We start from the raw sequence: 72,089 nt of genomic DNA, 5'->3' as shown, positions 1-72,089 counted from the left end.
AAAAGAGCTTCTTCTCTAACTCGTTTGGTTTAATAAGTAGACTTTCCTTTGTGCAGTTCTGTATCTTTGATTCTATTATCTCAGTTTTATGATCTAACAGCATTTGAGGTGGGAACCATTCAATTTCCTCTTCTTACTGACTTCCTGTCCAGATAGTCGTTATTTATTTTTTACTCATGTTGTTGGTTTGTGTTCTCTCTCTCTCTCTCTCTCTCTCTCTCTCTCTCTCCCCTCTCTTTCTCCCTCTCTCTCTCTTGCTTGTCAGCAGTTATTTTCATCTTGTGTTTTACTTACTAATTTTCCTCACTCATGCATCTTTGCACCATTTATAATTGCTACCTATTTCTATTATTTGTTCATGCCATCTAGTCATCAATCTGTAACTTTTTCTGATTTGAGAACAGCATGGAACCCATTATCTCAGGAACCTACGTTTTTTGCAAGATATGTAACCTTGGATTGATTATTTAATTTTCACCAAGTATTGCTTGGCAAAGAGGTTAGAATGAGAAAAAAAAGAACATGAAAATCTCAGGGTCAATTATAATGGGCAACAACTAACTAAAGAGCCACATGGCTGAGCACTCCAGTGGCACACTTATTCTTATTTTCTGCACTTTGATCATTTGTTGGTTTCTGCATTTATCACTGCTCACTGCACAAAGAAATTCCTATGATGAGATCATAGAGCTGTATTTATCAATGCAGATACACCAATTTGAGGAACAATTTGATATTTTGTCCTTTTAACAGAATAATAGTAATAGCTTCACCCTTGAGGCCTGTGAGCTACCCAACCACAGGTTCTTGATCAGGTCATAGTTACAGTAGCAGGAATGCATTTCCTCTTGTGGAGTGGCCCTTAAAGCCTATCAGAAAATGGTTGGTTTCCCACAAAGCATTTGTGGCTCTAATGCACCCATGGACATACCTTGCCATGCTGGTAATTATTGTAGTTTGTGGGGTTCATAGCTGTTGATGGCTGTCTCTCCCAGAAGTTCAAATAGTACTTCCTGGCACCATGATAGCTGGCCATCAAGTAGGAAGCATCCTAGTGAGTGATAATTCGATTTATGTATATCCTGTGACCAAAGTGTATATTGTCTTCATCAATAGGGTTTTACCATAAAGTTATGGTGGGCACCCAAGACCAATGGCACTAACATGCATTATTTTATGTTTTTTTCTGGGATACCTCTAACCAGCAACTCAAAGGGAGGTATTCAACACCCAGTACTGGGCCTTTTATTTGGCAACCTACAGCTTTGGAAAGAAACATCTCCCATGGAGGGTAACTTCAATTAATTTGTCATCTGTCTGTCTCCATATGGCATTTTCAAACATCCTTGGTGTCATTTATCTCTTTTACCTACCGCTCCTCTGCCTCATCCTCCCACCCTTTTCCTCACCTAAACTTCTCTTCCATTGGTCCCATTTATATCATTTTGTGTACTATAACCCTCCCTTAAGATCTTTCTTCCTCCTTCCCACCAATGGTCCCTTTCTGATTTTTTTTTATTATACATACATATATCCAAGTTAAACACACCCACAAGCTTCAAGGAGCATTGTAGAAGAGGGGGCAAAAATATTCTAAGAACAAGAGGTTAGAGAGGAGTGGAGTCAAACGGTGTTTTTTCTGGCTGGAACAAGACAGTTGAAATCATGAACTCACAATAGCCGCGTTTGCATGCACAGGATCTGCACACAAGATCAAACCAATCAACATTCTAGCATAAAGAAAGGAGGATATTAAAAGCCCTCACTCTTAACTGGGGAGCAATTGACAGTTGGTGGCTTCTGGGGGAATGGAGGTTAGTTTTCTTTAGTGGTAAGTCCCCTGGTAGGTCTGCTATGTTCCAGTAGATGCCTTTAAACATGAGTATATTGGAAACACAAACCAGACTTGGTGCACTATTTTTTATTTTAAAAAGAGTACATGAAGTTGGAAGGGAGTAGGGAGGTGGGCATGCATTTGGTGAAGTTGGGCCATTATGAGCAAAATACATTGTATTGAAATGCTCAAATAAGTAATAAAAATTATGCATCAAAATGAATGGTTTCTCCTGGAAATTGAGCTATGAGAACATAGTCATTCATCAGCTAACGAAAGCTATGCTGTTCTTTTCTCCTTTTCTCTCTGGCTTTCTACTTATGACAACAACAACCAAAATGACACATTCTTACTATGTAGATCTCAGGCTGATCTTGAACCTGTGGCAATCTTTTTTGCCTTTGCCTCAAAAGTGCCACCAGGACTAGCCAAATAGCTTCATGCTTTTAGTTTATCCTCAGATACCACCCTTGAAATGAATCCTAACAACAATGCACTGCTTCAGTGTTTTAACCACCTTTCTCATACTCTGTGCCCAAGACACTGGCGACTCCACAATGGTCAAATGACTCAATTCCTAGAGAGAAATTCTACAATGCCTCTTATTAGTCATTTGTATTTGATTCTGTGCTGCTTGAGGAACTCAATTTCACCTCTTGAGGTCTGTCCTGGAGGCTAGGTTTGACAGCCTATAACACTGGCTCTCAGTTTTCTTATTTGTAAAATGGAGTGTCTTAGCTGACTCCCCCAGAGTTCTCTCTCCAATTGTGGTCTGCCATAATGTTCCAAAATGAGCTTTTTACTTCTGAGTGCCTGCTTAGATTTTTGATGGAGTTAGAATTATCTCGGCCTACTGTTTTGACTATTAAGCCTTCTATGGTGACTTTCGGTGTCTTGGATAAAGGGTTTGGACAACTTAGCCACAAACAGGATCTCCTTCATGACTTCCCAGGAGGCCAGCCCTCTTTGTCATCACAGTCTAGACTGTTTTTATCTTCTCAAAGCTCTTTCTCTTTAGCTTCCTCGGGTATATTTTTACCTTTTCCATTTTATTCCCCCATACTATGGAAGAATACTCCAATTTGGAGGTTTTTTGCTAAAAGCCTTCTCAGGCTCTCTCTGCTGGGGTGGAGCCTGTTGTCATAGTAACCTTCCATTAAAGGTTCTGAGGTCAGCAGTGAAGCTAGCCAAATCCATTCACATGGGTGGCCACAGAAGGTCAGGACAGAGTATCTCTCTAAACCTGGCAATCTGTTAGTAGGAAACAAAGTATTTTGTTGTTCTGATGTCTTGTCATAATGTTCCCTTTTTGTCTTATGGGCCACTCTAATCTTTTCTAATATTTTTATAGATAGATCCGTTTATCTTAGGCCATCTTTTGACTTTGAAAATATTATCTTCTCTTCCAAAACATGTTCTTTGAGTCCTTGAACTTGAGCCAAGTGGGGAAAAGGCAGGGAACACAAGATTAAATGGATAACACTATTGAAATAATAATCATTGGATATACTTAGATGACAATAAAATACTCAGAGCAGTATTCTCTTACAGCATATAAACATACATACGTACACCTATGCATCCCCTCCTTATCTGACTTTTCCATTGGTTAAAGGAAACTTGAAGAAAGAACAGTAATATTTTCTAAAGAATTTAGAAACTTTGAGACTACATTTGTTCTTTTCTGTTATTACCCCACAGAATTTCAAGGCCAAGTAGAGAAGCAGCTGGTTAAGGATGATGAGTAAGGAGGTCACTACTGAATGCCTGAGCTGGGCCAATTCTTTTCAAGTGGAGCCTACAATAATTGAAAATAAGAAAACTTATAATGTAGGAATCCCAGGCCTTTAGGTACTACCACAAAACATTAAGAGCAGCTACCCCTCCCCATATAGGCAAACTCTTCATCTGAGGCTTGGGAATAAAAGCTGTTTTGCCAACTGAGACAAAGAAAGAATACACACACAAGAAAGTGTCTGGGCTGTCAGGCTATATTTGTGTCTGCCTGAGCTGCTCTGAAAAGATCCTCTTCTCCTGAATCACTCTGACCTCAGACAATAGTGGGATGGAGTGGCAGCACTCCCTTGTGCTGAGCAACAGATTGCAGATGTGGGACCGGAAACCTTCATCTCCATTGTTACTGATAGCTAGAGCACCACCACTGTGCCTTGTCTGTTACTAAGTGATTATAAGGAAGTGTCTGGCCATCCAGATGGATGGTAGATGGAGATGGTCCAAGACAATAAGTCACTCCTGAAACCTCCTCCCACATACCTTCTATGCTAGGTCTCTTTCTACTTTTTTTTTTTTTAAAGCTTACTGTCTACCTACATGAAGGCCAGAGGGAGCTTTCCAAAACACAAGTCAAATTACCTGTCACAGTCTCTTTCAAACCTTCTAATGATGTCCCAATAATGTCATTATGATCTCTAAAGGCACTAAAGCAAGTTTCTTCTTCAGCTTTATCAATGATCACTTCTGCCCTCTTTTTACTTTACTCTAGACATACTAGTCCCATTGCTTGAACATGTCATTTCTAGTCACACCTCAGTGCTGATCTGCACATGCTGATCCCTCTGCTCCCAATAACCCGTATTACCTCTTGTGTTACCTGGCCTGGTATAATTCTTTACCAATTATCCATATTACCTCTTGTGTTACGTTACCTCCTTCATATCCTTTTTCAGACACCATCTTCCCAATGAGCCTTTCCTGACCAACTTATTTCAACTTGCAACTAATTATTGTTCCCTGACACGGCGGATGCACACCTGTAGTCTCAGCCTTCAGGAAGACAGAAGGACAGTGAATTTGAGAGCAGTCTGGGTTACATTATGAGTTCCAGGCTATTCTAAATGATACATCATGCACATACGCATGCACTCACTCACTCACCCACTTACTCACCCACCCACCTACTCACTCACTCACTCCTCTGTGATTTTTGCTACAAGTAGAAGCTGGGTGCATAACAAGCCACCCCTATAAGTAACAAACAATACAAATTAATTTCCAGATGTGTGAGTTTAGCTGAAACTTTTTTGACCTGTGGTGAGCTTAGCGTGGGTTTAGCTGCTTTTTGGGCTGGGATCTGGGGACAAGTCTGTTCAATGAGTTTGTATGGAGGCCCAGAATGAAGGGTAGTAGTTATTCAGAGTGTATTCTAGGGGATAGCATCAGCACATGAAGCATGTTGCCTGTGTTTTCTGGTCAGCCGGCTAGTCTAACCTACTTGTCAAGTTCCAGGTCAATGAAAGGCCTTGTTTCAAAGAAACAAGGTAGATGGATGTATTAATTTCTTTCCTATTATTTTGACAAATCACAACTAAGACAACATGCAGGGTCTTAGCCCAACCACCGAAGGCTAAACTGGATCCCAGGAAAGGTAAGTGCACTGCTGGCCTGTTTCCCAGCCTTCCAGAATCCTGGAGACAATCAAACACATCAGGGAGTCTAGTCAAACAGGAACTCCTTTATTGTCCCATAGCAAGCATCTTTTAAAGGACAAAAATGTAGAGTGGGAAAACAGCCAGCCAATGGTTTTAAAGGTCAGCCTATCATGTGCCTAGGCACCCTATGCTTTACCTGGTGATCTTGAGATATTTATGCAGTGACCTCATCTGGTTCAATCTAGGCAACCAATCATCTTTTTTTGTAAACAACTCAGGACTCGCCCAACTGACTTCCCCTCAGCGCCATCTTTGACTGGCTCGTGTGCCCTATAGCAACATACAGAAGAAAGTTTATTTGAGCTTACAATCCCAGAGGGTTAGAATCCTTGATGGCAGAGAGAAGACAGCATGTGGCTGGTATGGCAGATGGGTCAGAAGCTGGGGGCTCACTTCTTAAACTGTAAGCAAAAAGAAGAGAGAGTGAATTCAAAATAGTGTGAGTCATTAAACTTTCAAAGCTCATTTCCAGTGACATATCCCCTGTAACAAAGCTTGAGCCTTGAGCTTTTTAAGCTTCTGAAACAGTGAATGCCACCAACTTGGAAGCATGTATTTAAATTCACAAGACTATGGGAGATATGTCATTGAAACTACTTTCTGAGGAAAGACACCTGAGGTATGCCTGTGGCCTATACATATGCATGTACACACACACACACACACACACACACACACACACACACACACACACACACACACTAATGATACAGGAAATGATATCCTGCCCATACTGGGAGGGGGAGCCAAAATAGCTGCTGAGCAGCCAACTAAACAATTACACATGCAGTCACAGATGCACACATACATCTCCTACACATTTGCCTGTTTCTCTCTCATTTTGCCTTTCTCCTGAGGGTTTATTACCACCCTAAACAGTGGCATATTTTACTTATTGTATGTTTTATTAGTTAAAATATGTTTTGGTAAGAATAGGGAGTTGAATACTTATTAAAGGGAGTTTAGAAATGGATTTTATGACTTGATGGTAAGACCCTATTGTTGAAGACAAATGCTTGACTCCTAAGATATGGAGAAATGAATCTGGTACCAATCTGGAAGGTTCATTTTTACTGGCTAGCCTTCATAGTGCTGAAAGGTGCCATGTACTACACCACAGGAGAGAAGTAATCATTAACTTTATCCACCTGAACTTTGCAAACTATGATAATGACTGGCTTGCCAAGATACGTTCACTGGTATAACAATGACATGAATGTTGTAGGTGTTACCAACCACTTTCTGATTGGATTTAAAGGTGGGGTCCAAAGTGAAACTGTCTAATATTATTGTTTTCTAAATGGACATAGTGATAAACTGTCCCCTAGGTACTTATGTTTATACCCATAGATTAGAGCATCTCTCAGCCCTCATCAGAGAAGCTTCTTTTGTTAGTAGATGGCTATTAATACAAAGACCCAAACATGGTTAACATGCAAAAATTAAGAGATTGTAGAGTTCTCAACTCTAAATGGTATATCCATATCACAAACCACTCTCCCCTCCCTCTATAAGGCACAGGTCTAATCATAAAAGGCAGAAAGAAGATTTAAAAAGCCAGTGGCAATAGATGTCTACACTGAAACTGTTTTCTGTCCATTACTAGGCTGATGCCACAGTGGCCATGAATGTATATATAAGACCTCCACAAGATCAAACCAGACAAAAATCCAAGCATTGGTGAAGGAGGTAGTCATGAAGTCCCACTCCTAGCTATGGATCGATTGACAATTTATAGCTGATGGGAGAGGAAAAATGAGTTTTCTTCAGAGATGTGGTCCCTGAAAGGCCACCCGTGCTCCAGTAGATGGGCCCAAACCCATTTACATACTGGCAGTTTTAAATGGACTCATACTGAAGTTGGGAGGGAAAAGAGCTCATGAGCAGTGGAGTGGGGGGGGGATAGAAGAGAAATTTGAGGGGAGGGACTAGGGAGTGGATTTGGTCAAAATCTTCGATATGCATGTGTCAGATTCTCAGACAATAAAAAATGGTTCTAGGATCTTGGAACCTTATAAATAGTAGTACGATTTTTTAAAAACACTGATCTGATCTACACCATTACCACTGTTACAACTATCATCATCATTACTACCACATCATCATCACTATTACCATGACCACATCATTAAGACAAAAATTTCTATCTCCACCATCTCCACCACTACTACCATTTTATCATCATCATTGTCATCATCATCTACTACCACCACTGTCACCATTATCTACATCAATACCAGCACATCACCACCAGCATCGCCACAGCCACTACCATCATTTCTACTACCTATCTATACAATTACCATCTATACAATTACTGATATGTTTCTACCACTGCCCATACTACCGGGACTATCATTGCAATATCCACCTCTACCATATCACTATCCCCATGACCATTGCTATCCCATATCTATCACATTCACCCTCTTCACTTCCACTTCTTTCACCACAACCATCACTATTGTCACTGTCTCTACTTGATAGTCATGTTCAACAGCAGAACCAATTCCTTACAGCTCTCAACAAACTAATTACACAGGAGGCAGAAGGAAGGAAACTTCTGTCCTAGTGGACTAACTGCAATGTAAAAACATCAGTCCAATAAAATGATTTCTCTTAAATCTGTAACAATTATGTAATCAACATGCATCATAGCTTCAGAAATTCAGCCCACACTTTTGGAGGTCTGCAGACATTTTCAGACCTTCAAATCCCACTTCTAGGTGGCAGTGAAGTAGTTTACTTCTCTTTTATCCTTTATCCTTTTGGAAGGAAAAGTAAAGTTGTTGACTTAGTCATTTCTCCGCCATTGAAAGTCCATTTCTTGTTGAATAATAATGGACCATGTTCTCGATTTTGTCCCATCATGAAACAAAAGCTTTTCCTGAATTGCTGCTTCTTCTCCAGTTCTTTGTAAACACAGGCTGACAAAAATATGTGGGTAAGCCATCAAATCTCCATTCCACATCAATTCTCTGAGTGTACAGGAAGGCAATATAGACTTTCAACTAGCTCTACTTTGTGTGTCTGTGGGGGAAGTTAAGAATCTTTAAGGCCAAATTTCACCTTCATTTTGTCTGGCCAATGACTCATTTCACATTTGATGAAGCTTTCGCTTCACTTACTTATGCTTGCTGAAGGCATTAAATGAATTGCTTTGAAGCATGTAAGTATTTCAAATATTCTACAAAAAGAACTTCCTCAAAATAGTGTACCATAGGCCTAGGAAGGGTGTGTTGGGGCTAGTGAAAAGAGGGGGGGATTTAATTTAATTTTTAAAAGCAGGTTTTCTTTGAAGGGAAGCAATTGCCACTGTTTGGCTTTGGTCCCAAATTTACTGTTATGATAACACATAGGGAGTGTGGTTTAGACGGTATACTCAATGACAACACATCTGATTTTGATTCTATCAAACACAAAGAAAAACCTGTCTCACTGTGGGGCAGTGGTGGTGGAAAGGAATGTTAGGGCTTCCTGAGAAGCTTTTTCTTTTGTGGGCATGAGAGAATGTTTCACAGGCAGCCAGAGAAGGAGATGAAAAGGCCTATCCTATAAGGAAGCTAATGATGCCCAGAAAATTATGCCACTGAAGTCTGGTGTCTACTGTGGACATATGATACACAAAAGAGCTACACAAAAACTGCAAAATTATTATAATATTTTAAGGAAGTTTAAATTTTTTGTTGGGACCTGTTCATATCTATCCTGAGGTACATATGGCTCTTGGTCTGTGAGTGGGGCACACGTGCTTGCTTGGTCACCCCCGCAATTGTACTCCAAAGCAGCTTTAGCACAGGAAGCTCTCTCCAGAAGCTATTCTGTGAGCTTCTACAAGATCTCTGCTGATCCAGGAACTTCTGTGTGAAGCAGGACAATTTCTCTACAGGAGTGTGGGATTTGAACTTGGAATGGATGCCATGTGCTCGGTTGTTGAAAGGCATTGGAAGTGGGCATTTCCTGTGCAGGGATTCAGTTTCAACAGAATGGTGTCCAGTTTACAGTTTCTTTGCACCCAGAATGAGAATTTTTGTCAGCCCAGGATGTAACAAGATCTGAGTGAAGGCACACAGACTTTTGGAGAGGTGTGTGAGGAAGGGAACACAGCAGTTGAACACATGGCCTGTGAGTGAGACTGCGGCCCCACCTCCTTGTCCTGTGAGCTTCATTAGTGAAACCTCCACAGTGGATCTGGGATCTGGCAGATATTGATGTTTGTGGGTCAGGTCTGAGAAGGAGATCTGATGAAATGGAGATCAGAGAGTGCTGCCAACTAGGATGCCCACAAAGCAGACTCTGCTAGAGAGATTCTTAAGCAGAGACTATCAGGGGTGCTCTTAGGACCAACACCTGTGAAAGAAGATAAAGAAGTAGGATTAGGTGTGGGGGAGGGTTTGAGCTGCTATGCGGTGACAACAAAGGCCTTTGTTGTTCCTATTGAGGATTCTGGAGCAGCAAGCAGTCATTATCCCTGGATGCCCCCCCAAACCCCCCCGAAAAGGGCCTGGGCTTTGGGAGGCAGAGCTCTTCTCCTATCAGGAAGATACTAAACTGCCAACATTCCAGGCACCTGAAGGACAGGATACTTCAGTTCTGATGGGAGGGGCAGGGTGCCATGTTACAGTATTCTTCAGGAGTGTCCAGCCTAATGACTTTAGGTCATGATATTGTTATCTACAAATGTATTGGTCCACATCTGTAGGTATTCTATGATGCATTTGGCCTGTAGATTGCAGATCAGAAATGCCTTGTTAAAACTTGAAAGAAAGATAATTTTCTGTAGAAGACAGCCATTGATAGAGGACATACTCATATACTCCCTTGAAATATCAATTCTAGCCAAGAGAAAAGTAGTTGAATGCATACTTGGTGTCTTGGCAATAGAGACCCACTGATAAACAAGACAAGGGAAACCTATGGTCTCATAGAAAGATAGATATTTCAGGAACCGACATGATTATAAGGGCACTGAACAGGTAAAATGGGATATAGAGACGCCTGCCAGCTAAACGTGTGGTATTCACAGTTTTATGCAGCATTAATCTACTGATTGTCACACAATAAATACCTTATAAAATTCCATTGATTGAAATACCTCCTTTAAAACCACTTATTACGGAGAAGAGGTATTCTCTTTCATTTCAAAGGTTTTCTCAAGTGGCAATGAAATTGTTTATAATATCACATGATTAAATGTACTTCTGGGACTGAAGAAATGCCTTAGCAGTTAAGAGCATTTGTTTTTCTTGCAAAGGCTCTGGGTTCAGTTTCCAGCATCTACATGAACTATCTGTAATGCCAGTTTCAAGAAATTCAGTGCCCCCTTCTGGCTTCCACAGGCATTGCATGAACGCAAACATTCATGCACATAAACATAAATATATTTTTAAAGTATAGTTGTATTTAATTTTGCATAAATAAATATTGATTGCAATATGAAAAATGTGAGGAAAGAGGGGAGTTGGAAGATAATAGGGAAGTAATGAAACCTATGATAGACACTTATACAGAGATAGGAAGGACTAAGATTTACCTTTTTGATGACCTATCCAGAAATCGTCACCCTAGTACTGAGTATATCACTTCCCCCACCCCACAGACCTCCATACCAAAGAGCTTTCCTTACTGGCATTCTCTTATTGTAGTACCTTCTCTGCTGCTGAGTCAATGAAGCCTCCAGAAAACCATGGCTATGGTTGTGTATGGTTTGAACGTGTCTCCCAAAAGCTCATGTGCTGGAAATTTGTAAGGTGGAGTTTAGTTATTTGGGGCTACTTCTTTTAGAAGGGATTAATATAGTTCTCTTGAAAGCCTAGTTACTTAGCATCTCATTCACATATCACGGTCCTATAAATGCTTGATTGTGGCTAAAACTGTCCTGAATTTATTTATGCCTGATCAATTTAGAAAGTCATTTGGGAGGAGTCAAATTGTTTTTTAGACTCAAGTAATTTATTGTTGTAAAAGATTTGAGAACTCAACCTCCAAGAGCATCTTCTTTTTCAAGATAAAACTAAACCTGCTTCCCTAGTGGAGAAAGTTCCTTATAACCATGCCTGACTCTTCTTTGTCTTGCCTGCCTCTGTCCTGCCTCCTATCTTCTCCAGCATCTCACATTGCCTTCTAAGGAACTTGCAACCTCATCTCCTCCCCTCTATCCTGGTCCATGCCTCCAGGAGCTCACTTGTTCTTTTGCATCTGCCCAGAATGCAATTCTCAGAATGCCATTTAAATTTTATAGCATTTCCTCTAGGAAGCCTTGTTCCATGTTTCTGTCCAAGTCAGAGCATCTTCTTGTGGGCTCTTGCAGTACCCAGGTGCACTATAATCATCGGCTCATTGTACCACAAGATACCATGGATACATTTGTCCATCTCATCTGCTAAATATGATTAGGTCAAGTACTCTGCCTTTATCCTATTTGTCTCTGTAGGTACAAACAGAGGTTGGTGAATACACAGTCTTGGCTTCATTTCTTCAAACAGTCTTGACTGTCTCAAAAGAGGCCTATTTCATTTTCTCAATTTTCAAATGTTCTTTCTTCTTGTGGGGCTGATTTTTGCCTTCTTATAATTTCTGCCCACTTGTCCTTGTTCTATCCCCCAGGAATGAAGTCTATTAGAAGAGGGCAGCAGTCTGCTTGTTGTGCTGGACTTTGGCAAAGCTGCAGCTGTCACTGGTGGCTCATCTTGAAACAATTCAGTGCTGTTTTGGAGATGGGTATGGAATATTCCTTTCTCTAAATATTTGGAAAAGTAAGGAGGCAACAAAGCAAGAACAGGAGGAGTGTCCCCTGAAGTGTCTCAGTTTGGTTTGCTGTTGTGCTCTGTTCCCACAATATGTTTACCTGAAAACAGTCTGCTACCATAATGCAAGCAAACCATTCACGTATGGCACATTTGTTACATGCTGATGCCAGTTAACATTTTCATGTGGACTCAGTGGGTTGAGCTGCATCCTCTGGTATCTGTGCAGGCTCCTCCACAGGACTTGCATACTAGCTACTTAGGATGCTGCTGCAGCATTATTCACTAGCCCTAGCCCCAGACTTGGCTTCCATTTGCCCAGGAATTTCGACCCTATTTATACAGACTTCTTTAGGAATGTTACTCTTTGCTATAGACTGGAGTTTCTAAAACAAAACAAAAATCATGGGCATGAGAATTTCCCAGGGAGTTAGTTGAAAATACGTAGTCTTAGACTTCTATACTTGATTGTCCAGATTAGAGCCTTTTAGGTAAGACCCCCATTCTATTTATTTATGTATTTAAGTTTTTTTTTTAAGGAACTGCTTTAAAATAGCATGCACAGTAGTGGGTTTCCTTATAGCATATTCATGTATTTGTACCACTATTATTTGTTCTTACTCACCCTTCTCTTTCACTTCCTCCCTCTACTTCCCTCCTCCTCTCGCTCTGCTCCCCTTCCATCCCTCCAATAGTCTACCTTCTGCTTTCAAACTACATGGTGTGCATTTCAAATGTCTTCTCTGAATGATTCTTGTATAAGAAAAGGTGAGGAGGCTAGTTTATGGCAAGATATCAGCAAATATACCAATATCAAGTTGTTCTGGATATCTGTTTGCTTCTAAATACACACTAGCCTCTATCAATGGCTATCTATGCCCTTTGCTTTCACCCTTAGCTGTAAATGGGGATAATTCCCACGATTCCTGTATGTTGGTTAAAGTAACACCAATTTCCATAACAGAGACATCATTAGATGTCTGTTGCTTACCACAAATGAAATCTACTACTTGGTTACAGAAAGCTCTAGGGGACTGTGTTTGGTGTGAGGCTTTCTTCCATGTGGTGACTCAGGAACTCAGGCTTTTCCACAATACAGACATCTCTTCTAGAACCTCTATGTCCAAGGAAGAGGAAGTGAAGCATAATAACAATTACTGAACCCCTATGGCATATAAGTGACACTTTCCACTTACATTTTGTTGGTTATTTACATGGCCTATCTAAAAGCAAGAAAGCATGTATGTGACTCATTATATTATTAAAAGATTTAAAACAATTGCCTTTTGTTTAGCTCATAGTTCTATGGAGCAGAATGTGTGTGCTAGGATCAGCTAGGCAGTTCTATTACTCTGAGTCAGGTTTATCTGAATTCAGCTGGGCTCATTCTTGCAATGTGGTCAACTGGCACATTGGCTTGTGAGTGCAAGGTGTAGGATAGCCTGAGCTGAAAACACATGCATTTTTTTTAAAATCTGTGCCTTTCTTCACAATGGATCAAGACAGATTTGTTAACATGGCAGCAAGGCAGGTTCACAAGAGTGATAGAAGTAAGCAAAGCCTGTTGAGACCTGTGCCGAAAGCTCATAAAGTAATTGCACTCACATAGTTGACCAATATACAAAAACACAGATAAAACAGAGTGGATAAATAGAAGATGCAAACACAGCCAGACTATGGTGGCTCACACCTTTAATCCCAGCACTTGGGAGGCAGAGGCAGATGGATCTTTGTGAGTTTGAAGCCAGCCTGGTCTACAGAGTGAGTTCCAGGATGGTCAGAGCTGTTTCAAGAGAAACCCTGTCTCAAAACAAAACAAAACAAAACAAAACAAAAAAACCCACAAAACAAAACAAAACAAAAAACCGAGAGAGAGAGAGAGAGACAGAGAGAGAGAGAGAGACAGAGAGAGATGCAAAGAGTTACGGTATTTTTATAACCAACCTCAAAAAAGGAAAATGCTTTCTCTCTTCCTCTCCCACCCTTCCCTTCCCCTCCCCTCCCTTCCTTTACTCTCCCCTGCCCCAGAGTTTTGTGTATAATAAGCTAATATTCTATCCCTCCTGACCTGTAACAGACACTCAATATCATGGTAAATTTCCAACTGATGTATCTATTGGGATAAATTTTAATTTGTTGAACACTTATTATGTAGCAGACACTGTACAAGACAATTTACATGTATTATCTTATTTAACCACCACAACTCACCTACCGGGCAGACAGGGGAAGCAGAGTCAAGGAGATGAGGAAAATTACTCAATGTCACTTAACTAGTAAGCAATAGTTCTAAGATGTATGCTAAGCTTGAGTTGCCTAGGGAAAAATGAAAGCCCAAATTTGTTTCTAAGACTATATTTAAGCATTTAGGACAGTATGAGAAATGGTTTGGAAAGCGACTCTAGCCTTCTGACTTGAAAGATGAGGATTAGCCCTGGTGCTAGTTTTGGCAGATGACACTCAAGGTAGCACAGAGCATCACAAAGACAAAGCAGTCGTGATCACAGTAACCCAGCTCATGGAACATGCTGCTTGTTTTTTGCCCACTTCACAGGGGATGGAGAAATTCCTGGTTTTGATCAAAGAGGCTTTGTCAGTGTTAGAGGATCTTAGGTAACAGGAAGGAGGCAGAAGGGAAATGAGCAGACAACAGAAACATCCAGCCTAGCACTAGAAAATACCAGAATAGAAAAAGGCTTTTGAAATCTTCTTGCCAGATATTTCCAGCCTTTCTTAGGAATGAGGTCCCAGATAAGATAGCACTTCACTGAGCCTACAGATAAGGCTTGTCAAGCATTTAGCTCAACAAACATTTTCCAGCAATATTACAGTCTCTCAGCAGTCTATGGCCCACAGGTTGAAAACCACTAGCCTAATGTAGAAGCATAGATAGATTTAATTTGGAAAGGAAACTCTATTAATTTAGCAGTGGTGGATGTGCTGGAAGCCCTGTGTTGATATGGATTCTCAGCACATGACTAGATGACAGCAGAGATAGCTGTGAGTGATGATTAACAGTGTCCACTGGTCCAGACAAACTCCTTTCTATTTGAATGTTTATCAGGCCTGAGTTGAGCGTCTGCATACTCACACGCAGCTCCACCACTGGCAAACTTATATGAGACTTGTGGTTCATACAAAACCTCTGTCCCAAGGGTTCAAATGGAAGGGGGAGAAGAGGAAAGGGGAGGCAAGAGCACATGGTAGGGGATATGTTCACCATACAACGTGTATTTGTATGACAATATCCTTATGTAGTGTTTTGAATATACATGGGGAAAGTTAAATAACAGCATTTTAAATATCATTACTTGTGTATATGAAATCATTGGAAGAATAAGATTAATTAATTGAAAAAGTAAACTGTTCAGTAGACTCAGTCTTCATTCCATCAATCTTCTGGTGAGGTTCAGAGAGTCAGAGGTGGACTTCCCAGAGCTTTCAAGCATGTGTACTAAGTGCCTGCCTCTGATCCAGTCACATATTTAAGAGGATGTGAAAGATCACATGCGTTTCTCCCTGCTCCACACTTAGTTAATGGCAGGTATGGGTCTCCATCTCTGAGCTCCTGATAATGTGTTTTCCATGACACTAACCCAGTTATAGAAATTTATCTTACCATTTATGGTGCATGCTTCAATTTTCTTTCCACATTTGCTCCTGCTTTTTTTCTTCTGGAAATCTGCTTCTGTGTTTGTCAGGCACAGTTTGGTTTCCTTCTTTAAAAAATAAAAATTAAACAAAGCTTATTCTTGGATTTTACTGGCAAATTTAATTAGCTACTCAAATTTGCTCTATTTGTATGGCCACTCTCCTATTATAAAACAACTGGGCCCAAGCATCAGACTTGGAAATTCACTGTTGAAGTAAAGCCTGGGGCATTTCAAAAGCAGGTGAAAGCCTTCTTTTCTTATTTTTTTTTCCTCCTCACCCTCTAATGTCCTTTTTGTTTTTTCCCGTTCATTTTATTTACATATAGAGATTATACAAACTATTAAGTTTCATTTTATATTTCATTCATGTATTTAATGTACTTGGTCCTTTTCTATTTTAATGTTTTTCAGGAATCTGAGACTTATTAAGTTTTTCTTACTCATATAAACAACCTAGACTTTCAAATTCATGAAACTTGTGATTTCTACAAACACTGTTTACTAGAGTTACAGTGGATTTAGGCTCCACCCTATTGGTCCTCTGAGGGGGACTAAGGTTCAGAGAGGCAGAGTTGGAATATTTCAGAGTTTACAGAACTGGAAAGCAGTTTTCCAGAATAAAATATGCAAAATGGTCAATTTGTTGAATGGCCACTGCACAGCACAATCCTGCTTTTGCGCATTCTTTTGTTCAGTTGATGGGTTTTCATTTTGCCTTCCTTTTTAAGGAATATTGAATTTCCCTTTGCCCTAGTTTCTTGTCACAACAGTTGTGTCTGGGGAGAATAAAGAACATGAAAAGATTATATAAATAGGAATAACTTTTATTGACAATGTGTTTATTATAATATAATAAAATGATGTGTGGATACTCAGAATGTAGTTTTGAATAGGACTAAAATGAAGGACACTAAGCGGGGGCATATGCTAAAACTCCATTTTTCTTATGATCAAATATGAAAATATTTGGCTTACAACTTTCAATTTCTCTTTCTTTCACTTTCCCTCCAACCTAGCAGCATTTCTTCTTTATCATATTTCAAATCCTTCTAAACATCAAAACCTTTCCTATCTCAATTGGTCATCTGTATGCTTTGGATGCTCTCCCCTCTCTTGACATTGGCCTTTTGGTAGTAGTTCCTTTGGGATTGTTTGTAGGAACAACCTCCGAAAGGACAGAGATACTCTGTCTCATACCTATAGGAAGGTTTCAGTCCATGGTTGATGGGAAAACAGGCAGGAGAAGGCCAGTCTTTGGTGGTGGGAGCATGCATTAGCGGGTTTTCATATGGTAGTAGAAGCACCAGTGAGTCTGAAAACAGGGGCCAAGCTAGAACGTTCAAAGGTACATCCCTTGTGAACTGTTTCTGCCAGCTAGGCCTTATGTTTGAAAGGATATAAAGCTTCCCAAAAATGTCACTGCCCACTGAGGAACAAGTATTCTAAATTTGAGCCTTGAACATGTCAGATTCAAACCCTAGGATCCTCTCAGAACCTCATCACCTCCTTATCCACCCAAACTCATGCTATTTCTTCCTCTCTCTAAATACAAACACACACACACATACACACACACACACACACACACACACACACACACACACACACACACCAAAAATTGAAAACAAACTAAACAAATTATCTTAAAATAGATAACTCAACAATACAAACAAAACAAAACAAAAAGTACACTAAAAAACCATGGAGTCCATTTTGAATTGGCCAAGTACTTTTGGTCATGGGGCCTTCTTTGAAATGTGGTCACTAAACCCAGTGAGACCCCATTGGAGAAAACTGATTTTCCCTTTCCCAGAAATTATCAGTTGCAAATAGCTTCTTGCCTAGGGGTGAGACTATTTGTCTACTTCCCCTTGTCAGTGCTCTCACATTTTGTCTAACTTGAACCTATGCAGGTCTTCTGAGTGCTGTCACAGTCTCTATGAGTTCATATGTTTTCAGTTCTGTTGTGTCTGGAAAATGCTGTTTCCTTGGAGTCATCTGTCACCTCTGGCTCCTACAACCTTTATCCCTACATTTCTGCATAGATGCCTGAGCACTGAGATGAAGGGTCTGATAAAGGTATTCCATTTCAGGATGAGTACTCCAAAGTCTCTTACTCTCTGTACATTGTCCAGTGTGGGTCTCTCTGTTAATTACCAGCTATTGCAAGAGGAATATTCTCTGATGAGGGCCGAGTGATGCTCTGAACGATGAGTATAGCAGTATGTTTTAGGAGTCATTTTATTGCTGTGGTTTTTTAGCAGCATAATAGTAGTAGGTTTTCCCCTAGGGCCTATGACCTAGCTAGTCTCAGGTTTTGGGGCACTTTAGGAGTGTCAATATATCCTGCAGGTGGTTACTGTTGTATGGTAGCACTGTAAATGCTAGTCAGTAGGGGTGAAACTTGTAGTTGAGCACCCTCTTAACTTCTCCATGTTTGGTGACATAAGTATATAGTATTTCAAACAATAGCATTTTACTGTCAGGCTGTGGAGGGTAATCAATAACATTGGTGATCCCTATGATGTTTGAAGGGGTGTCTCTAGGACCCTTTTTGTGAACAGTTCAAAAATATGTAACCCATTCTGGTACTTAGAATTTTATTTGGTAGCATTGTTACAATTAGGGCATCGTCTCCCTCATTATATGGTAACTCAATTTAAACCCCTGGTGTACAAAGATATATTTTAGGATGCTTCTATACTAGTAGGTTTTCATATGGCTTTTCAAAAGGTCTGTAGTGTGTTAGTTTCCCCTTTCAATAGACCCTCTCCTATTCTATTCTCTCATCTCCACTTCTTTAACACTACTGTTCTACTTTTTCTTTTATCCCTTTATAACATTTATTCTATATTCCTTTTCTTGGAAAATTTTCCCACTAATCCAATTATTTACTAGCTACCTAACCTCTGTGAATATTCTGAATGAAGCATGTATATGTGTAGACAGTAGCTTCTGTCCAGCCTGGTCCCACTGCCCTTCAGTACCAAATAAACACACAAAGGTTTATATTAACTATACACTGTTTATCTTAGGGATTAGGCTTCTTACTGGCTAGCTCTCTCTTAATTGTTAACCCATTTCTATTAATCTGTGTATCTCTATACGATCTTGGCTTACTGGAGAATGTCTGGGCCTCTTTCTTCCTCAACAGCTACATGGCATCTCTCTTGTGACTCACTCTCTATCTTCCTCTTCCCAGAATTCTCCTAGAATGGTAGCCCCACACATAATTGCGGCCTGGTTACATCCTGCCAGTCCATTGGTCAAACAACAGCTTTATTCATTAACCAATAAGAGAAACATATAATCACAGCATACAAAAGGACATTCCCCCATCACATATGGAATGCATAAATTTATCTACATATAAGACAAAGTTTATCTTTCTGAGTCTGGGTTTCCTCATTTAGGATGATTGTTTCTAGTTCCATCTATTTACCTGCAAATTTCATAATTTCACCTTTCTTTCTTTCTTTTCTTCGTCTTTTTTTTTTTTTTTTTTTTTACATGAGCTATGAATGATGGTTTATTTGCCTTTCCGGGCTTTGATCTTCCTCAGATAGAACTCCAGCTCCTTTCCTTCTAGCACATAGCCATCTGCTCTGCCACACTGGCCTGGTCTTGAGGCAATACAGGCAAGAAGCTTGCCCTGCTGGAACTGTTCCTCCAGAAGACTGCTGCTTTTGGCGTTCTTTTTCCTTTCATCATATTTCTTTTGAATTTTCTTGGATCGTTTTTTGTTTAGTATTTCTTCCTCCTCAGGAGTCAGCTTGGCCCCCTTCTTGCGGCCCAGGGGCAGTGCATAGTGGGACTTGTACCACTGTCGGTACGGTGTGCTGTCGATGAGCACAATGCAGTTCTTCACTAGGGTCTTGGTGCGGAACAGCTCATTATTGGATGCATTGTAGACAACATCAATGATTCTTGTTTTTCGAGTACAGCACTCAGAGCCTCAGGAAAAGTTTCCCACATCCAATCTTAGGGCACGGTACTTCTTATTGCCTCCTCTAACTCGGACTGTGTGTATACGACAAGAGCCAATCTTCGTGTTGGCAGCAGGCCGTCCCAGTCCATACTTCTGCTTCTTGTGGTAGGGCTTTCTCTTACCCCCGGTCTTGCAGCGCTTGTGCCAGTTGTCCCGAGAGATGCATCGCTCGGCGCTGGCTGGAAACTAATTTCACTTTTCTTAACAACTGAATTATATTCCATTATGTAAACATAATACATTTTTATTATCCATTCATCAGTTGATGGACATCTAATCTGTTTCTAATTTTTTACTATTATAAATAAAATAACAATGAACATGGATGAGCAAATATCTCTATAATAATATGTGGAGTATTTTGAGTATATGCTCAAGAGTGGTACTGATGGATCTTGTGGTATATCAATATTAATGTTTTTGAGAAAACTTCTCAATGATTTCAAGAGTGGCTACATCAGTTTGTACTCCCACTAGCAACGAATAAGTGTTTCCATTTCCCACATCTTTCCTAACATCTCCTGTCATTTGTTGTATTAGTCTTGTGTACTTTGACTGAGGTAAAATGAAATCTCAATAACATACAGAAATGAGTAACCTTTCTATATACAGGTAACTAACATACTGAGAACAAAATCAGTAACTTTCACAATAGCCTCAAAAATATATTGGATTAAATGTAATCAAGCAAATGAAAGATTTATATAATAAAAACTTAAAAACTTGAAGAAAGAAAATGAGGAAAGCACTAGAACGTAGAAAGATCTCCCATGTTCATGGATCAGTAGGATTAATATTGTAAAAATGCACATTTTACCAAAAGAAATCTATAGATTCAGTGAAATCCCTATCAAAATTACAAAACAACTCTACATAGACCATGGAAGAACAATTTCCAACTTTATATGGAAACACACACACACACACACACACACACACACACACGCACACACACGCACACCAAAGCAAAAATGAAAACCTCCAGTATGGCTAGAACAATCCTGAAAAATAAGAGATACCTGCTAGAGGTATCACCATCCCAGATTTCACATAGTACTATAGAGCTATAGTAATAAAAACAGAATTGCATTGACATAAAAACAGACACATTGGTCAATGGAATCTAATTGAAGACATAGACATAAGTCTACACACCTGTGAACACTTGATTTTTGACAAAGAAGCCAAAACCATACACTGGATTAAAGAAAGTATCGTTTACGAATGGTGCTGGTCAAACTAGATGGCTGCTTATAGAAGAATCCAAATAGATCCATATTTGCTACCTTGCACAAAACTCAACTCCAAATAGATCAAGAATCTCAGCATTAGACCTGACATCCTGAATCTGGTAAATGGGATAGTAGGGAATAGCATGGAACTCTTTGCACAAGAAAGGACTTTCTACACAGGGGCCCGATAGCACAAGTATTAAAATAGAAAATTAATAAATAGGATCACATGAAACTGTAAGGCTTCTGTAAGGCAAAGGACACCATCATTTGAGCAAAGAGGCAGCCTACAGAATGGAACAAAAAAACCTTTTGCCAATTATACATCTGATAGAGTCTTAGTATCTGGAATATATAAAGAACCAAAAACAACAAAAACAAAAAAACTGAAGATCAAGAGTATAAGTAACCCAATTAAAATGGGCTACAGAACTAAGCAGAAAAAATTTTAAACAATGAAACACAAATGCCTGAGAAACTCTTTAAAAATGTCCAACACCCTTAGTCATTAGAAAAATACAAATTAAAATTTTTGTGTCTCCTGGTGCCTGAGGGAGGCACAAAGCTCAGGGATGAGCCTGGACCTCCTATAGTCTCTGTCACAGGACATTCACATCTAAAGATATGGCAGAAAAATGTTGATGGGGCAGAAGAAAGCCTTTTATGTAGTAATCAATGATAGAATGAAAGTCAAGAATGAGATGAAGGTGAGAGACAAGAGAATGGAATGAGACCTGGAGACAGTTGCTCTCTGTGCAAAGAAATGAGAACATGAAGTTTACTGTGTTTGTTTTTTACTATATTAGTAGTGGATTTTTCTTCAAATTATTGTATTTTATGTATGTATTTGTTGGAGATCTAATTTACATGTGGCGAGATACAAAGGCCTTCATTCTACTTGTTTATGGCATAAATAGTATACTCATGGAACCATCTTGTAACTATCTTACAAATCAAGATATAGAGAATATCAATTACCCCTAAACTATTTCCTTGGACACCTCTGCAGTCAACTCTCACCTTCCCTGAGACATCATTGGTATAATTTCCATCATAATCATACTTAGATTCCCTAGAGCTTCATGAAAATGAAAAGATACAACATGTACTCTTGCTTCTTCGCCCACAGAAGAGTTTTCTGGACAGTTTCTGTTGTTGTGAATGTTGGTAGTTCATTTCATTTTACTGTTATATCATGTTTCATTATAGAACTATAGCATACCTTATAAGTTCTCATCAACTTAGACATTTGTGTCACTTCTTGGTTTTGTCTGTTCTGGAGAGAGCCACTATGAACATTCATGTATACATCTCCCTATGGACATTTGTTTCATTTCTATCCAGTACATACCTAGGAGTGTAATTGTTGGATCACAGAATAGTTGTGAAGTGTTGCCTTTGGCTTATTCAATCTCCCCAGCCCTCTGCCTGACTGCCTTCCTGCTGGGTCTAGGGCATCGAGATTCCAGAATAGGGTAGATGGTCCTCATGTATTTTCCTGAATGTGTCAGAACAGGGGAGTGGGAATAGAGTCTAGAACATGGGGCACCAAGCTTGGCATTCATGAGTAAAAGAACAGGGTGTAGTCCTAGTTTTACCTTTAATAATTCTGAAATAGATCATTTTATGAGTTTTTCCCATTTGTTGTTTCTCAAGATTCCTGTTAGATGTTCTGTGTCTGTCTTGTAGGTTCATAATAGATACATCTTAGAGCAAATTATCTACGTTTTTCTTGGTTTCAAAAACATTAAAACAGTTGCTATTTCACAGTTTTCTTGACTCTTAATGAGGGTGTCTGCTAAGGATGTTTTGTTTTGGTGACCTGAATGGTAGAAAGAGATAAAATTAGAAGGAAGAGGAGATTGCAGGAGTATAGTGTGTGTGTGTGTGTGTGTGTGTGTGTGTGTGTGAGAGAGAGAGAGAGAGAGAGATAAAGATAGAGAAACAGAGAGACAGAGACAGAGGAGAGAGAGGAGAGAGACAGAGAGGAGAGGGGAGGGGAGTGAAAGGGAGGGGGATGGGAAAGAAGAAACATAAAGCAAGAAAAGGAATGCAAAATAAGGATGACAATTGCCACAGGGAATAAACTTTGGAGAAAGAACAGATGCTTTGGAGCAGCATTGTTGAGTCATGAGTCATGTTAACAGTTCTGTTCTCTCTCACCAAGCAATTACAGAAGAAACACCCATCATGCACAGTAATTTCAGGGCCAAACATATAAGTTATGCTGATTTCAAAACCAGAGGAGGTTCTCCCAAAGCAACCCTGCAACATTTAGTTTAAATAGATGAATGGATTAATGGCAGCATTAGACAGGATAAATAACAACAACAAGTTGTAACAAAGACATTGAATGGTACAGTTCACCATGGAGCAAGGATATTTGTTTTTCAAGAACATGGTCCAGACTGGAAAAGCAGCTCTGCTCCATAGGTAATCATAAACCTGAGGTCTTCCTATTGTATGACTCTGACTTTCTCTAGGTAGGTTGCTGTGAGTTTTACATGGTATGAAGGAGAATGGTGCTGTGGATGAAGCATTCCTACTGTCTTAAATGCTAGTTCTGGCAGTGGCATAACCATATATATCCCTTTGCATTCCATTGGTTAGAATTCAACCATCTGACCAAGTGTCATGTCAAAGGGGACTATGAAATGAGGTCTAGCTGTCTTCTCAGGAAGAAAGGGAGAGTGGATCACAAGCATAAGTGGTGGGGTTTGGCCTGACGAGCAAGCCTTTAAATCACCAGAGAGGCTGCTAGAGAACCATTCTGTTCATAATTTGAGAATCACACACTGTTCTTCAGATTTCATGGGATCTGCTTCTCCACTGACTGTCTGTATATGTATTCTCTTACTATGATTTGATTGGATTTGGGCAAGAGAATTATTTATCATTTTTGCCTCATATCATGATAGGCAAGGGCTGACTGTGTTTTGGGTACAGCAGGAGGGCAGTGAGTTGAAGGATGTTGTTCCTTTCCCTGTGTTATTTACCTCCCAGTGGGGAGCTGACATTAAACCCTCTAGTCTATGTCCTTTCCTGGAAAATTCTCCCAAACCAGATGTGCACTTTCCCACTCACCATTATTATCCAACATTTTCCCCTCCTCTTTTCCTTCACAAATCCCAATAGTGTTGACTGGCTATGACAGTATGTAATTGAATGCAGGGCATTTCCTCTCCACTGTGATTAGTCAAACTTCATTCCATATGCAGTTGAATCATCTTTAAGATGAAGTTAAAGTCTTCAGGCTACAAATTCCTCCAGAGATGCTCAGTGGCATGTGCTTGTGAGTTCCTCTATGGTGACACTAATGCCAATTCTATTAACTGAGTCATCGCTCTACTCTGCTTTTACTCCCCACTCTCTCATGACATTGGCACTGCCATTTTCTTTAGTTCAAGACTATTGTAGTCTGTGAGCTAACTTTATGCTGTCAATAGGTCTCTTCAAATGACATCCTGTGTTTGGCTTGTAACTAGATTCTGGGACTGTCTCCATGGCAATCACAGCTGATTGGGGAAAAAAAAGAATTTCTTTCCCTTCAAGAGCTAGAGTTTAATGAATCTCAGACAAAATTATTCATCTCAAAATAAATGCTATCCTATAGATTCTAGAACAGCTGTTAAACAAAAGACATTCTCTGGCAAGTGAGAAGAGTGACAACCCACTCTCAATCTCAAATAAAAAGAAAGTTAAAATACAAAACCAAACAGGTGTGGTAGATTTTATGAATGACAGGACCCATACACTTACACATCTAGTGATATAGCAGATGTTTCTTTACTACTTGAGTCTAAGCTGGTCATGTGACCTGCTTTGGTCAAAGAGATATTAGTGAATATGAAGAAAGCAGAAGCTTCAAATGTACTTATGCATTGAAATTTTATCTCTTGTGGCTCCTGGAACCCTGAGACCTAATCTAGCCTTCTATATGGTAGCAAATGAATAACTGTTCTCATTAACCTAGCTAATAACTTGACAAAGCTAGATACATGAGTAAGACCTTTCTAGGTCTCCCAGCCTCAAAATCTGTAGACAAATGAGAAATAACACACACTATAAGAGCTACATGGAAAGACTTGAGGTTGTGATTTAAGTACAAGGTAGTTTTGTTTTAAGTTGCTGTGTTTCGAAGTAATTTGTTATGTAGCTCAAACTAATAAAATTGAGCAGCTAATGTGAATGTGTAGTACAGGTTCACATGTAAATGTGCTTCTCACATCTTTCTTCATATTCATAGAAAATATTCCCATATACCCTGAAATCAGTGAACACACTGTAGAAACACCAAGCACCAATATAAACATAAGCACATAAAAACAAACACAAAGTTAAGTAACTTTGTCTCCTCTTTCCTCTACCATTTTTCCCTGCTTCAAGGCCCTGAACTGGAATCCCAGTCAGTCAGAGACCTGGTTAGTCTAAAGGAAGGCAGCATCTAGAACATGCCACAAACACACAATTCCTTGGAACATTACTTCTCGTTGACAGCCCCAGCATGAGGGATGAAGTCTGCACGAGTTCCTACATCCTTCCAAATGCAAGGAAAAGGATAAGTACAGGTATTTTTTCCTGCTTATCATGAAATTTACCTTTTCATGATTATTTTATTTTTCAACAGAATGTACTACCTCCTCCACAGAACTTCAATATCTAACAGGGACTGGATGTTGCTGATAGCTTTCTTAAGACAAGTTCCTTGAGAGTGCTATGATACATCAGATGTGATTACTGATTTATGAAGTCACAACGTTTCAGGGCAGGGGTAGTGGGACTGGGGGGGGGAGGCAGCTTCATTAGTTAGATAAAACCTACATGGGAATCTGCCTTTTATATCAGTTTGCCATATATAATAGATATATAGGGCCTATTTCTTGGCTGCTGTCAAATATGAAGACTTATGTTTTAGGAAAACAGCAAATCCAGTTCTTTTGAATCAAAAGTGCCTAGCAACAGAAATCCTTCCTTTTTCTGTTTTCTACATCCCATTTCCCCATCTCATTGTTATGTATTTTAGCTGTGAATATCAGTCTATTATTTCTTTAACATAGCTTCAAAGAGACATTATTGATATTTGCAAACTGCATACTACAAAAGCCACCTGTTTGATGTATGTAATGCTACTTGGTAATTCTAGAGAAATGTGCATCCTTCACTACAAACCAGCTTTAGGTTATCCAAAGATTCTCTGTTTGCCCTTTCAATCAGTCCTTATTCCAAGTATTAGTCTACTTCTTAGCTCTAAATTTGTCTGTTCAAGGCAGTTCATATAAATGGAATTATGCAATGTAGATTTAAACTTAAACAAAGATCTTGGCTGGGGCTCCAGTCACTGGAAAACTTGACTGACCAGTAGGATCTGCTTCCACAATGATATACTAACCTGGCTGACAGTTCAGTGGTAGCTTGATGCCAGGAGACTTCAGTTCCTGACCATATGGCTCTATCCTAAGACTACTTAAGTGTGCTTATAACATGACTATAACCATGGTCAGGTGACCCAAAAGTGGCCAAAGTAAAAGCAACAATACTCTTTCTGTTTTAGCCTTCAAAAGTTATCCACTGTTATTTCTATTATACACTGGTTGTAAAGGTGAGTTCTATTCAAGATGTGAGATAACTGTTCAAGGGTCAAAATATCAAGAAGCATGAATGAGCAAATCAGTTTGGAGCACATGTATACTTTATCATTCAGCTTTTTATCCCTTGGTGTCTAAGATGACCTGTGTGCCTTGAGCAAGCTTCGGGAGAGGCAGAAGAAAGCCTTAGGAGGATGGGGTTTTATCCTTGCTGGAGGTGAGAAGCAGCAAATCTACTGGGAATTAACTGCTGTAACTGTGGGTGAATCCTGAAGTGGCCTTAGGGCCTTGAGATGGAGCAGCACCAGCATTTGCCATATGCTCCAAGGCTGTCATTAATGAGACAGCATTTCAGGTTCACAGATGATAATGAAAAAGATAAAGTATGCTTACAGGTGGGGCAAAATTATAGGTTGCTGGCCAAGTAGTTATGCTTTGGGGAAACCCTCTGGTGACATCTGTACCAGGCTGGGATCTGGAATTTAGAAGCCCCTTATCCCGGAAAAAGGAGCCCCAGAACACCAAACCTAGCCTGCTCCTCCTATCGCTGGAGTATAGAATGACAAACCAGCCTGGGCAGAGGTCCAGCTGCATTCCTGAAACATGGGAAGGGGGCTGGAATCAAAGACAGGATTCAAGATTTAGAGCCTCTGTTGGTAAGGTTCTCCTCAAGGTAACCCCGACGAGGAGGAAATGATGACAGATTGATGCTGGCAGCACTGCCTAGCACTGGATTTAAGGCACTGACTTCAGTGGGCTCAATCACGCTTGTGACCTAATTCTGGTAGTCTACAAAGGAGCAAAAGCAGGAGGAGAAAGGTGGGTAAGAGGAACAGAGTGACCCAGGAGGGGAGGAAACAGGTCTTTGCAGAGGAGCTGACCTGGAGGGACCATACATCCTGGAATGTTCATGGCAATCCTTATTTGACCTGTTGTTCTAGATAGTTATTTTTTAAACCCTCAAAAGCATTCAGATTTGGATAGGAAATTATATGCCCATCTTCCTTACAGCACTCTGCACTACCACCAATCAACTTTTCCTTATAACCATTGCAAATGTTTAATGTTAGTCTCCTCTGCTCAGCTGTAATTTGTGGGAGAATAGGAACCACACACCTACATTTTACCCTGCTCTAACTGAAGTATTGACACTTATGATGGATTCCATATAGATTTTATTATTGAATGAGTAGTGATTGGATTGATGAATAAGTACACTTACTGTTTTAAAAAGGTGTGGCAGGAGAGGGAGCTCATGGACCCCAGACTGATAGCTAGGAATCCAGCATTGGACCAACTCAGACCCACTGAACATGGGTCTCAGTTAGAAGGCCTGGGCAGTCTAAGGGACCTCTGACAGTGGAACCAGGATGTATCCCTGGTGCACAAAAGGACTTTGGGAGCACATTCCCCATGGAGGGATACTCCCTTAACCTACAGGCAGGAGGGAAGGCCTGGTCCCTACTCCAAATGACTTGACAGATTTAGATGACTCCTCCTGGAAGTGTTCACCTTCCCTGGTGAGTGGATGGGGGATAAGACAGGGGAGTCAGGGGTGCATGAGAGGGATGGAGGGAGGGAGGGAGGGAGAGGGAACTGGGATCGATATGTAAAATAAGAATAAAATTTTAAAAAATTTTTGGCAGGATCTAAATGAATGGAATGGAAGGAAGGAGGAAGTCCCTAGGGCTAAAATTGCAAGGGGGTCATTGCAAGTATATTTATTTATTTACTTTAATGTTTTAAAACATTCATTCTTTGACAGCTACACACACACACACACACACACACACACACACACACAGAGAGAGAGAGAGAGAGAGAGAGAGAGAGAGAGAGAGAGCATCATCTCCTCTTGTCCTGTTTCTCACTCTTCTGGGCCTCTTCTTCCTACAGTGTCCCGGCAGGTATATTTTAAAGCCTCAGGTTAATCAATGCTCTATTCATTACAGCTCTTTCACTGAATACCAGTTGGGTCTGGGGCCAGACGGTGCATGCTTAGGAGCAGAGCTGCTGCTGGTGAAAAGTTCAAGGTTGTCAGATGTTCAATGAAGCCCCAAGTGTGAAGCAACAAGCATAGCATCTCTGCTCTCCAGGCATCTGCCCTGCCCACCAGTGATTTGGAAAGCCAGAAAACTGTGTTGTCAGTGGCATGGTAACCATTAATGCACATTTTCTGTATTAATTCCTTTTTAATGAGAGAGAACCAAGCATTTTTGCCATCAAATGAGGGCTATTTATGGTCCACTTACTCACATTTGCTGAGAGTCACTGGGGCTGTCACATGATTCTGATCATAAACCATAGCCGGTGTTAACAGAGCCAAGACCATGGAGATCATATCTGAGAAACAAGTGTGAGAAAGGGAAAAATAAAATCGGCAGCCAAAGTTCTGCTGAAACTGCTAAATAGTGGCTAATTTAGGAGGGAAATGTCAGTACCTCCTATGGTTTAAGTTATCATCCTTAACTTGTCCAAACACACACACACACACACACACACACACACACACACACACACACACACACACAAAATGGTCTGCACTTGGGTCTTACATTCTTCAATAAAAGTCACTATTCTTTTGGCTTTTAGAAACTGAGTGAGACCACTTCCTAAGGAAAGGGACATTGGATCATAGTGCCTGGCTGCTCTTTCTTGTTCTGCCAGAAGGTGGTTGTTGTTGTTATGCCTTTTATTTTTTTTAAATTTTCATCTGAGTGGGGATCACTGTGATGTTCATATCAAAGTAAGATGAATGGCCTGCCCACTGTTATGATAATATTTATTGTTTACATTCCCTTGTCCTAAACCTTTCCGAGCATAACTCCAAAGCATATCCCTCTTCAGGAGAGTAGCAATTTTCTCAGAAGACTAGCTGAGATTTACCTAGCACCCATTAGAATATGTGCCATAGAGACAAGAGAATGTAAACAATAAATATTATCATAACAGTGTGCAGATAATTTTTCTTACTTTGATATGATCATCACAGTGATCTCATCTCATATATATAAAATGAGCATAAAGCAGACTGAGGGTGAATATACAGACTGGAGGAAGGTGGAGCAGAACAAAGTAAAGTGATAGACCAGAGAATTGGCCTACCAAGTGCTGGGATAATACATTTGGGCCACTATGCCTGTTTTCCATTCATGTATTTTCTTTGACTGCTTTCCTGTTACACCAGTACAGTATCAAAGGATGTATGGTCCTTGTGCTGGTTAGTTTTACTGTCAACTGGACACAAACTGGGTCATTTGGGAAGGAGGCACCTCACTTGAGAAAATACCTCCATAATATTGGCCTATAGACAAGTTTGTCAAAGTCTGTGGACCACTATCTTCATTAATGGTTGATGTGGGAAGGCTCAGCCTACTACGGGCAGTGCTGCCCCTGGGATGGTGGTCTTGAATTACATAAGACAACAGACTGAGCAAGCCATGAGGAGTGGGCAAGGAAGCAGCACTCCTCCATTGTCTGTGCTTTCAGCTCCTGCCTCCAGGTTGTTGCCCTTCTGGAGTTCCTGCCCTGACTCCCCTGCGTGGTGGTCTATAAGCTGAAATAAACCCTTTCCTCCTCCAAGTTGCTTTTGGTAATGCTATTATTATCACAGCTATAGGAAGCAAACTAAAACTGTCCCCAAACACTAAAATATTTACGAATATGTAAAAGATTTGCCGAATCCTGCCATAGACCATGGTAGAAGTGGGAATCATTTTTCTTTACTGCAATCAGTTTTCAGAGAGTGTGAATTTGAACAGAAGGCATGGGCCATTTGGTAGGAGAGAGGGAGCAAGCTCATGTGGAGAGAAAATAGCTTTTCTCACCTTGCAGCACACTCCACTCAGCTTCGGGTCCAGAGACGGAGGCTCTTGTGGATAGGAGCTGCTTGTAAAGATTGGCTATCTCTGTCCTTCTATCTGTACATGTACTGGCTTACAACTGGACTCACTTACTATCCTCTCATTCAGCCCTGCTTAACTTCCCAGATCAGACAAAGTTGGGGTAGAGCTGTGCACTCACTTATTCTTACAAAGTCCCCTGTTGGGACTCAAAGCATGGTCTTTGTAAAAAAAGAAAAGAAAAGAAAAGAAAAAGAAAAAAGAAAAGAAAACAGCATTTTTAAAAAAGTAAAAACTCACTCTCTCCCCAAAATATCCCACATCTCAATAAAGCTAGGTAGTACCAGTGTGAAACTTCTGTATCTTCTTCCTCTTCCTTCTCCCCACCTTCTTTTCCTTCACGGGAGAGGAAGTTTCATGACTGGCACTGAGGACACAAAATAGTAAAAGCTTGAGTTCTACCTCAAAGATGGAGACCAATGGCTAAATTTTTACTGAGAAGTGCAATGTTGACTGTCTGAAGAGATACAGGGAAAGCATGGTAGAGGGGTGGGCTTGTTATATTCAAGGTGAATCATAGTGCACACCTGAAGGTCATCCAGGTGAGAAGTGACATTATAGACACGGGAAGTACTGATGTTTCCCAGGTTCTAGTCAAGTGCTTAGTGGTTTTAGTTGCATCACCTACTGCAAATAAATATTAAAGCAACTCTAGGAGGTGGGGAGGGACAGGGGGGTTGGAGCAGTCTGTGTGCACAAATGGCACTATTTTGACTTTCTATGAAATTTTAAACTGGTCTAGACCACTTCTCTTTGGTTATAAGATTCATGCTCCCTCAATGATATGAACCAATTATTGTGCATCATTTACCCTTGCTTAGATGACATTGATCTCCCAATATGAAGGTTGCTAGTCATTCATTAAGTCAGTTATCACTTTGCCAGTGGGACTGAGTTATGTGTATAGAGTGACAAAGAAAGTGCCAATGCAATATTTCTCCACAGTTGCCATGTAGTGACAAAGAAAGTGCCAATGCAATATTTCTCCACAGTTGCCATGTTCAACTTTTAGTTGTGGGTAGAAAATACAGGTCTCATTCAATGACTAGTGAGTGCTATGGGCTAGTTAAGGAAGAAAACTCACAGTGGCCTAAAGGTAGTAGGAGATGCTTTTTGGGACAGTGACATCTCCAATCTCTCATGTCATGGCTGGATTACAGCAAGTATGAACACCAGGAAAGGCTAAAGCCCTACTTACAAAAATAAACCAAAAACCAAAACAACCCCCCCAAAACAGAAAGTGTTTTAATTTCTAAGTTCCACTGGGAGAGAGGAGTCTGTAAAAGTTGAAGGGCAAGGATGCGTCTCACTTTCCTGCAGAGTTAGTGAGCTGTACCATGAAATACGGTATGACCATAAATGAAATCACAAAAGAATTGCTTCCAAATGCTTCACCTTGAAACCTTACCTCATCCACAATGAGCATGATGTTTATTGCTATTGCTGCTGGGAAATGGAGCTGAGTGTACTGTTGAGAAGACAGTGTCTAAGGAGTAGAAAATGATAAGATTTATGGTGGGAATAAAACTTTGACTAAATTGCTGCTTGTTAAATGTGGGTGTTGGGTCCATTGTTAGAGAAGTTCACTCCAGGAAAATACAATGATTTTTTTTTTCAAGACAAGGTTTCGCTGTATTGCTTTGGAGACTGTCCTGGAATTCACTGTATGGACCAGGCTGGCCTAGAACTCACAGAGATCTGCCTGCCTCTGCCTCCCCAGTACTGGGATTAAAGGCATGCACCACCACCACACAATGATCTTTCTGGACAATTCTTTTCACGGTTTTGTACCTTTATTTCTGTCTTTATAGGATAACATGTTAAGTGGTCTGTTAAGTAAAGATCAATGGAAGGGACAAAGTTTCATTCTCCCTTAGGTTCCTTAGTTTAACTGTCCTTTTAACTGGTTACTCAGGACTTTTTCCCTTGGGTGACCTCCATGTTGGTAGTGTTGATACTTAGGACCCCATTACAACTGCGCTGTAACTCTCACTTGCTTCTGATCACTATCCATTGGTAACTTGTGAGGGGCTTCTTATGGGTGGAGGCCAAGTCTGAGGGCAGTAATGAACAAGAGAGATCTGGTCTTTTCTTTGCAGAGGGCTATCTCAGTTTGACTCTGAATCTTCATACTATGTTATGTGTAAGCATCCAGGAAAATCACACCAAGACCTCGAGGCTAAGATAACCTATCCTCAGCTTATTTGTGGGGGAGTTAAAGTTTAAGTTTTTACATAACTGGAAACTTTACAATTCCCTCCTGGCCTCTTGTCACCTACATCTGTCCCTGACAAGCAAATAACAAAAGTGAACTAGACCAGCATTGTCCTGTAAAACTATATGTGACAATACAGATGCCATATGCCTTCACTATCCAACATTGCCAGTAGCCACAGAGGGCCATTGAGTACCTGTAATGTGTTCAGTTGGAACTGATATATCTACAACTGGAAAATATGCACTGAATTTCAAAGCTATAGTAAACCCCAGACTGTAAAATACCTCAGCAACAGCCTTTAGGTTGATTGCACATTAAAAGTATAACAATTTAGACATATTGACTTGCTTTATTTTACTTTCTGTATATGCCACTAGAAAAGTTACAATAATACATACGGTATGCCTTATATTTCCATTTGACAATACTGTTGTAAATCTTGTTTTTCTCATCCGGTTGATGAGATCATGAAGAAAGAGATCGGTAAGATATGCTCATCTAAAAATGCTACAATTTGCCCCATTGTAAATTTACTATCCCATGGTGTGGATTCTAATTGGGGCTAATGTAGCAGGTGCTGTTACTACTTCCCATTACCCCTCAGAATTTGTCATACTACACTCTGAAGACATTTTACTTCAAGAACCTGTAGCATTTCTCTGTCTGGTTGTTTCAATATTTTGGAGGGAGTGGCAGTAATACCTCCAGGACCAGCACTCAGCTATGATGGGTTGGAGTTGGAATATAAACACCCTCATTCCTTTCCTCATATTCTATACAGTTCCTCAGAATTCCCAAGCAGGATTGAGCTTTAGCCACCAGCTGTAGCCAAATAATAGCCCTATTGTTGGCTTTCTTCTCCTTTGTATCTCATTCTCCCATTCCCTCCCAAGTGCTTCCTTGGATCACTTCCTAAATAGACAACTGCACTCTCATCCCCCTCTCGGTGTCTGCATCTGGATGAATGTGTCCTCAGGTAGTCACTAGCGTAAGCTGGTCATATTTCAGGAGCTGTCTAGGGAATGTTTGATTGACTTCTATTCTCACCTGGATCTCTGCTATTTTAACCAACATGTAGAAGCTTGGCAGTGCTGAATATGTACTGCTTCACAAAACTGCACATTTAACCACTTGGTCTGTCTCCTTGCCCTCCCAAACACAATATGTCACATGAATTGGCACTTTCAACTTCACTTTGGTACGCATTAATGCTTCTATTTTAGCACTAGTGTCCAATCTCAGTTCCCATCCGGCTGTGCTTCGGGTTTCATTTTCTGCTAATTGCAAAAAGATGCCCTAAGACATTTTAGGCATGATGAGTCCTGGATAGGTGTAAATTGTTTGCTGTTGTTGAAGACACTCTGGGAGGGGACTTTCTGGAGTCTGACAGGATGTTGTTCCAGATGTCAGAAACCTAGCGCCAAAAAATAAAAATAAACTCCAGTTACTAAATTGACCATGGTCTGAAATTTCACATCAAGAGAAAAGCTTCAAGTAGAAGAAAATGTGTGAAATATTTGGAAATGGCCCAGAGATTTAGCAAGTATGTGGCTTAGCAATGTTCTGTCAGGTAGAAGATGGATGGTGGCAATTGACAAAGGCATTTTCTAGTGTTATATGAGGGTGAGAGTTGTAGAGTGATATGTAGGTTTTTAATAATTCCCTTGTTCACTCTCTAGTCTCGAATTTTGAATGAGAAAACCTGAAACCCACAGGGGTGAAATGAGGAGTCCACAGACACAGAAACAATGTACTGAATGTAAAACCAAGTATTCTTCAGTGGGGCATCCTTATAAACTACTCAGCTGTCCTTGTGTTTGAAGTTGAGCCTGGTCTCTTTTCCCATGATTATATATTGTCACTTCTCACAGTACACCTGGGTAATATCTTCGCTGTTTTAATAATTTTCAGAATAATTTTCCTTGTGCAATTGTGTTCCCTGTGGTTTGGACAGGGTTATTTTCACCATTAGACTCCTAGACATCACATCAGGACTCCAGGCAAGCACCTTAAGCCTTTTTCTTCTTCCCTGATGGGTTAGGATCCATTGGTAAATCTGACTCTTCAGCTAGTGCTCTGGGTGACAGTGTGTTGAAGCTTGGCGAGGACACATTTTGATTCTTAAGATACTAAGTGTCAAGGCTACCTCATGTTTCTTTGAGAGGAACCTCGTAACAGGAAGTTTTCCCTGGATTTTTGTTTCTAATGGGGATTCATTCTTTGATTCCTGGACTGCAAGTTCCTCTTTCCAGATCTTTGTTTCAAGTGGAGATGTGTTTCCTAATTCTTGGTTTGGAAATTTTTGGTGTGTGTGTGTGTCCTCTTGATCTCTTTCTTAAATCCTGTGTCTTCCACAGTAACTTCTGAATGAACTGAATTCCTCCTTTGAAGGTCACTGCTGACTATATGCTCAATCTCTGTGGACTTGTTGACGTATTACTAAAGATGATTTGGCAATACAAGTTTTCCCCAAGCTAGCTCTTCTAAGGCTTATCCCATTCTAGAAACTCTACTTCTCCTTCTTCCTGTTAAGACCTCAACCTTCAGTTCAGTTCCTGAGTCATTTGATATGGCTCCTCCAGTCCTTACCTCTTCTATGCCTTCATTCAGATTCTGTTAGATATGTCCTTTCCTGTTCCAGCCCCTCAACTTGTTATCATTGAGCTTTAGGCCTCTTGCCCTATAAGGAAATTGTTCTCTCAAAGAACTCAAAACCTCCCAAATGGTAACTATTTGAGGCTAAAAAAGGAAACAAAACGAGCTAATTGAAGACAGACTAGATACTTTATCCACCCAAGGTATGCTGAAACAGCCAGAGAGCTGCTTGATATTTATAAAAGTTCCTTCAAAATGTAGTTCACAGCCTCTACAATATTACATATCAGGATAAAAGAAAATCTGAAAAATCGCCTTGTTCAAATATTGGCTAAAAGTGTTAGGCTTCATATTCAGTAGACAATTTTAAAGTGCTCCATCTGCCACAAACAAAGTTCAGATAAAAGTATAAAGTGGAATGAAGAACCAACTATTTTATACAAACAAGAAAGTTTGGGTTTGAACTGTTACCTGACATGTGATAAAAATTAGAGGTGGAAGGTATAAGTTCCCTATAAGGAAGCTATATGTTGCTTTAGTTTGTGTGTTCATATGTATATGCAAATGAGTTATGCTTCTGGGGTGGTGTTCTATCTCCAAATGATATATTCAAATTATTGCCTAAAATTCTATAAAGAAGTGCTATTCAAATTGGTTTGGTATAAATAAATGCTCATATAAATTAAATATTTCAAAAAGTCCCTGGAACACAAAAACTCACTCAATGTCTTTTCTTTTTTAGTTCATAATTTAGGTGCCTTTGGTAAATATGATTAGTGTGCACATTGTTGGTTTAAGAAAATCAGTTATGTCTTCTTCTGAGTCAGCTGCACTTAGTATGAATATAGTTTTCTTTTAGTTGGATTTACTAGTCAAATATAGTAATATGATATGTGGTAGATATTAAAAATCATACAAAAGTACAAATTTAAGATAATACAAATGTACAAGGACATAATCAGTAAAAGGTATCTCTTTTTAATTGTATAAAACAATGGGTTTCATTGGGACATTTTCATACATGTTTAATATATGCCAGTCATATTACCCTATCCCCATTATTCTAAGTTGTCCATTCTCTTCCTTTTCCTCTTCCTCTTCCCAAGTAGTTCCATTTCTACTTTCATACCTTTTGTATGAATCTAGATTCTGCGTACGGGAAAAAACATGTGATACTGTATTTCTGAGTCTGGCTTGTTTCATATTCCTCAAACAACATGGTTTTATTCTGATTAATGGCTAAATAATACTCCATTGTATATACATATCACACTGTTTACTTATTTGTTTATGGGCACCTAGCTCAATTTCATAATTGGCTACTGTGTGAGTAATGCTTTGATAAATACAGGAGTCTATATTAGTATACTAGTTTTGATTCTTTTAGGTATATATCCAAAAGTAAAATAGTTGGTTTGTATAGTAATTGTACATTTAGTTTTTTTTAACCTATTTGTATTAGTCACTTTCCCATTGCTTGACCAAATCCCTAGCATGAAGAAACTTCAAGGAAGAAGGATTTGTTTGGCTCATGGTTTGGAGGTATACTCCGTATAGTAGGGAGGATGTGTTGCCTGAAACTCGTTCATATTTGAACAGATCAAGAAGCAGAAAAAGAAGAATACCAGTACTCAGCTGGCTTTCTCTCGCTCTGCACCTCTTACTCAGTCCAAAACACCAACTCATGTGATGGCAACACACATTCAGTTTATTCCCTCAGTTTACTCCCTATGGAAATGCCTTCACTAATCATATCCAAAGATATGATCGTTAAGGTTCTAGGCATTTATTAATTAAATTGACAATCAAAATTAACCATCATGCCTTCATACTGATTTTCATAGAGGCTTCATTAGGTTACACTTCTATGAACTATCTATAAGAATTCCCTTATTTTACTGTCTCTTCATTATTCCTTATGCTTTGTTGCTTTTTGATAATGATAACTATTCTGTTTTGATTGCAGTTTTGATTTACATTTCCCTGTTTGCTAAAGGTGCTGAACACAATTTTAGGTAAAAATTAATTTCTTTATATCCCTTACTTAGTGTATATGAAATACAGCAGTAAAGAAGCTGTGTAAAAATGTGTAATTTTATAACATTGTTTTTGGTTTTTTGAGACAGGGTTTCTCCATTGCTTAGGAGCCTGTCCTGGAGCACACTCTGTAGATCAGGCTGGTTTCGAACTCACAGAAATCTACCTGTCTCTGCCTCCTGAGTGCTGGGATTAAAGGCATGCACCACCACCACTGCCTGGCAGGTTTTTGTTTTTAGATACTTAGTTAATGTACGTATGTTGTGAAATATTTAACAAGGAAATAACTTGAGATAATAGCTGCCTTTGTTTAACATCTTAGGTAATTTTCATGAATAACCCAGACTTAAAGGTTAAGAGCACATGCATTTACTTGATGTAGATGGAATACAAATTTAATAAAAAGATAAATGGAGACTATATGGAAGAGAAAAAAATAAGCATTCCCTAAGGTGGAAAGAAGGAAGTGAACAAAAACCAAATGGATAAAGAAAATGTTGTAGAAGGAGAATGATGTAAACATGATGGAGAAATAGGAAGCACTAGCATTTATTCCCTAACAGAAACATTGCATGAACAGAATAAGATACTTCTATGAGATGTCCAAAATCAACACTTTATAGATTCCAGCATCCTAGTGGAACATAAAATCAAGACTACCACAATGGAAGGGTGGCTAATTTTACTTTACCTAGAGACTCCTCCTCCAAGATGGCATTGCTCAAGGCCAAGAAACAAACAAAACCCAACTCTATGGCCTATGATTTCCCCTCTTTCCCCGAGAACAAAGAGAATAAACTGAGCATGCATCTTCTTCAGTCTATGAGAATGTTTAGCAAATGGCTCATTTCTCTCTTTCTTTATACATACAAGTCAGGAATTGAATTCGTCACATTGCCTGGAGTCAAAATGAGAACAAAACAAAAGGTAAGGTAAGATATTCATAGCAACTGCCATGAGGATCTCAACAGCCGATCTACATACTTTACTGCCCAGCCTAAAAACTTGCAGATGAAAAAGAAGGGAAAGAAAAAAAAGAAAACACAGAGAAGGGGTAGGAAACGTAATTAAAAAAATAATGTACAAAAGCTTTCCAAATCTGGAGACGTGGACCATCAGACTCACAAAACCAAAACAATCAACAATGTTGAACTTCAAAAGTTTTACATTATATACTACACATTCTGGTTAAATTGTTAAAGGGCAAAGGCAAACAGTGAACTTTTAAACCAGTCATGAGTGGAAAAAAGGTCACTAAGAAGTGATTCTCCATGTGGTAGTTTGAATAAGATTGTCCCCTACACACTCACAGATTTGGATGCTTTGTCATTAAGGAGTGGCCCTCCTTGAGAGACATTAGAAGGTATGACCTTTTTGGTGGAAGTATGTCACTGGAGGTGGGCTTTGGGGTTTCAAGCCCAAGCCAGTTCTATCAGTTCTAGTCTCTCTCCCTCTCCTTCTCCCTCTCCCCCTCCCTTTCCCCCTCCCCCCTCCCCCCTCTCTCCCTCTCAGATGTAGACTTCTTAGCTCCTTCTCCAGAACTATGTCTGTCTGCATGCTGACATGCTTAAAGATAATAGACTAAAACTCTGAAACTGTGAGCAAGCCCAAGTTAAACGCTTTGTTAAAAAAAAATTAGAGTTGCCATGGTTATGGTGTCATTTTACAACAATAAAATACTGACTAAGACACTCCACATGACTATTGTCCTAGTTAGCTTCTATTATCAACATGTCCTGGAGTCCTCTAAGAGGAAGTACTTGATTTATGAATTGTCTAGATCAGATTGACCTGTGGGCATGTCTGTGGGGAGATGTCTTAATTGTTAATTGATGTAGGAGGGTCCAGCCCACTCTGGGCAGCATCATTCCTTGGGTAAGCGGTTTGGGGATATTTAAGTAAGATAGCTAAAGATAATTCAGAGTGAACCATCCAGCAGAACTTCTTTCTTTCTGTCTCAAGTTCCTGCTTGATTACTGCTCTGACTTATCTCAGTGACGCACTATGACCTGGACATGTAAGCTAACCCTTTCCTCCTCTATGTTACTTTTGGCCATGATGTTTGTCACAGCAACAGAATGAAACTAGAACAACTATCATCAGGATTTTCAACAGAAACCTTTTGATGGAGTAGCAGAAATGTTGAGAGAAATATGAGTTCTTTAACTGTCTAAAATTTTAGGTTTTCCATCATCACGTTACTTTAAACAGTGATTTTTGAAATTTTTAGAATTGCTTATGGTAAATAGATACTGTTTTATAGTGACCTAGGATAGATATGATTTACTCAAGTAGTCTATCCTTATGGCATTTCTCACTATATTTTTCTTTGCTAAATCAAATTATAAATAAAATTTCATGATCTCAAACTGAGTTTGAAATTTTCCATAATAACCATGCCAAACGATTTTTTTCTTTGATTTGTGAGAAAAACTTATAATTGTAGCTATGTGATATGTTGAATTAAATGAAAATCATCACTTAAGAAAAAAAATGCTTACTCTTTCATAGGTTGCATGTAAACTTTGTAGGAATTTGTCATCATTCTGGCCACCCCTGTTCTGTCCTGAAGTAATGTTACCAGTTGTGATTCTTACATATTTTATTTTGTTTGTTTGTTTTTATTTTATTTTTGTCTTTTCTTATACTTTCTACCCTAGTATTTTAAAAATTACTATAATTTGATTATTTTTCTTTGAAGCAAGATGCTCTGTGTCCCAGGCTTACTTCTAACTTACCATGTAGTAGAGGATGACCTTGAATACCTGATCTCTGTGCCTGCCTGTATTGCTGAGATTATAGTAAAGTACTACCATGTCCAATTCATCAGGCCCTGGGAATGTAGTCTATGGCTTTGTGCATGTCAGAGATGCAGTATGCCAACTGAGCTATATGTCAACCCATGTAAGATCTTTCCATGTTTTCTTTTCAGTGTCATGTCTAATTCATGTGGCACTGGAAATGTAGTTCATAGCTTTGTGCATCTCAGAGATGCAGTATGCCAACTGAGCTATATACCAACCCATATAAGATCTTTCCATGTTTTCTTTTCAGTGTTAAGGTTAGAATCCAGGACAAGTGCCTGTCACTGACTTAGTTACACACCAGCCTAGTTCTTTCTAGATATATGCCACAGAATCAACTTTCCTTAGCAAATCAACTGCCAGGAAACCTTTTAACCACTGGTAGTTTAATTACTTTGTAATTCGTAGGTTTTCTCTTATTCTTTTCCATCTCTAAAGCATTTGCAAACAGTTATAAACTTGAATTCTTCCTCTTTAACAAAAGTGATTATTTCTGAGACCTATGAAAATGAAGTAATGCAGGTACATTAGTGTACAGAGTTCTGGGGTCACTATTCACTAGACTAAGGAGCTCCAGAATGCCACCAGAATGGCTGGGCAGTTCATAAAACTAACCCAAGATCAAGTAGAATAAGAATGAACTACACAAGACTAAATGAGCTTGATGAAGAGAGCTTATAATCTTTATGAAATTTGTTTAGAATACTGCTGGTTTGCTAATGTTCTATTTTCTAAGTAGGAAAATAGGAATAATAATAATTCTAAATAAGAATGCCTACTTTCTTCTTAAGATACTTATAACCCATATTTTATTATACTATGCTTTTGTAAATTAAAATTAGACATTTCTGGTTTTGGCCTAGATGCTCTAGAATTTAGAAATTCTTATTAAGCATTCTCATCCCCAAGGCAATATAATTATCAACCTGAATCAATAAGAAGTGTCCTTCTTATAACATAACACAATTAAAAATTAGTTACGCTTTCAAGGCTTTTAGTGGAATGCCATATTTGAGAATGTTGCATAAAATCAGATATAAATAGCCAGTTTGAAGGAGCAAAGACTGACTTTATGGAACTAATATTTCCTAAGCCTTTTAGAAAAAGCCAGCCAGGTACCTTGAGCACAAGTTCCCTGCACTTACCCATAAGAAAGGCCACTTTCATCCTGAATGACCCAGGAACATTAGTACATTTTATGTACCATAGAAGAGAGGAATTGGCTCAAATTTATGGGCAATATCAGTGAAGCATGAGGGTGAATGGGCGGCTTGTCTTCCTAGCCTCAAGGGCTGTTTGGAATATCACCCGAAATACCCTATGAAAATTTCCAATAAAGCAGACTTTTATAGGACCATGCATCCATTCCCATTCCTGCTGTGCTTTATAAACAAGAAGTCCAAATGTAAAGGACTTACTTGGAATGAAAAACAACCCATATTTGGTTATGAAAAATTAAGGAAGGTAATGATAGAAATTTTGTTTCAAAGAGCAACTTCAGCACACTGTGCCTACTTTGTCAAATTGTTAATTCTTCCAATTTTCTCTAATAATCTGGTTGCAATTCTCCAGGTTAATATTTTAATTGTCCTACCCATGTCCCAAATGGCAACACAGAGAATCAAAATCATACTGTTTGCCTCTTTACTGGGACTTCAGGTTCTCTGTAGCTGACTTCCCCAATCCTTACTCTGGGATCTAAAGAAACCTAGCAAGCAGAAGCAGGCCAATGGGTGACCTGCCTACCTGGAACTGATGCTGTGAGATGCTCTTGTGTAGGCAACTTCTCAACTGGCTGCCCTATTAATAAAGTTAACAGACAGGTCAACTTCTTAACAAAAGGCAAGCAAGTGATAAACAGCCTCTTATGCTTTGACAGAAGATGAGACATTGAGAAAAAAAAACATTTGTTCTTATAAAACTTTAGACAGGCTCTTTTGAGTGCACTTTTTGACTAAGCCTCATTTTTGGGCCTCTTCAGCTTGCCTATCCCAATTTGAGCAAGAACCTTGCCAAGTTAGTTTATCTAGAATTCTCTCATCCTTGATATCTGATCACCATGACTTGCCTTTAGGAGAAAAACAAAACAAAAATAAAAACAAAAACTGATAAGTAGATTTAGTGAGAACTGAGTAATTTTCCAGTCACTCTACTCACTGGTTATAAGTCCACAGGCTGTATTTGATTTATTTGGAGTTATGATACTCCTGAGTTGTCTTTATAATTTTCTTAACATGGCTAAAAATTGAACTCATCCATGAGAGGATGGTATAACCACTTGGGGTGAGAATCCAAGGAGCAGGCACATTTATAGATCAGGAATGTTGAGAAAATATGAAAGCAGAAGCAAAAATGGCCTGCTCTTACAGGGTAGGAAAGGGAAGTCAACTGGACAGAATTTCCATGTCTTCATTATTAAAGAGATTTACTTGTAAATCACTTGTAAAATAGTTCAATGGCAATGAAAATCAGGAGTCATATAATCCAGAAACATGTGTTCCAGACTGCGGCTGAAGGGTGCAATGCTATCCATTGCCTCATTTTTTTCCAAAGAAGGTTTTATTGGAACACGTTCATTTTTGCATTGTCTGTGTCTATTTTCCTTATATTAAGTTGTACAACCCTGAACACATAAGTCATGGAACCTAAAATATTTCCTGTCTGACCCTTCACAGAACTGGTTTCCAACCTTCATGCTCTAGGCAGTGCATAGTTTTCCACGGAGTAACACTTCCCTGCGACTAATGAGGAATATCCTGCTATTAGGCAGTCCCACTTTACAAGTAAAAAAGACTGAGATCACTGAGTGGCAGAGCTAAAACTTTAACATGGGTCAATCTGATCCAAACAGTAGTGCTATAATCAGGATACAGTTTAGTTAGTCCCCCCTGACAATGACAACGAAACAAAAACAAAATTCTGGGGCTCCACTACACACTGAGCATGACAACTCAAAATGTTCTCATCTTTAATGAAGAAGGTGTCACAGTTCGGTAGATGACAACTGCTTTGGTAACTCTGAAGGCCAATTTTACTTGCATTGCTTGGTCTAAAACTACCTTTATAAAAGGAAATTAGTTAAATTATAGTACATTTGTGCAAGACAGTACATTAGTTGTACATCATCAAACAAGGAATCCAGGCAGAAACAGATAATTATTTCAATTTTGCAGCACTTTTCTTTCGAATATTTTCTCTGTAGTACCTATTCAGTAATGAAGTGCAAGCTAACTTCAGCTGTTGCTTTCTTAAATAGTGAGCTCTTCCCTTCTCCCCATTAATTGCATTTTCCTTTGTATTTAGGCAATATAAAGAGGCAGGCTTTGAAAGGAATTGTGTGAGCTAATGGACAATAAAAACCCTCTTCCTGCTAGGCAGTGGTGGCCCACACCTTTAATCCCAGCACTTGGGAGGTAGAGGCAGGCAGATTCTCATGAGTTTGAGATCAGCCTGGTCTACAGACAGAGTTTCAGGATAGCCAAGGCTACACAGAGAAAAATCCTGTTTTGAAAAACTAAAGCAAACCAACTAACCAACCAACCAAACAAACAAACGAATAAACGAAAAGCTCGTCTTCAGTCAATATTTAAAATTTCTTTCTCTTTCCCCATTTTTTTGAATGGAAAAGTGCAATGAAACACTCCAGTGATAAGGGAATTTCTGAAATCAAGCCCAGGCCAGCCATTTAAGCAGCCAGATTTAGAAATCATATCTTTAGTATCAGGTTGCATGGGAAATCTGTCAAATCTTTTTTTGAACATGTTCATAAATAATAGTTCCGTGAGTATTACTAATAGTCACAGGGCACCGTGGGTGAATTTCAATGGTTGAACTGCTGTGGAGAAAATGAATGGACTGTTAATAGAATCACTGTTGAATAAAAGCTAAATTATTAAACTGTAGTGGGGGCTGTCACTTCGTTAGTGTGGCAAATTATATTTGAAGGTGCCAGTGTGAATGTCTCAGGAATATTACATTGCACAACCATTTGTAGGGATTTTAAACCTTTCTATAGCCTTCTCTCTTTTAAAGAAGCTCATGTTTATGTTTTCATGGGCTTTCATTAGTGGAGGGTGTAGCAGAGGGTATCGGTTTTCTGCCATACCCCCTCAGCATCCACCTCTGTGCCAAAAGTTCTTTATTGCAAACACCTGCCATGCCTTGCCAGTGGACCTTCTATAACTCTAGGAGCACCAAGCTCTGTCTGTAATCAACTCCAGAGTACTAAAATACTAATCCCCACAAAAGCCACTCTCATCTAATGATGGATGTGAGTCGGCAAATAAATACTCTGCTTCTCCTCCCTTTTATTGGAGTAGCTGTGAGTGGAGAAACTAAGCTATGGACAAAGAGCTGCAGGAATCCCCAGCAGGACTGGTTGTCTACAGTGTTCGATAGTGTTTTGGGTATTGGTTGCTTTCCCTTCCTGTCTCTCCTTTATTGGTATTTCTTGGAATCATCTCCCCACTCCCACTCAAATCCTTCTCTTGGATTCTGCTTCTAGTGCAACTCACATCAAGACATCAGCAAATGAAACACTCTAGAACATTCTTTTTTCATAGAATGCCTTTGCTGCTTCATTCACTTTGGGATGCTTTAACAGAATACTGTAACTGGATAATGTAAACAATGCTGTTTATTTCTCACGGTTTTGGAGCCTAGGAGGTCCAAAATCAAGGTTTGAGTAAAGGACTATGAGTACAGTTTAGTAGTAGGGTGCATGTTTAGCATGCATAAGGGCCTGGCTTTAATCCCTGGCATCTAAGAAAAAGGTGGTGGCATATGTGGTGGGTAGGGGTATGGTTCCTTTCTTGGTTCATAAATAGCCTACTTTCATGAGTCCTCACATGGTATAAAAGAATGAGGGCACTATGTAAGGCACTCATCACATCTGTCTATACATAACCAACTAACTTAATACTATCATCCTGGAAGTTAACCTTAGAACATATGAATGTTTGGTGACACAACATATTCCATATCCTTCACTCCTACAAGAAGGATCTATGTTACATTGGGAAAGCCATAGATTTTTCAGGATAGATTCAACCTTGAGTTAAAATCTTATTTTTATTATTGACTGGTTGTCTGCCTTGTGAGACCTTAAGTTATATTGTTTCCTCAAGCCTCAGTTTCTCCAGTTACAGAATAAAGATATAATTTCTCCCTTCAGAATTGCTAAGAGAATTAACCATATAATATATGTCAACTGTTTAATATATAGTAGTGATCCAATACATAGCAGATCCTTGACCTCCAGGAAGTTATCCTTGGTCAGTACCAGTAGAATGTAATGTTTTTGTCCTTATCAAATTTCTCATGGAAGAATAAAGTGGACAAATACCCAGAGCATCATCACATGGCTGCAAAACAACAGTAAAGACAACAATGAAGAAAACCTTGTCTAGCTAAAAGAATTCCCAAGCACCTTTAACTAATTAAGAATAAGCTCTAACATTGCAGAGCTAAACTTAGTCTACTTTTGTGGTTCTATAACAAACAAAAAAAAATCACGAATCCAAACTCCCAAAATAAAACAGGGAGAAGCTTATAAAACTTAATGTGGAGCTCAGCACTAACAGCTAAATGAAGGGAAGATTGAAAATAATTTAGAAGTCACAAGTGGATGATAAAGTGTACAGAAACTGAAATTTACAGACTATTTAATACCTGGAATTGCTGACTGTTTAGAACCTGCAGATGGATCCAATGTGGTGGACAGTCAAAAGGAATTCTGGATAATCTATTTTTTCTAGTTGCTCTCCATGCTGCTTGTCTCTGAGTAGAGCCTAACAGGAATAGACCCAAGCTCAGGCTGAGAGCAGATCCTAGCTAGGACCATAACCTGCCTCTCAGTAATTCTTTTCACTAGGTTTTCAGTCTTCATCTGTACTCTGATATCTAGTGGACCTTACTGATTTGGGCACCCTGCTGGCACATTATGCAACCAATTAAATGAGTGGAATGATGAGCTCACTGGTAGGCTTAAAGGATGCCTGCAAACCTGCTAATTAGCCTTTCATGTCTGGGGATTGAATGCAATTCCATGGAACTAGATGTTGCCATGCATATAGGAAACCAAGATTTGCATTAGCACCTAGAGCAGTTTGATCAGTTGAAGCCATAGAACAGCATGAAATTCTTGAATTTCATGGGGCTTACCAGGGAATGGGTGGCTAATCTTGCTTGTCAAACTTGACACACTTGAGAAGAGGAAAACTCAAGTAAGGAATAGCTTCTGTTAGATTGGTTTATTGGCATGTCTGTAGGAGCGCTTTCTTGATTGCTAAGTGATGTAGGAGGGCCACCTCCATTGTGGGCAGTGCCACCCCAGTCAGGTGGGCCTGGGCTACCTCAGAAAAGCAGCTGAATGTGAGTCTTGGAGCAAGCCAGTTGAATTTCTCCATGATTTCTTCTTCAAGCTCCTGCCTTGGTTTCTCCTGGTGATGAACTGTAACCTATAAACTGAAATAAGCCTTTTCCTCCCCAAGTTTCTTTTAGTCATGGTGTTTCTCACAGCAACAGAAAGCAAACTAAGACAGAATCCCTTCGGGTCATTGATGGGACACACGGATAAGGGTATGAAGAAAGCTTGCAAAGTTGCCTCCTGTGTCTCTCTTGATCATTTTTAATGATAACTAGAGATCTGGATAACCTTTGGGTTGGAAAATCTTCAGCATTACCACTGACAATCTAAATTATGTCTTGTCAAATGCCAGCCCTTGTGACAAACTTCTTCCTGGAGTGGGATAGACTAGTTCTTGCCACTGTGCTAGAACCCTTCTGTGTGTTTGTCACATTTCCTTGGGTTTGTAACCACAATTCCCAATAAGAGAGTCACACTGACTAGCAGAGAACCACCTGGTTAGGGGTGATCAGGGTCACCTGTGGTACTGTGATGTCAGTTTATTAATAATTACAGCAAAGTCTTTCAAGATGAAATTAGTAAATCTACCAAAATGGTGATTTTCTCAGTTTTATTACCTTCTGAGATACTGATACATGCACTAATCTTCATGTAGCTTCTTTTTTCTTTTATTCTTCTCTCATATATTACATCCTGACCACAGTTTTCCCTACTTCCCTGCCCACAACTTCTCTTCTCCCCCCTCTTCCCCAGATCCACCATCCACTTCCCCTCAGAAAACAGTAGGCCTCCCAGGAACATCAACCAAACACAGCCTAACAAGCTACAATAAGAACTAGGTATATACCTTCACAGAAAGGCTAAACCAGGCAACCCTTTAAGAAGAAAAGGTACCAAGAGCCAGCAAAAAGTCAGACACCCCTTCCCACTTCCACTGTTAGGAACCTGCAAGAACACCAAACTACTCAGCCATAACATATATGCAGATGAAATAGGTCAGACCTCTACAGGTGCCCTGATCTCTGTGAGCTTCCATGAGTCCCACTCAGTTGATTTTGTAGGCTGTGTTCTCGTGGTGTGCCTGTCCCCTGTGGTTCCTCTGATCCTTCCTTCTCCTTGTGCACAGGATTCCCTGAGCCCTGCATAATGTTTGACCGTGGGATTCTCCATCTGCTGTCATCAATTGGTGAATGAAGTCTCTCTGGTCTCTTTGATGAGGATTCTGCTAGGTTCTGGTCTGAGAACACTCTGCAGGCAGGACATACTGAAGATTGAAGGTTTTCTGGCTGAGTTGGTGTACCAGGGCTCCAATAGAGGCTTTTCCTGGTTGTAGAAGATGGCTGGTTATGGCTTCCTGTTCCCTACTACTAGGAGTCTTTGCTAGGGTTACTCTCATAGATCCCTTGGAGTTTCCATTGCACTAGGTTTCCATCTCACCCTGAAATGCGCCCCCAATTCCAGTCATTTCTCCCAGTATTCCCCCCCACCTTATTCTTCCAGTTCCCAACGCCACCTTCCCCCAATCCACCATCAAAATCGATTTTATTACTCCTTCCCAGTGAGATTGTTGCATCCCCTCCTTGAACCCTCCTTGTTACTTAGTTTCTTTGGCTCTATGGATTTTAGCATGGTTATCCTTTACTTTATAGCTAATGTCCACTTATAAATGAGTACATACCATGCTTGTCTTTCTGGTTCTGGGTCACCTCACTCAGGTTGATCTTTTCCAGTTCCATCCATTTACCCACAAATTTCATGATGGCGTTGTTTTTAACAGCTGAGTTACACTCCAGTGAGTAAATGTACCACTTTTTTTTAAAAATCCATTCTTTGGTGGAGGGACATCCAGGTTGTTTCTACTTTCTGGCTATTATAAATAAAGCTTCTATGAATTAATGTGACTTTTTAACTGACTCCCCTTTCTGGTGATACTACCAGTTTCCGTTTCATACACTGGATGGATGTTATCTCCCTGCTGGTATGTGGCATTCCATGTCTCCTTGGTTGTCATGAGTTTTCAGTGTGTGTTGGGATAAGTACTGGTGGCTAAAGACTTACCTACCCAAAGGCCAGATTCCCAGAACACCATTAAACATGGTTACCCATGAGACTGAAAGAGATAGAGTGCCAAGAATGAAAGGAAATCAACTGATACATTTGATTACACTTGAAAGAGGAACCTGGGTTATCAAAAGACAATCAAATAAGGAAAAACAAAGCAGTAGAGAGAAAGAAGATACTAATGATGGCTCCTATAATAAAAGACATTTATGTAAAAAATATAAAAAAATCTCTTATAAAGGAAAAATAAAAGCTCCAGAGAAAAATAAGCAGACAATATGATTATGAATCATATATAAAAGTGTATACAAATGACTGATAAACACATAATAACAAAATATGCTCACATCATCACTAACAAGAAAAAATACAAGTTAAAGATCTCTGATGTGCTCTGAATAGGTTAGCAAAAATGAAAACATCAGACATTATCAATTATCACCAAGGACATGGATCACCTGAATCTTATACAATAGGAATATTAGCTGGTACTATTGTTGGGAAACAATCTGATGTTATGGATTAAGGTGCAGATACATGCTATGCATTACACAGTACAAGATTCCATCTGTATAGTTTTGTTTGTTTGTTTGTTTTTAAAGGGACAAAACCAGTATTACAGTTTGAATGTGAAATGTCACCTAGGCTCATTTTGGTGAATGCCTGGTTCCAGGTTGGGGTTGGTGACATTGTTTTGAGAAGTTTATTATTATTATTTTAATTTTATTTATTTATTTTTCTTTTTTTACATATCGATCCCAGTTCCCTCTCCATCCCTCCCTCCCACTCTTCCACCCTTCCATGCCCCTCAACCACTCTCCCATCCCATTCCCTCCCACAAATAGGGTGATGTCTTCCTGGATGGGGTCATCTAAACCTGCCAAGTCATTTGGAGTAGGGACTAGGCCCTCCCTCCTGCCTCTCCTCTAGATTAAGAGAGTATCCTTCCATGGGGAATGTGCTCCCAAAGTCCTTTTGTGCACCAGGGATACGTCCTGGTTCAACTGTCAGAGGTTCCTTAGACTGCTCAGGCCTTCTAACTAAGACCCATGTTCAGGGGCTCTGAGTTGGTCCCATGCTGGATTCCCAGCTATCAGTCTGAGGGCCCATTATTTCCTCCTTGTTCAGGTCAGCTGTCTCTGTGCCTGGTCCTGTCCTCCCTCTCTGCATTTGGATTCCAGGAGTTCAGCTCAGTGTTTAGCTGTGGGTGTCTGCTTCTGTTTCCATCAGCTACTCGATGAGGGCTCTATGATGGTGGATAAGTCAGTCATCGGTCTCATTATCAGGGAAGGGCATTTATGGTAGCCTTTCCACTGTTGCTTAAATTGTTAGTTGGGATCAGTCTTTGTAGGTCTCTGGAAATTCCTGTAGTTTCAGTTTTCTCTTCAAATCTATAATGGCTCCCTCTATTATGGTATCTCTCTCTCTCTTTCTCTCACTCTCTCTCTCTCTCTTATGGCTTTTAGGAGGTTGGGTCTTTCTAGAAAGTGGGTTACTGGGAGCAAGTACTATGGATAATAATGTGGTCTGGGTTCTAGTTGATTGTATCTGTTTTATGGTCAGTTAAGGTGTAAATAAGCAGTTCTATACTTCTATTAACACAGCCATAAGTCACTGTGAAATCCACCATGCCTTCCTCACCATGATGAAATGTACCCTCTTGAAGAGAGAGTCCAAATAAAAACCTTCTTCCTTTAAGTTATTTCTTTCAGGCATTTTATCACAGTGATGATAAAGAGTAACTAATACATCCCTAAACCTACAGCTTAGGGATATACAATTATGTGAAAAAAAACTTTCAAGTAATTACTTCAATAAAATCAAGATCATAATTTACTATAGGGAAGAGAGAGGCAATTGTGATGAAGAATCATGCACAATCTTTCATATTTGCACTTGGTATGCTTCTCTCTTTCTCTCTCTCTCTCTCTCTCTCTCTCTCTCTCTTTTTGTGTGTGTATACTCACATGCACTATATTGAACTATAATAATGTTCAAAGATTTTGCAGTCTTTTACCCGAAATACTTATTACTGAATTTTCTATACTATACTTGCAATAAAAGGATTCCATGTTCAAACACAGTTTGCAATCAGTAGAATAAATGAGAGTAAAGGGTCTTTACTATGGCTGGGAAAGAAATATTGTGAATTTCCAAGAGAGGACAGAAGTAAATAGTGACTTGTGTGACATCTTGCAGAATACACCCTTAGGAAAAGTAGATGGAAAATATCATAAAGCAAGCATCATTTTCGTGAATTTGTTGATTTTCTAACCAATGACTTCAGAATCTTTATGGAAAACATAAAATGAAAAGTAGCAAATGAAACTCTAGGTGGTGTTGAGCTGGAGGCCCTCACTATTCTCAAAAAATCATCATCATTTCAGGTGTCTATGCACTTGGCTCCAAGAATTGAGGAGTGAGAAACCAGCCCACACCCATACTCCTGGAGAATAAGGCCCACATCCTATGGGTTGATCTTTGTGGCTCTACTTGCTCCATTTTTTTAAGGACCATGGTGACAACATCCTGTGGATAGGTGGATTCCATATTTGCTCACTTTCTATTTGATATCTGGAGATGTCAGCTCTATTTTTTATCAACAAAATCATCCTGATGGAATTCAGAGTTTGCCTTGATGCTGCTGTTACAATATTTCCTTCATGGGGATACTGTTTTGATTAGCTGTTGTGTAATACATCACCTAAATCTAGTGGCTTAAAAGAAGAAGCATGATTCTGTGGTCTGGCAATCATGACTGGACTCAGCCAGATGTGTCTGTCTCTGATGGAACCACTAGGATATTGCCTGAAGCAGCCATTAGAATCCCTGCCCTGAATCTTCCTCATTATCCACCAGGCATATCCATATAAGTATTTTTATGTGAAAGGACAGAGGGTAGATTCAGTGTGCAAATATTTTGCAAACTGTTGCTTATATCATACTTATTATTGCTCTATTGGCAAAAATAAATCATGGCCAAGACTAGAATTCATCTAGATGGAGACTATTCAAGGTCATGGATACAGGGAGATGAATAAAACTGTTGGCCATGACTCCTACAGTCTGCCAAAGGTGTTTCTGACATCATAGCACTCATTTTTTAAACTTTCTCTAAAACTGAGCTGACTTATGGTGCCTGGAAGACCAGTCAAAATCACTGCCAAATTGAATTTTAAAAAAAATGAAGCAAATCTGTCTGTCAGTCTTTTAAAATGAATGGTATGAATAGGAATAGCTGATTAAAATAGAGGCCTGGTATGAGTTCAAAGACATAAAGAAATATAAACAGTTTCTCTCAAGAAAAGTGCAGAAGATGGTTAGTCAAGGAACTCTTTATTTATAGTGTAATTGACCCAGCCAGATTCTCATAGACACACATTGTTAGATTTCATTGGTTTCAGGAATACAGATGTTGTGATCTTTCTGCTAATTTCATTTTTTTTCCTTAGCAAAAATCTGCTGCCTATTTTGTTTTGTTTTGCTTTTTCAACACCACTCTGCCCTATTTACAGTTTAACTTCCTGCAGACTTCAAATTATTATCCAGGACTGGACATATTATCTCTGTCTGTTGGGAGAGAAGCCTGTTATGCTGGGTAATTATGACCATTGGAGGCAGTCATGAAAAGGGGGAACAGGCCCAGGCCTGCTATCTATTGTCCTCAGGCATTGACAGTCAATGACTGTGGCCATGCTGGTTTGGAAGGGGATTTAGGGTATTCAGGGGTGATTTCCCTCCAGGAATTGTAAGGATCCTCCATCAACTCCTGATGTCATCACCAGTCTTGAGTCTATTGACTCCATAGGGCACTATTTTGTGCTAAGTTTATGCTATAGCAGACACAAGAAATTATTTTCTCCAACTGTTTCATAACTCCAATCCCATTTCCCATGCAAATATCTCATTACTTTCCTCTGTCATTGGCCATAGATAATTTTGAACTTGATGAGGTCATAGCTTCTAAACAAAAAGGAAGATAGAGAGGAACCACCCTTAATAAGTTCTTGAACGAGTAGTATCATTTAATTTTTACACTAAAGTGGGGTGTTGTAGCACTTGGGAAGCTTGGACAGGAGGATTGCTTTGATTTCAAGGCAAATCTGGGCTGGATAATGTGACCCTATTTAAATCCAAACAAACAAAACCTTCCAAACAATCCTTTTAACCTTTATTTGACACAGGAAAGACCAAGGGCACCAAAAAATTAACTTACTCAAGGAGTTATGACTTATGAATAGTGATTTCAGGATTTTTAACCAAAGTCTAATATTTTTTTGTATTATTTTAACTGTAACCAAAGTCTAATCTAATCTAATCCTGAAGTTTTCATCTTTATCTCTGCAGTTATATTATTTCTGTTGAGAAGCATCATTGTTGTCATCATCTGTACACTTTTGTTGGGTGTGACTATACTGTATACAGGATTGTGCTGTATATATGCTCTAAAAATGTCTCTTGAAGAGAGAAAGCATACATTATAAACCCCTTGTCAATTGACAAACCTGTTTTTGGTTAGATGTTTACCACCTCCTAGACTCTTTAACAAATGTCTGTAAGGAGTTCTATCTACCATGGGAGTCCTTCCCTACCATACCCATACTAATATTTTGTTGTGCAGTGAAATTGTGTAAAATTAAGAAACTCAAGACAGACCAAAGAGCACAGGGGATATCCCAGAGTTGTAGCTTTTAGGTACCAGATCATTGAGAAAGGATCTTTCACATTTACATATGAGAATCAATCACAGATGTGCCTAGAATTAGATGTATGACATTTTACAAGTAACTTTAAACTCTCCAGAACTCACTTTCCTCTAGCAGAAACTCGAAATAACAGTAACAGTATTTTTGCAGTTGACTTACTGTGAGGATTGAGATGTGTAAAATTTGGAGTGCCTGGTGCACTCCCTAAACCAAACAAAAACAAAGAGATTGATTCTTCACTGTCTAGATTATAGGCATCCACCTCCTGATTAATATAAGAGGAAGTGGGGGTTTACTTTTGAGGATTAGGGATGCTCAACCAGTAAAATCTATGCAAATATTAAAAAAAAAATCCGAAACCCCTGAGTCTGAAACACTTCTGGTTCCAAATACTTTGGAGATCCAAATTTTCCTTATTGTATAATGTCTCATTAGCCAAGTTGGTTACATGGATAAACATAGACATCTTTGAATGGGAGGAGCATTAATGTCAAATTTGGAAGCCATGGACAATGGGAGAAATCCGAGGCCTTTTTTTCCTATTCACTGCAGGTGAATATTCTTAAAAATTACATATATTTCTGTCCATTTATTTCACACACAAATACATGAAAAACTTTACATTCAAACAAAAGAAATCATACAACTTTTTCCAATAAAATAATTGGGAAAAATTAGAATGTAAACAAAAGCATAGGAACATTAGAACAATTCCATTGTATGGCCTTATCATGACAAATTTAACCAGTGTCTTATGGTGTGTGTGGTACTAAGGATTGAATTTCAGTCTTGTAAGTTCCAAGCAGGCATTCTGCCAGTGAGCTACACCCCTGGCCCTAACAAATGTTCTTGTATGATTATCTCAGTTGTTTGTCAATTTTGCAATAAACTCCTCTCTATATGCCTCTATACATACAATTCTGTACATGTTCCTCTTTGGTCCCATTCTGTACATGTTCCTCATCAGTCCCCTGCTGTACATATTTTAATCTCTGACATTTTCCTAGAATATTTAAAGATTGTAATTCACAGCTATTTTCAAAATATATGTCCTGAGCATTGTGCAAAGTCTCTCTAGTTGCAGGGTTGCAAGGAGGTTTAGGTATCAGGGAAGGAGGCTCTTCAGCTTGAATAGTAAGTAGTTGTACATTAACAGTTATTTACCTTTACAACCATGAGTAATGTGTGGGAATATATTTCCCATTGGCATCTCTAACTGTAAATATGGCTTAGCTTTCTTTTTTATCTTTGTCAATGTGAGCTGTAATGATACGGTCCTTTTACCTTGTAATTTCTTAATCCTCAGTGAGGCACTTCCCCATCTTCCATCACTATATTTTTTCCTAGAACTTTCTAGTACTGGAGATTGATCCCAAGTCTTTTCATATGCTGAGCAAAAGTTCTATTTGTTTGTACATTTAAATTTTGAGTCAGGGTCTTGCTCAGTTGTCCAGGCTGGCCTTGAACTCAATCTGTACACCACTTTGCAATTTTCCTGTCTCAGCCTCTGAAGTAGTTGGGATTGCAGGCCTGTGCTAGTAAAGCTGACTCATCGCCATTTATATTGGATTGTTACTATTGCTTTTACGTATTTCCTGCTTCTACTATCTATCCATTTTTCTGTGATAGTAATCTGTTAATTAAAAGCTAATATCTGTAAATGCATTACAATATGCTTATGCCTTTATTTGCTATTTCCTACTATGATATTCTCTATGAGTATATAAAGTTATTATTTCCATTTGCAGGTGACAAAAATAGGCAAAGTGTTTGATAATATGCCCATCAAGATAGTTCCCCCTTTTTTCATATATTCATTGTATAAGTGGTATATTTAATTATGTCATTTTCATGTATGTATATTATACACTTTGTTTATATTTGCTTACCCTTTCTTTTCCATAGGTATTGATGAAAGTATGTGAATCCACAAGAGCCTGAATAAAAGGATATCAAAGATTCATTAGGAAAAACTCACAAATAACAATAATGTAGAGAGGTGCCAAGGTCTTCCATTCTGCCCTGAGGACAATAGAAGGAGCAATCCAATCTCTGACCACCACACGAGAGAGTGAGTGACACTTCCTCTTTCCTTATAAGAGGCCATGCCCCAGAAAAGAAGCTATGCCCCATGGCCACCACCCCAAACCTATAAGTGGAATGAATTCCCACAATACCTCTCTCCCACTGCTCCCCTTTCTCTTTTAGGAACACTCTTCTACTTTCATGTCATATATATGATGTATGACATATGGCATATGACATATGAGAGTAACTATGTGATACTCGTTTTTGTGAGACTCACGTTTCATTTAACACAAGGGTTTCTAGTTCCTCACATTTTCCTGCATATGACCTAATTTGGTTCTTGTGCAAGGCTGGAGAGATGGCTCAGTGCTTAAGAGAACTTGCTATACAATCTAGAGACGCAGCATTAGGATCCCAGCACCCACAACCTGGCCATCCCTCATACACTTGCCTCCCCAGCTCTGAGGTGGCAGAGACAGGAGGATTGGTGGGGCTTGCTGGATTGCAGCCTATTGAGAAAGCATAAAGCCCAAGTTCGGGGGGAGGGATCATACCTCAAAGGAATAGGCCAAGAAACAGAAAAAAACACCTGGACGTCACATGTGAACAGGCAAACTCATCTGCACACACAAATTAATAAGTGAATCTTAAAAAGAAAATCCTCCATTGTGTATATATCATACTTTATCCAGTCATTTGTTGATTGGCATATAGGCTGAGTCCATCATGGCTACTGTAAAGAATGCCCCATAAACATGGATATGAAGTTATCTCTGGAGTGTACCACCAGGACCTTGTTTGTAAGTGCTGGGACCAGGAGTTCAACTGGGTCAGAGAAGTTTTCAAGTTTAAGTTCATCAGTCTATTCTCCTGCTTCTTCAGTATTTAGAATATTTTTGATGTAGATGTTAAGTCTTTTCTATAAATGATACTCATTACTTTCCCCATGGTCCTGATTCCTTAAAAGAACTTGAAATTTTTATAGATATACTTTAAGTGTGGATTTTTAAGCTCAGTATGTAAAATTTGTAAAACAATTTAACATTATCAAAAAGCTTGAGGTTTTTCCTGAATGCATTCTATCTTCAATATCATTCTAAGATATTCCTTGTATAAAGCATATAAAATATTCACATATTTTCTTTGAAGACACTGAACTTAAAGGTTATGTGAAATAACAAAATACTTGGTTTTAGATCTAACATATTCTAAATCAGTGTTTCTACAGTGAGGACTATATGCTATATTTGTAAAAAGATACCCAAACTCCCAACTCAGGATGTCTGGTAAATACACACATTTTACCTCTTATTATGGGAGTATATTGTAGAGCAGTGAATTACGAATATAAAAAAAAATCCAGATGAATTAAAAACATAGTTATGAAGTTCAAAACTGAACTTTTAGAAGATTTCAAAGGAGAATATTTGTGTTAGTCAAGGTTCTCTAGAAAAATAGAACTGTTTGTGGGGAGAGGGAGGAGAAGGGAGGAAGAGATAAAGAGAAAGAGTGAGAGGGAGGGGTGGTGGAGAGAGAGAGAGAGAGAGAGAGAGAGAGAGAGAGAGAGAGAGAGAGAGAGAGAGAGAAAGAGATTTTATTTTAAGGAATTGGCAAAGTGGCTCGCACAATTGTGGGGGCTGGCAACTGTGAAATCCTCAGATCCTTGAGACAGACTGGAAATTCTGGCCAGAGTTGAGTTTGCAGTCTTGAGTAGGAAGGCAGGCTAGAGGCAGAACTGATTCCTTTTTGAGGAATCAGCCTTTTTCCTCTTAAAGCCTTTAATTGTTTGTATGAAGTCTACTCCCATTATGGAGAATAATCATTACTAATGAAGCTTTCCTAGCATACACAAGGTCCTGAATTGGAACCTCAGCACTGAGCAAGTCTGATATGAACATAAATCATTGCCCTGAAATACCTTTACAGCAACATCTAGAGCAGTGGTTCTCAACTTTCCTAATGCTGGGGCCCTTCAATACTGTTCCTCATGTTGTAGTGATCCCCAACCATACAATTGTTTTTATTGTTACTTCATAGCTGTAAGTTTGTTAGTGTTACAAATCATAATGTAAATATCTGTAGATTTGATAGTTCTAGGTGACCCTTGTGAAATGGTCATTCCACTCACAAAGGGTCATGGCCCACAAGTTGAGAAATACTGATCAGCCTCAAGTGTGATTATACAACTGAATATCATAGGCCAGACAAGTTTACACATGAAGTTATCAGCTGAAATATCCTTTGACCCTGGACAGATTTGTTAAACAGGAACACACACACACACACACACACACACACACACACACACGGACTTGGTATACAATCTGAGCAGGAAATAAGTGCGTGTTTTCTTACTGTGTTTGGTTTTCCTGGATATCAAATCTTCTTTCCTTGCGAGAGACTTCTCTTTAACTTCTGTGATACTTGATAAACACTAGGAAAAATAGTAGAGAACATAAAAGAGACAAATATGTTTTAATTTAGCATCAGCTGTGGTACACCAATATCCTAAGCCAAAACGCCAAGCAAGGATGGATTTATTGATGCACTAATTTAAAACAAGCCTGATTAATTTTTAAAAGTGCAACCTCCAAATACAACTTGTCAGAAATGATATGGAATGCATTGTGTGTCTAACCAAAAAAGCAAAACTCTACTCAGTGTAGCAGGCTTGAAAATTATCTTGCTATTTATAGCTCTTCTAATAGCTTAATATCTTGGTCTCGGTACCTTCAGGTTCTGGAGGTTGTTGAGAACTGAAAGCAAGGAGTTTCATGGGATTTTATGTAACAAAGCAATGAGGTCATGACATTGCCCTTTAATTGATGTGTGTGGCCAGGTATGTGAGTGCAATGTATGTGTGTGGGGGTGAGTACAATAGGGTCATGCATGTCTTTGTATGTGAGTGCAGTGTGTGTGTGTGTGCTCACAAGTGCATGTACCTGTGCACATATACAAAAGCCAGAGAACAACATGGAATATCCTGCTCTAACATTCTCTGCTTTACTCCCTTGACTTGTGGTCTCTTACTGAACCTGGAGCTAGGCTAGCAGTCAGCAAGACTCTGAAATGCTTGGAGTCTCTTTCAGTACTGGAGTTGTGGGCATGAGAGACCATGCCTGGTTTTTGTGTGGTTTCAGGGGATTGGAATTCAGATCCTTATGACTGCACAACAAGCAGTTTTACCCACACAGTCATCTCCTCATCTGTGGCTAGTTTTTAAAAAAAGATTTTGAAGAGCCCAGTTCTATCTTCAGTGCTTCATTGTAATTGTTTTGAGCTAGGGGCTCATGTAGCCAATGCTGTCCTTGAACTCTTCATTCTTCTGCATAAGCTTCCAAGTTATGGGATTATAGGCATGACCTACCATGCCTGGCTCCACGGCCATCTTTAAAACATCTCTGATGTCAAGAATGTGATAAAGGAGTCATGAGTTCTTATCAGAAATTGTCCTAGGCTGGGAGTAACTTGGACTCAGTGCCTTCAGGTTTTGAAGGTTACCTTTTATTTCTTCATCTGGCACAAACACCTCAAACATAGGGCCCAAGCAGAAAATGTGTGCAGAATCTAAAAGCATCCTTTTCTATCCTTTCATATTTTGAAGGCCTCATGCTATGCCAATGATTTAAATGTTTGGACAGAACTCATTATGAACACACCCATTGGACAGAAACAATTATTTTGTGAATTTAAGGTAAAATTGATCTGTTCTGCTAGTCTAAAAATATTTTAAAATGTTTAATTGCAAAATTGTAAAGTATGTTCCACCCACTGGTTTCCTTAAAAACAAATGTGAAAATGATATTCTCCTCTCCCCCAGTGTATCATAGGATTTGAAATGTTTTTATTTCTTTAAAGAAATGCTTGTTTTGAGTTAGGTTTTCCTAGTAATGGACTCTGAGATAAGAATTAAAAAACAAAAAGAATAGCAAAGGAATGAATGTGAAAACAAAAGAATTCCCAGAATGAGGAGAGTGTAAATAAAATTCTGAACTGGGTAACATGATCTGAATCCTGCTCTGGGCATAGCCAGGGTCCTTGTTAGGGGAAGGGAGATGGACTACTGATAGATATCTCTCTACTCTTATGATAATCAATAGACGGAGACTTATTGCACAACAGGTTTCCAGGTGCTTCTGGCTCTCCTTGTGCAAGTAAAGTATGTTCAGCCAGCCCCAGGAATGTCCTCTAGTAAAAAGAGGCAGGTGTGTGCTGAGAATGGAGTAGTGGCAAAGATATGTGGAGGAAGATGGGAAAGGCCTCAGGCAATCTGTGCAAATGGAAACTCCTGCCTACCTGATCCACCATGGATAATTTGCCAAAGTCTTCTTCACAGGAAAGAGCAAGCCCTGGTAGGAGGTACTATGGCGGTTACGTAAGACAACACAGCCAGCAGCATTTTCTTTAATGTCCCTGTCCCTTCGTTGAATTAATAGCAAAGGGGTCACAGAAGACTTCGGTTTGAAGTTGGGTAACCTTGTGATTCTTCCTTCTTGAGAGCAGATATACCACTGATCCTCAAAATCTTGGATGTGGTGGCTAGGGATCAGGTATGGAGAGAAACCACAGGAAATCAATCCTAAAAGGGTCCTAGGTCAAGGGCCTCAAGACAGGATTTCCTGAGAAGGAGAAGAAATGAAAGCAAAAGCAGGAACATTAATGGCCATTATTATAAAAAACTTATAAAATAATATTGGACAACATACCCATTGATACAGTGTGTGAATTATTTGAGCGAGAGTAAAACCTATTCTGGGCACTGCCCACATCCCACATATTCAGTAGTCCCATGAGGCTAATGACTGTTGTACTCTACAGTGCAACACTGCACATTACAGAAGCACTGGGAGTTCTGCTCAGTGGACCAAGGGCTGAGATGCAATGTGCTTCACTTTTAGTTCAAAACTCTTGTTTCTTTCCTCTGTATACTCAACTTATAACAAGTACCATTTTACCATTGGGATTTCCCCGAAACGCTTGGCGCACTGGGTTAAAAGCACAATAGTACATATTTTAAACTGTCAGTGGCTACCTTTCATAAATAACTTTGACTCCTTCAATCTAACTTGAGTTTGGGGAAGTTAAATGTTAATTCAGAATTAGTAAACATAGACCTTCAGATGTTCTATTATGGTAATCAGAGTCATCATCACTTTTTTCATTACTGCTTTCCATTAGCTATTTCTGTCTACCATTTAATTTTCATAAACAGAACAAAATGTGATCTTAAAAAGCAGGAGGCAAAAAACTACACAGTGACAGAAAACAGTATCCAGCTTTCTTACCCTTTCCACCATGACCATTTCTACATAGCTGGCCACAGGATAATGTTGCTGGGACAAATTCTTACCAGACCAAGTAGACTCAAGTGGAATTTGGGTGTGGCGTATCTAACATCTTGAGATCTGCTGCTATTTTAGTTGGCATGTAGCAACTATTTTAAATTGTGGAAGTTCACTATTGTGAGTTGAATTACAGATTGTAATAATTTGGATATCCAAAGTCCCTGACACATGGATCCAAAGGCAAATTAATGGATTATTTCAGGAAACACTGGCAGGGAGGGATGGAAAAGAAAGAAGAAAAAGTAAATAGTCAATGCAGAATTGACTAGCATGTTTGTAAGTGGGAACTTCGTTCTTGTGACCCTAATTATCCTATCAAAGAGGCAAGAGAGCTGGAACACTTACCCATCATCTTCCCACAGTCATCATCTGAAGGATGCCGGAGAAGACTCAGAAGCCCACCCCCCATGGGCCTACTGAATCCATAAGCAAAGAAAGCCCACAAAAGCATATTTAGATAATTAGGGCATGATGGAGGGAAACAGCAAGTGATGAGATGGGTAGGGCCCTTATAATCTGCTACATCAATTTATTTTTACTTCTAGGCAGTCAATTTATATGTAAGTCTCTTCAACTGTGGCCCATCTATGTCCCAATTGGACTGATCCACTGGCTCAGAGGAGATAGTGAGTCACTGCCAAATGGAAAGAAAAACAACAACAACAAAACAAAACAAAAAAAACCTGTTTAATAGGCAACTTGACCTCTGCTCAGAACATCTTAAATAGTTGAGAGTGAGGAAGGAGCTTTTTGGTATTAAATGCCTCTGTATTGAAAGGGTGGTAAAACAGCATTCTGGCTTTGGCACAAAGGAAGGCATGGGGCAATTTATTTTAAGCTCTCATCAGAGGGTACACGGGCTGCTTGTGTATTCTGGAATTTTTTTTTATTGAGAATTACCAAATGCTTTCTGCTTAGGCTGATGAAGCCAAGCTGGGGCATCTGTGGGCTGAGACTATACAGTTGCATATGTGCCACTGTTTATCAGTTTGTAAAACATGCCATATGTTGACAGAATGACTTATGTTGAGCTATGCAGAACATCACAGAGAAAGATGAGCTGGGTTATAAAAAAAAGGGGGGGAGGCAGAAGAAAAGGTGTAAGAGAGAAAAGGAACGCTTGTAACTTTGACTGGATGCTAACTACTTGGGCATTCTGTCCATCTTACTCATCTTTAGTCTCCAGTGCCTAGAGTTGCACAGGGCACATATAGATGTTTGGTATATCCTGAGGTTGAAAACAGCACACTTAATGTCCTTAGACTCTTGTCTCCTATACACATGCATATGGTGCTTGCAGGCTGAATTTATGTTTAAGAGAAGTGTTTAAAGCTAGGAAGACTTTGTGTTTCCTTGGATTACTCTCTATGACCGATTGGAAACCAATTCTTGTCATTACAAAGGAAGAAGCTGAGAGGAACTGAGGAAGTCAGAATGCAGTCAGACCAGGTAGGATCATGGGCACAAATCTTGAGCTGCCTGAGGCTTCCAGAAGAGGATCTGGTCAACATGTTACAATGCATATTGAAATCCACCCGTTGAGACTTTCAGACAAGCAAGTGAGAGATACTCTGACTTTTACCGAGGCTGCACAAAATCTGTAGTCTTGGTGGATGTCTTTGTGATGCAGTTTTCTAATTTTTGTTTCGTTGTTATTTACTTTTAAAAATACTCTCTCTCTATCTCTCTCTCTCTCTCTCTCTCTCTCTCTCTCTCTCTGTGTGTGTGTGTGTGTGCGCGCGCGCACGTGCGTGTATGTGTGCGTGCGTGTGTGTGTGTGTGAATATGTACATGTTTGTAAAGGTGCCTGCCGAGGTCAGAAGCATCAAATGCCCTGGTACTGGAATCACAGATTAAGATTATAAACTTCCTGGTGTGGGTGCTGGGTGCTGCGAACTGAATTCAGGTTTCTGGAAGATCATCAGCAAGTGCTCTCCACCACTGAGGCATCTCTCCAGCACTATTATTTACATTTTTTTTTTAAAGTTGAGATCTCTCTATGTAGCTCAGGTTGACCTAGGACTATCAATGCCTCCATTTCAGCCTCCCAAATTTGAGGATTATAAACACATTAAACCATGCTTTGCTTCTGATTTGTTTTGGTGAATATCATCTGCATTTTTGAAAGCCTTTGCACTGGTCAGTTTTTGTTTGTTTGTTTGTTTTGTGAAAGTGGCACAAACTGGAGTTATGTCAGATGAGGAAGCCTCAGTTGAGTATTTGCCTCCATCAGATTGACCTGTGTCCAGACTGGAAGGGTATTTTCTTAATTGAGTTTTATTCTGGTAAATCCCATCACACCTGAGCTGGTGGTCCTGGATTCTATAAGAAAGCAGGCTGAGCAAACCATGGTGAGTAAGTAAGCAGCACCCGTCCATGGTCTAAGCTTTGGTTCCTGCCTTCAGGTTTGTACTTGAAGTTCCTTCCCTGATTTCATTCAGTGATATACTGAGACCTGAGATGTGTAAGTCAAATAAACTCTTTCCCCTGTGTTTCTTTTGATCATAGTGTTTCATCACAGCAGTAGAGAGCAACTTAAGCCTTCTTTAACTTCCTCAACACAATTTTATGGATGTTTGTAGTGGAGATCTTGGACATATTTTATTAAGAAGTCCTAGGTAGCTAGTATTTTCTGATACTATTGCCAATTGTGTCATTAAAAACAATCATCTGTTTATTGTTAGTACATACAAATGCAATTGGTTTGTCTTATTTCATATTTTGGCAACATATTCTGAAACTGGTCTAATGTAGCTCAGGCTGGCATCCAACTCCCTGTGTAGCTGAGGTGGCTCATGAGCTTTGCGTTCCCCTGACTCCACCTCCCAAGTGCTGGGACTATAGGTGCACTCTAGTATGCTGAACTTGTTTTGGATTTTTTTTTTTTGCATATAATGACATAATCTGTAAATAGTCTACTTTCCTCATATTTTCCTTTCATTTGCAAGCTTTCTGCTACTTGTGTCTTATACATTAGCCCATGCCTCTGGAATAACATTGAGCAGAAAATATTCTAATAAGCACACATCTTAATTCTTTTCAAAAGAAAAATAATCAGTTTTATGATGATGATGATGATGATGATGATGATGATGTGTGTGTGTGTGTGTGTGTGTGTGTGTGTGTGTGTGAGAGAGAGAGAGAGAGAGAGAGAGAGAGAGAGGTGTGTGAGAGGTATTCAGGCTTGAAAGGCAAGCACTTTTACCTGCCAACATATCTGCCCCGCCCCCATGTCTTCTTTGTAATACCCCGGAGGGAATGTTTTCAAGGTGACAGGGTGACAGGTACATGAGTATTCATTAGCATATTTTCTATAGTCTGTGTATGCTTGAAAATTCCCATAATGCAAAAAGTTAGGGTACAGTAAAGCTTTCAACACTTCATCATTACAGATGCTGTTTGTGGAGATACTTTTTATTGGATTAAGAAAGTTTTCATCACCTTTTAATTTGCTAAGAGGCTCAAATTGTCAGTAGAAGCTGTACAAATAAAGTTCTTATCTATATGTATTGAAATGCTAAAATTCTCCAATCATGACTACTAATTGTACAAATAAATTCCTTACCTGAATCTATTGAAATGAGCACATCATTTCCCCCTTTAATCTGTTATTTAACAAATTAATCAATCTATTTGTTTGCTACTAATAAACCAGCCTTGCATTTCAAAGATAGATAATGTCATCTTTGCCATGCAGTGCTGGGGCTTGTTCACTATCATTGCATTAAGGCCTTTAAAAAAAAATCCCTCCATCCCTTTTACTTTCTGTTTACTTTCAGTTTTGTCTAGAATCGGATTGTGAGTTGGACTTTAACGCCTTTTTTCCTGTACTCTGGAAAGGTTTAAGAGTAAAAGCAATTTACTTTTTAATTGTTTGATCATAGTAATCAGAGAATACATCCAAATGTAGGGATTTTTAAAAATTTGTTTTGATTTTTTTTAAAAAATTATATAAATATATTTGTATAAAGAAGTTGCAAATTAACCAGACACAAGAACTATACCACTCAAAAAAGTTCTATACTATTTTTATTGGAAGGTTTTCTATTATTAAATTCCTTTTCTATTTTCTGGCTACTAATCTTTTCTGTTCCTCATCTTATCTGTTTTTATTTATTACCTTTTAGAGGGATTATCTGTCTCATCTAAATTTTCTTTTTGAAGATGTGCAAAGTGTTTACAATGTCAGATTTTTTTTAAAAAATTAATTTCACATCTGCAGTCTTTTTCAGTCCTGACTTAGAGAGCAAACAAACAAACTTATGATTATGCATGTGTGTTTCTGTGTGGCTTTGTGCACTTGAGTGAAATTGCCTATGGAGGCCAGATGAGGCTGTCAGGGCCCCTGGATCTGGAGTCATGGGAATTTGTGACTTATGTGTGGGTTATGAAGCAAACTTGAGTTCTCTGCAAGCGTAGATGCCTGTGCTTTTTTTTTAAACCTTACTTTCCTGTCCCTCAGTCCTGACTCAGGTAATTTGGGCTGTCTCTGAGTTTTTAGAATTACTTTCACTGAATAGTTATCAGTTTTCTTTATCCTTTATTAAGTCTTCTGGAATGAATATTTGTTTTCTATTTCAATCTTTTCCATTTACCGATTATCTTCTGTTTTCATTTTGTTTATCCCTCGTCTAACATATTACAAGGACCATTTCACTAATAACTACTAAGTGATTTTTCATTACCAAAACTGTTCGCTCAATCCTGGCACATGCCTATAATCCCAACATTTGGGAGGCAGAGAGAGGCAGATCTACAGAGCAAGTTCCAGGACAGTCAATACTTCACAGAGAAACCCTGTCTCAAAAAACAAAACAAAATAAAACAAACAAAAAATTCACTCAGTATTCCAAAACCCCAATCTAAGCAGTGTTTCCTGTATCCTTTATAATTTGAAAGGTAGTATTTTTTCCTACATAGTTCAATAAAACTTCTGCCATTAGCTGGGAATATTTGTCATCACAAACTATAACACTACAGACTACTTAACTTACGAAATAAAAATGGAGAAACTTGATGTCTCATTAAACTAGTGATCAAACATCACCAAAATTAGGATATGTGCACAATGTGTCTCTTTGTGGGAGACAGTGGGAAGCATACAATGTTCACTATGTAATTTTCTCAACAGAAAGGTTTAACCTAAATCCGACAATGAGGAAACAGTCGGGCATGGGATATTTTACTTAAAAAAAAAAAAATAGCCTGACTCTTCAAAAACATCTTGTGATTTTCTTTTGAACTGATGAACTAAAGAGTCTTTTACCTTTCAATTACAAAACACTTTTAATAATATTGTTGTTGTTAATGTTACATTATCTTTCCTTTAATTAGAAAACATAATTTTCAAGACTTAGATCTTTTCAAATTTGCTGAGTTGCTTTTGTATCACAATATATTAGCTTTTTTGAATTATTTCTTGTAGATTTTTGAGACTATAACTACATAATTACCTATATATAATATCAATTACCTATATATAATATCAATTTTGTACTAGCAAATAAAAGTGTATTGTGAAAGTGTTAGAAACAATAGTGTCATATTTGTTTGTTGTTTTGGTAAATTCTTATATATTGTTATTGATTTTTCTTGTCTAGAGGTTTTATCCAGCATTAGCGGAGTGATTATTGAAGTTATCAATTTATCCTTGTAGAGCTGTTAATTTTTCCTAATATATTTTGAGGTGATTCTATTTGCACATCAGCTTAAAGTTGTTATATCATCCTGGTGAATTTCAATATTACTATTGTGGAGGTATTTTCTTTGAAGTCTGATACAACCATAGTTTCTTTTGATGTTGCTTAGGTTTGGACAGTGTATATATTAATTTACTTTCAATTGCCTGGTATTTTTATGTTTTCAGTGTGTTTCTTGTAAACAGACTTTATTTGGATTTCGGTTCTTTTTATTAGTGTATATTACTTTTATAGTCTTGTATATTTTGTTATGATATTTTCACATTTAACATTCTTTGGTTATATTTATTTGTCTAATACCCACAAGTTCCATCGCTTTGCCTTCCTACTGGTTCCTTTCATCTTCCTTCACACTCCTCATTTTACTTTCATATCCATTTTCTCCTAGATTCCACATAGGATAGAAAACATTCAATAATTGTCTTTCTGAGTCTGGCTTAATTCGCTTAACGTAATGATTTCATTTTCCTGCAGATGAAATGATTTCATCCATCTTAGTGGCTGAAAAGTACTGTATTATACATATATGCCACATTTTCATATCCATTTATCTATTGATGGACACATAGGCTGACTTTAAAACTTTAACATTTTGCATAGCATGGCTACTATGAATAGTGCTGTGATAAACATAACACTTTTGATTTACATATATTTTAGGAAGAATATAGATGAGCATATGGCAGTTCTCATTTTTTCTTTTTGAGGAACTTCCATACTGATTTTTATAGTGCATTTCTCTGAAGTTAAGTAAGTTGAACAGTTGTTTTCATGTATTATTGGCCTTCTGTGTTTCTTCTTTTGAAAAATGTTTAGTTCATTTGTCTGTGTATTGATCATTGTAATGGGTAGGGTTTTTTCCTCCTGTCGCCAGTCTTGTCCTGCCGCCACGCCAGCCCCAATGAACACACAGAGACTCTGTATTTGATATAATTCTGTTGGCCAGTTACTAGTGTTTCTTATCGGCTAGCTCTCCCTTAATTATTAACCCATTTCTCTTACCAGGGAGCTGGCCAGCATTCTGCTTTCTCCAGACTCTCCATTTTGTCTCCTCCTTCCTACTACCTCTTTCCTCCTTGTCTCCTAGTCCCTTCTATCTTCCTTTCCTATTGGCCAACAGTGCTTTATTCATTAACCAGTATGAGAAACATATACAGAATGACATCTCCCATCATCTCCTCTATTCTGTTTAAATAAAAAGAAGGGTTTCAACCTTAATATAGCAAAATATATCACATAACAGTTATCAAATAAGAATCACAGTTAACACTATGTAGTCCATTAACATTTAGCAAGATTTAAAGAAACTATTCTATCGTCTATCCTATATTTGTGAGTCTAAAGACCTATATGTAACTTATCTTTAATCCTAACTAAGGAAAACTATAAACATAACTGTCTTCAACTTCTGTGGTCTTCAAAGACCACAGAAGGATAGTATAAAAACTCTAGAAATGACAGAGACATCTCGCTTTGTCAGTCACCTGAAGTTCTTCTGTAATCTTCCATCTTCATCCCATAGGCCATAGTGTGTCTAGCAGACTCTTCAGCAAAGTAAGAAACTTTAAACTGTCTTCTTGTATTGGCAGTTTGTCAGTCTCTTTTCTCTATGTCCTGCAGACTGTCTGGCAGACTCTTCTATGAAGCAGGAACTCTGTAGCAATGTCCATCTTGAATCAGCAGTCACTTTTCTGTGGGTCCTGCATGTCCAGTTTATACAGCATAACATCAAACAGTCCAGACAAGGGCAGTATCTTGTCCAAATGGCTAGTCTTGCCATATTGAAACAAGCTCCATAACTCGTTTCTTCAAGGTCCATCTTCCTTTCTGACGCAGGTGGTGTTGCCAGCAGTTGTGTCTCATTGTCAAGAAAAACCCTAAACCATTTTAAATGCCATATTCTGTAGGTCTTTGAAAGTTTTGAAGAATTCCTATCCATTTCAAATTCATCTCTCTATATATATAGAAAACCTAACTAACACTATAAATTTTGACTATTATAGGTAACTAACTATCTATAATCTGTACTAAATTACATATTACATTCCTAAATGTGTTATATAAACACAATGCCTAAACAAGAGGAGACATATATATATCACAAAATTGACCTTAAATTGTATCAATAAATGAAAGTCCATTCCAAAACAAAGTATTCATATCTATACCATAATCCCCTTTTTACCTTAAAAAAACACTTGGTTGTGGTCATTAACCATTTAAATGAAAACAAACATTTATAAACAATATTTGGGAATTCGGCCGTCGGTCTTTCCAAACTACTTCCTGCTGATAGGGGGCGCTGTCATGGGGATCCTAAGAAGATGCAGATATCCTGGCTGTAGTCTGCAAGGCTGCTTTGTCCAGCTGTCTTGAATGTAGGATCACCTGGTACTCTGTTTCAGGGGGTCTGGCTTGCTCAAACCACATTAGTCTGGAAAGAATCCACAGCTTTTCATTTTCTGTGGAAACAAAAATAGAAATCCTTTTCCCCAGTAACGTGTCCTTAGACTTAAATTTTGGAGTCAAAGCATTTTTAAAATATATAAATTAATGCAGCAGCATTTCCTTTATCAGTTGTTATTTTCTCAGCAGTCAAACAATTCAGAGACAACACAATAGCATACAGTAAGCAGATTCTCTCTGAGTTTTTCATCTTTACGTGGCTTTATTATTACTCTTTATTTTACTTTTATTTTTTCAATTTTTGAGACAGGGTTTCTCTGTGTAACTTTTATCGGTCCTGGAATTCACTCTGCATACCAGGTTTACTTTAAAATCACAGAGATCTGCCTGCCTCTGTCTCCCGAGTGCTCTGATTAAAGGCGTGTGCCACCACATCCAGTTCCTGTATTTTTTAAACCATTTTTTAATTCTCTCCCAAGCCTACGTATTTTTTAAAACACACTGTAAACTTTTAGCACTTTTCTTAATGTGAATCTGTCTTTACTGTAAATCTTTTTATAGCCACGACAACATTGCTAAAATGAAAGTCTTTGTTGTTTCTGCCATGGTTTATAAAAGATGGCCATGGCTATTTTATGGCCCTCACTGAAAGCTGTGATCACTGCCTTTGTCTGCATGCAGCCGGCTTGGAGATGTGGTCACTGCCATTGCCAGCTCTGATACACACCAATAAATTGTTAGCAGTGTTTTAAATTCGTGCAGGTTTTTGCCGCTTATGCTGAGTCAGGAATCTTCCCTTAAAGGAGCCACAGAAATTTTTGCTTGTCTCACACAAAACAGAGTGCAACCCAGAAAATGTTGTTACCAAGAAACCTTGCTTGTCTCTGTTCTTTTGTTTCTAAAACCCTTTTTTAAGCTTCTGTTAAATTTTAAGTGGAAGTTCTTATTAGCCACGTGGGCGGCATTTGTACAGAGTAAGGTTTTTCTGCCTGCAGCCTGGTCTTGTCCCGCTGCCGTGCCAGCCCCAAATAACACACAGAGACTCTGTATATGATATAATTTTGTTTGCCAGTTACTAGTTTCTTATCGGCTAGCTCTGTCTTAATTATTAACCCATTTCTATGTATTTCCACGTGGTCATTTTGTTCTCAATTTTTCTTTCCTTAGAGCACACTTGTTATTCACTTTTTTGTATACAGTTTTGTATTAAGCCTAAATCTTTTCGTTAGACTAAAAGGGGAATTGTAGTGAGATAGTCCTTCTGTGGCACTGACCACGCCCATTGTGGGGTGGAGCCATGGGCGGAAGTGACCTGTGGAAGGAGGTCTGAAGAGGATCTGGGGGATGCTCTCTTGCTAGCGGGTCGTGGAGTGGAGAGCATTGGGTGGAATTTGCTGGTGTTCATCTGTCTAGGTTGTAAGTTATTTCTCCCTGAATAAATATCTATTCGGCCTATTTGTTTATCCTGATCCTTATTTAACAGCAATAGCTCATGTCTCCTTAACTTACCCTAAGTAATTTCTTGTGATCCAACATATCAGTTCTCTCTTCAGCTGCTGATAATACAATCAATTGCATGTTTAATATTGATAATTTCATTATTCAGCTCCAAAATCTTTTTTTCCTGTTCAACTTGCCATGTTCTACAGTTCTGTGTTTTGCTTTTACAACGTTCAGTACAACAAATGTAATTTAACAATTTTCCCTAACAATTTTCCATCTATTGTCTATCTGTGACTTTTTCCTTTTGCCTGTTGTATTCTCACTATTCTCAGCTGTACTATCTTGCTCCCTCGTGTCCCTGGTTATGTGTGACTGTGTGCAGTGACTGTACTTGGGAAATGATTTACCTTCCTTGTTTGTTACCAGGTATGGAGCTGCTTTCTTCTGAAGGTCCTCTGTTGCATTTTCTGGGCTCTATAGGTTAGTTCACTATAGGACTGTTTTTATTCAAGGTCAGTACTTGGGATTTCAGCACTCTCAGAGGATGAAAAACCAAGCTGGAGATCCTGCTAAGGGCTCCTTTACATCCTTCATAGCATTCCAAAGAGCACAACCACCAAAAGCATAGGAAAAAGAGTGCTGATTTATCTGGTCCCCCAAATTTAACTTTTTACTCCCTAGTCTCATGAATCTGCTAAAAGTGCCTCTTGGTGCATACTCCCAAATCAGGACCATTTGATAGGACAAAAGCTGCTGTCAGAGTTTTGAGCTCTTTGAGTTTCGTTGATAAACTCCGAAGGTATCTGTTTTATTCTAGATCTCAAACTGACAACTGCTGCCCAGTTTACAGTTCCTTGATAATTTTTAAGATGTTTCATCTGTTTTGTGAAAGTTAGTGATCTATCTCTTCTTTAAAGCCCATGTCTTATGAGCTGAATTGGGTCTTCCTCAAATTCATGTGCTGAAGCTCTAACTCCCCCATGTGAATGTATTCAGAGACAGGTCTTGTAAAAATTAGTTGAAATTAAATGAGATCATAAGGGTGGGACCATACTTCAATGTAAGAAGAGGATGTACATGTACAGACTAAAAGCCATCCAAGGATACAGTAAGTAAATGTCTAGCTACAAGTCAAAAGGATGGTCCTCATTAAGTCTTCATTTATTTTGTGTGTGTCTGTGTACATATGAAAGTAGGCACGGATGTGCCAAAACACACCTGTGGAGATCAGAGAACAACTTGTGGGAGTCAGTTCTCTTCTTACACCGTGTAGGTTTGGGGGACGGAACACATGTTGGGCTTTCAGGCAAGCATTTTTATCTACTGAGCCATTTTATCTACTTCTACCATGCCAGAAGAATTTACACTTGCCAACACTTTTGATCTTGGACTTTAGCCTTCAGGACTGTTAGAAATATATTTATGTTTTTCAAGCTATCTAATTTGTGTTATGGCAGGTGTGATTCAGCAACCCTCTTTACAAAATTATATACTAAATTGTCTGTTGCTGCAGCTGAGACTGTACTGACTCACTTCTATTTTTCAAGATGTCTGCCAATAGGAGCCCCTAGAAGTGATTAGAAAGCAGGAGGCAGAAGGAAGGATGCTTCCCTTTCCAGTTTCTGGGAACATCGTATCAGAAACACAGCTGTCTGGTGTGACAGTTCTTTCCCATAACTCTTAAGATCAAATTTTCAGTTCAATTCCTCCCCTATGGCCCCCATCCTCTTCCCAGCTGAACACATGCATCACTGATGCTACTTCCTCAGTGGACTGGACTCCAACTCAATGGGACCCTCCTCCAAGCTTCTACGTTTTAATTATTTCAGCCTATGTCTTTGTTCCCTAGCCCATTATTCTTTAGCAGGTGCTGCTACCAATATATTAGGACTGTCTTTTTGGTTACCATTTTAATTACCTTATTAATAATCTTATACCTAGTTAGTAATTCTTTACATGAGTTGTCTTACTTTAGTTGAAGATTTTTGTTT

The 72,089-nt window shown here is 39.0% G+C and overlaps 1 pseudogene; it reads right to left on the bottom strand.

The window, feature by feature from the left end:
- Positions 1-19,193: 19,193 nt before the first annotated feature.
- Positions 19,194-60,959, bottom strand: LOC127218320 (40S ribosomal protein S8-like; annotated as a pseudogene).
- Positions 60,960-72,089: the final 11,130 nt, after the last annotated feature.

This window comes from Phodopus roborovskii, unplaced genomic scaffold (assembly GCF_943737965.1).
Source record: "Phodopus roborovskii unplaced genomic scaffold, PHOROB, whole genome shotgun sequence".
Classification (NCBI taxonomy): Eukaryota; Metazoa; Chordata; class Mammalia; order Rodentia; family Cricetidae; genus Phodopus; species Phodopus roborovskii.
Note: the sequence above shows the minus strand (reverse complement) of the source record. Positions and strands in the feature narration are given on the sequence as shown.